The sequence below is a fragment of the Plectrocnemia conspersa genome, unplaced genomic scaffold, assembly GCF_051122295.1.
Source record: "Plectrocnemia conspersa isolate PC_06_02 unplaced genomic scaffold, ASM5112229v1 ptg000012l, whole genome shotgun sequence".
Lineage (NCBI taxonomy): Eukaryota > Metazoa > Arthropoda > Insecta > Trichoptera > Polycentropodidae > Plectrocnemia > Plectrocnemia conspersa.
Genome location: NW_028277176.1, coordinates 18,557,040 through 18,617,208, shown reverse-complemented (window position 1 = coordinate 18,617,208; position 60,169 = coordinate 18,557,040). Strand labels below are relative to the sequence as shown.

The window sequence follows — 60,169 nt, the reverse complement described above, 5'->3', positions numbered from 1 at the left end:
TGCACAACCATAATAATAATTGTTTGAGATGTGTTGCTTCACACTTGACATCAGTGATCGTCAACCTAATTATACAGTCGTTAGCAGTAGTTAAAAAAAAGTGGTTAATCGAGCTCGATTTACGATGCTGAACTATTAAACGTATTATCATTAAAATGTCATCCAATATAAAATATTTGCTAAATATTTATTTTATAAAATCCTCATGCAATTATATTTTAATTAATTATATTAATGCAGGTAAATGCAGTTTATTAATCGGCGCGTTTAACACTTCAAGGAGATGAATCTTGATTTAATGATGAATGAATCTAATTATTTTACAGATAGTCACATTTAATATATCATATAAAGTTAAAATAGCTGTGTATCACAACTGTGTCAATAATATAAATAAAATAAGACGTAATTTATGAATATGTATAAATACTATATAATACTTTCATTGTGTAAAAAGCGATAGCAATGTAGAGGCTCGATTTATTTATTATGGCCAAAACTATGCGACACTCTGGCAACATATTATTTGGGCGAACCTCGATGGAAAGACGACGACTGGCGGTACTTCGCTCGCTGATCTCTCGTATCATATTCAATTCAATTAGTAATTGTGTATTATTTCAATAAACTTATTCTGCAGCGACCCAATCTGTGTAGATTTGTCGTTCATAGTGACATTGTTAATTATGAGTTATAATAATAGCTATTATTATTTATAAAATAGACTTTGATTTTTAGTAGTTGTAAAATGTCACGCCTGTAAAATGTAACGCCTGCTATTTTGTAATAAATAAATAAAAATAATTAATTAATATTTAATAATATATATTACCATTTTTAATACAGATTTTTTACCTACTTTCTATAATCATTGTAGTATTTAAAACTCAATTTTATATATATAGTTACACTTAAATATATAAACATAACAACAATAGCTAAATTACTCAAATCACAGATTTATAGATTAGCATCTTAACTTTTGTCATTTGCATATTTACTTATTTTTATCGCGATTTATTAGCTTGATAAGGTTATTCAACTCTCAAGTTTTTGTTTGATGAATTGACTATATGAAGTATATTAACACTCACACGGTATATTCATATATGGTCCCCAAATAAATGCATCGAAAATAATTAATAATACTATAATACTTTATGTAATCTAAATGTAATAATAATGAATTTGGTCGCAATTCAGAATCTTGGGGGCACCCTGATAAACATGTTTTTCATCAAAGTTACTCATTACTATTATATTTTCATTACCATTTTGATATGTTATTCCTAAGATTTTTTAAATCTAATACCATAGTTTTCTTATATTTTTGTATATTTTAAGCTTAATTTATGAACTTTAGAATGTTGGCTATTTTTTATGTTGTTATCAAACAAACATGTGGCTATGTATTCATACGTGGAATTTTGAACTATTGACCTGTAGCCAATAGAATAATATTATTTTTTCTAAAATTTACTTGACACCATAGTAACAAGTTTCTCTTCACATAATTACAAATTATGCATGTGCTAATGGCATAATTATTAAAAAATAATGTTAAAATACACCTGTCGGTACATTTTTGAGTTAGTTTTGATTACACGCACAATTCTGTGTTATTATATAAAATGTTAAATATATTTTGACGTTTTAATAGCGCTATTAAATTTACATATAAATAACAATGAGGCAACGCATGAAAATGAAGTTTTGCAACCATGCTCAAAAATTTAGATTTAATGTCACATTCACCAAATTTAATTTGACGCACAATCGGTTTATTTTTATTATTGGATTATTTTATTTTTAAAAATCAATTATAAATAAATATAAATAATTGCTTGTTACGACGCGAATCGTCGAGTGATAACATTTTCGGCTCCTTTGAAAACGAATGTGACACAAAACACACGAGATATTGTGTCAATAGGTCACGTAAACATGATTGATGTTTGAAGCAACGCAATGATTGTTTATTAGGTGCTATAATTATGCATGGTTCGATTATAAATCGTTTTGGATAACAGTAAAAAATGTAGTTTATTCAGATTCTCAGTTTATTCGAACGAATGCCTCGAGCTGGTTGATCTCGTTGGCTTTGAATAGTTAAAAGTTTTGCGTTAACGTAACTTTATTGGGTAAGGTAAATCAGTATTTAAAATAAACATGAGTTATAAATAAGCAGTTTCACATACACATATTAATTAGTATGTACTACTATTCAAATAATGTATTCAATTGTAAGAAGCTTTCAGTATCCGAGTAGCAATAACGAAAATATAAAAATGCTTTTTTCTATGGCTATACATATAGAATATACAATGCAATGTTGTCAAATATCGAAGGCCATATTTGTTAAGCTCTCGACAATGCCATATTGTTATACTGTAGTTTGTAGTATATGCTGCATAATGTAATAGTGAGTACGTTACAATAATATAAACATACAAATCTCTCTCAGAAGGAAATATATATTTTGCGTAATAATTATTTTTGTATATGACAATAATATGGCGTGATCCTAAAATCAGGGTAAAACAGTAATTGATATGATTCAATCTAATGTATTTTCCTTTAGCGGTATAGCAGTGAAATTGCGGTTAGTAAAAACTATGTGTGGCATATGCTTAGTATACACATTGAAGGACGTATGCTTAATTAATTATATGTTTACATTCAAATTGGGCTAATTACTCATATCGGCGACAATGTAAACTGTATTGTAAACAATATTAAACAATTGTTGGGTTCGTAAATTAACGGAAATGTATATTTTTGTAAGAGATGCACAATAAATATTGTTAATATATATATATTTTCGAAACGTAAATAGACATATTTGTGACGAAAATAAATTTAGCCGTATGGAGCTTACCTTGCATTGTAATGTTTAATTAAGAGTTCTAATATGTTTTTGAAATTGGTATCAAAACGGTTTTGAAATTACATATGTTTAATGGCGAGATGATAAATGATTCATTTGAACGAAAAAAATGTGTGCATATGTATTATTAATTCACGAGATTACGAACTTCTAAGAAAACCTAATGAGAAGTATAAATGCATAGCTACCAATGATTCTTATCTTACAGACACTAGGGCTACTTACAGACAATAGGGTCCATTAGGATTTGAACCCAGTTTCTTCATAGAAACACTTAAACAGCGAAGAAAAGGCAATATTTTCAAAAATCAATGAAACAATATAAAGACAAAATTAATGAAAAAGTTAAAAACTAATAACAAAAAAATATAATATGTATTTGAAAATTTTGTTTCTATAAAATATAATAGACAATATCTTTAAAAGTCAATGAAAATACTGTGGGCGAAGAAGGGATTTATATATATTTATATTTAGGTTTTATTATGGCCAAAACTTGGCACTCTGGTAACACGTTCTTGACGGATCTCTTCCTTTGTCGACTCTGGCGGGTCGCACGCTGGTGCAGGCCTCGCGCACCGTTCACTGTTTATAAATAATAAATAACATGTAACTTCAAATCTGTTTAATCTGTTTCTAATTGCCACTCGTCACCTCCCGTCGCTAAAATATATAAACACAAAATTAATTTATAAAGTTCAAAACTAATAACAACAAAATACAATATCTATTTAAGAATTCTGTTTCGAAAAAGTACTATAAACAATATCTTTAAAAAGTAATGAAAAAATATAAAAACAATAATTTTTAAAAGTATAAGACTAATAACAATAATTAAAATTGAATGTGTGTTTTAAAAAACACAATTGCCAATAATGTGATAAATAATAATAAAACGGTTTGCAGTAATAAGTCTATATCATCTGAGGGTCGCCCATCTTCTTAATTACATGCGGAGTGTTGGCAATGTTCGGCGCATTCATTTCTTATAGTGTTTATAAATTTTATTTTTTTACACCGAATTTTGTCGCCCTCCAAATCTGCTGCCTCAGGAAAATCATTGGTTTGTCCCCCCCCCCCTCCTCCTCTTATATCTGGCTCTGGCTGGCAAAAATAATCTTCTATATTTTATCAGCTCAGAAAATCAGAATTTTATATACCGTATTAAGTAATTGGAAGACATGTTTCGATTTTAATTATGTTTATTTCTATCAAAAAATGTTATGATTAGTTTAAAAAACTGTTTTTAAATTTAAAAATTATATACCACAATAATGTTTTTAGCAACATACTATTTAATTTTTATTTTACCATTTATTAGTAATTTTTATATCTTTCAATATTTAAAAATCAATTGAATATTTAATTTGTTATATTCATATTTTTATGATATTTATTAAGGTTCTCAAACAAGTGATATATGATTTTACAAAAAAGAATAATTGTAGAATTCATGGTCGAAAAATGCTGCGTTAGGACCTAATATTACTGTCATCGAAGCCCAAATATGAATATGACAAGGTGTCCCTATTTTTAGCGGCACGTTGCGATGGGGAAACGAAAGCAAACGGAGTCCGTTAAGGGCTTAGTTGAAAAACTGCTGGCGGAGACTTCGGTTCCGCCCTCGGGCCCCCAGCTGCAGCAATATTGGCAGAAACACCTCGAACTGCGACAGCTGACTGAACGGTTGACTGCTCTTCAACCAGAAAATGCCTCAGAAGGCAATCCTAATGAGCGGATTCAATCGATTTCCAAGTTCATGCAGTGGGCCAAAGACAACGGAGTCGATGTCGACGGTTTGCTATTGATTTTTGCGCAATTCCATTCTTAAAATGTTCTATAAACGTAACGGCATGTGATGTTCTTTTACAGGCATTGAAATATCGGAATTCTCCGGTTATAGTCTCGGTATCAGAGCACTTAAAACGATCAAAGAAGGAAACAATGTTATCAATATTCCCAGGAAGTTAATTATGACGGAAGAATGCGCTCAAAACTCACTATTGGGAAGCTTTATTAACAAAGATCCGATTTTAAAACTGATGCCAAATATAACGTTGGTCATATACTTACTGTTTGAGAAGTTCTCACCAGGTAATTTATATATTAATATATAAAGCAATATATGTTTTATTGTTATCAATTATGGCTGATTAAATTTTGTACTAGGATTCTTTCAAAACAGTAAACAATGTTTTTTGTCAAAATTTTTTCATCTAACAGTACATATAGGTGATATGGATGTTTTGCTGATCTTGTAATATAGTTCTACATATATCAATTGCCGTAACTAATATCTTGTTAGTCAATTATTTTAGATGATAAAATCTCTCAATACTATAATAATAATTAATACACTACTACATTATATTAAAATAATAGTTGTTAGATTTTGTTAATCAGAAACATGTTTAATTTTCCAATGTAAGCTATGAATCATACCATGCACACATAAATCCGATAAATCCACAAAAATGTATAATTTTATTACTGTTTCTATACTTCCTTATCAAAGGCCGTTCAAGGATGCTTTACCTTTCCACAACATGTGTTACACCAAAATTTACGACGCTTAACCTAATCTAGAATTGTATATAATATACACGTGTTGAATAAACAAATACTGATAAGGGAAATGTGTAAAAATATAGTATCGAAACTGTTTACATTATTGCTGGAAACACAAAGAAATTTCTAAGTTCGTTAAAACAACAATGTTTAATTTGGAAGTGTTTAGAAGGATAAACAGAAAGATAATCTTTGTAAATTATAATACAGATTTAAAATCAATATCTTATTAATTTCATCGTCGATAAATCAATTCTCTAACTCAAAACTTCTGACACCGAACTTATTTAAGCTTAAATACTGGCCACAAAAAATTCTTAAAATAGGTCTTGATTTACCATCAAGAAAATGGTGTATTTGAGAATATTATTTTATTACTATTTATTATTTTATGATAATATTGTTTTATGAATTATATTTGATAACACAATTGTACTGTTCGTTTTTAATGTTTATTTTTATATTTATGTTTGATATTGTTTCAGATTCTTTTTGGAAGCCGTACATTGATATTTTACCAAAGAGTTATGATACGGTTTTATATTTTTCCAAAGATGACTTTTTAGAATTGAAGGTTTGTAATTTTCGTATTTTTTTGTATTTTTATTTTTAATTTAGATATATGTTTACTTATATTGTAAAGCCATCTAAGGCTTTAAAATTTTAGCTTAAGTTACTCTTAAACCACTAACACAAAGTTTCGAAAATAGGCGGTCGAATTAGTACTTTAATTTATTTATAAGTGAATTATTTTTTTGCAACAAATTAAATTAATCAGAATTTAAATCAACTTTAGGTCAGAATAATTTTTTTTCAGTCAGTCAGAATAAATTATAAATGGTTAAAATAAAAATATCAAACTGTCAGAATAAAAATATAGAATGATTAGAATTATAATTATAAATAGTCATAACTATATTATTCAGTGTCAGAATAAATAACAAATGATTGGAATCAAAATTAAAATATAGGACTACCATGTGAATTAAAAAAAAGAATATAACATTTATAAATATAACTAAGCAATAAATTATTTATTTTAGAAATATCTTAAAAAATATCTCGCTCGCACCAAAACTGTTGGTCAGAACATTGAACGCCCCATGAATAACTGTCAACGAATATATTTAATTGTACGGTAGAACTTAAAGGTATTTAGAGTGATGAACGAAGCAGGAATAACCGACAGAGCGGTAGCGGAGATCACACTTTGCTTGTTGTGTTGACATCTGACAATGTTGCGAGCTCAACCAATTAAATTGGCCCTAAAAAACATTGATAATGATGAACTGCCAACATGTGAATAACAGATCAGAACAACCTTTAGCGTTATAGCAATAACAACACTACAATAACACTTGCCAACAAAAAATGATTCTGACCATCTGTCAAAATAATTCTTACCATTTAATATATGTTCTGACCAATTATAAATTCTGACCATCTAATATATATTCTGGGCGCTTATATTCTGACCGATGTATTTTGGCCTTTTATTCTATATTCTTACCTATGTAATATAAATTCTAACAATAACCGTAATAAAATTCTGACCCGAAAAATACAAGCTTTATTTTTTAATTGTCAAGACATTGACACTTCATTAGATTTATCAAAATTGAGTTGTTCGCAATAATAGAAGATTGTCAAAAAAATAAATGTTAAATTAACTATTTTCCAAATTATTTATCCCATGTAATTTAAATTTATATTTAAACATTTTTTTGATTATATTAAAATATACATTATTCAATAAATAGGAATCTCCAAATTTCAAATCGGCTTTGAAGTTCTATCAGGATATCGCACGCCAATATGCATATTTCAACAAAAAACTTCACAACTCGAACGAAGCCGTTGCAAAGAAAATGAAAAAGTTCTTTACTTATAGAGAATATTGGTAAGTACACCTTCGTTATATTTATTCTAAATAAGGTACATGTATTGTTAATAATATTTGACTTAAACAACTTCACATTTAAAATAAATTAAGTATCTTTAATAATTATCCTAATGTTACATTTTTACAATATTGCTTCTATAATTCTGTATTGTATTTACAAGATTAATCTAGATTATGTGTTAAGTGTGTCATTTCAGTTACTATAATTTAGCGATACACATAATTTTAACCCAAAATATTTGCTAATCTTTGATAAAAAAATATTGCACATGATATAATCACATTTTGATTTGTAATCTCCCATGGAATCAATGTTTTAAACACTTTAGATTTGTTGTGATTAATATAAGAACATATCATCATCTTGATCTTGTTCGCGTTTACTGAAATGGCTTCCTAAGACTGTCCCATAAGTACTCTTGCGCTTCTCTCTGTGTCTGTGAATCCATCGTGTTTATCTTTTGATTTCTGTACATTGTCTCTCCTGTTATTAATATAGGACTTATGCTTCTCGAGCTGCTATGGTTTTTGCTTAATTTTCTACTACCATGTAAAATAGGAGATCTTGCTATTGCTGCATTGAAGCTATCTTGATATTTTAGCAGATTCCTTCTGTTTTGCCGCACTCTGCATGCAACGAATATGGCCAAAAATATGATCAAAGACGTTCCCACTATAGCAGAACTTACGATGATGGCTGATCTAACGCCGACTGGTAATTTTGTGTAGAAGTTCAGTTCGTTGTGATGAGTTATGAAATTTTCTTCAATTTGCTGATTTGACGCTTGAGCTATGTGGTTGTCTACTTGTTCTATCTTTTCAATATCGTCCAGCACAACTAAGCCGTCTCCGTCCACGTCCTTATACGTGTTCGGTGTTGAATGATTCTCTGTTATTCCGTTAATGTCTGTAAAGTAAAAATTGTACATATATAAAAATACTTTATATTTAACCTCAAGTTTAAGAAGTTTTACACTAAATATTATATTAGCTAATTATATTTATACAATATATGTATGTACTTACATATTGGATTGTTTTGATTGTATGTGTTTTTCTGTTGGTTTTGTACGTTCCAATCTTGCACCACTTTAGCGTCGACTACATCGTCCGTTTTTATGAACGTTGGTAAACTGGAATATATCTCAGACATCTGTTTGTGGCTGTTATGGAATGCTGGCTCGCTCCTCGATTCTCTGTAAACCTCATCTGTCGGCTTAACACTAATAACTGAAGTGAAATAACTAGATCCATCAGAGTCTTTTTTTATGTCTTTTGGATCAATGTTTTTTGGATTCGCTATGAAGTCAGCAAACTTATCAAATAGAGTCACAATACCGAGATTATCTTCATTCTGAGACGCTTTAGTGAAATCGATAAACATCGGTGGAGGATTGGGATGTGTTACGCTCTTTACTTGACTGTAAGTGGTCGTAGATTCTCTCATATTTCCTTCTAAGAGAGCTTTCAATGGATATATTTCTTTAGAAAAAGGCTCGATCAACGACTTAGCTAAAAATGGTTCAGCTGGATCTGGTTCTTTAGATGCGTTATGGAATATATCAGCTAAATGAACTTGACTTGACCCTCGCTCTCTGTGTTCAACCAATTCTTTCAACGTCATGTTTCTAGCGGCCAATATTTTTGCCAATCTTTCACTTCCTATAATTAAAGATACATTTTAAAATGTGTACAACATAAAACATAAATAAATAAAATCAATACCTCTTTCATCGGTCAATACTTCTAGAATCTCATCTTTTGCGCTTACTTTACCGAAAGGAGTTTTTTCCGTAGTTGTAGTTGTAGTCGTCGTCGCTTCTGTTGTTGATCTCTTCAACGATCTATATTGTGAGGTTGGAAATGATCGTTGTGTTGTCGTCGTCGTCGTCGTTGTTGCTGTAGTAGTAGTTTGTCTTTGCGTGGCTGGTTTTATTTTGGTTACAGTTTTCACCGCTGATACAACGTCGGCCATTCCAAACAAATCTTTCAAACTGATGGGTATTGCTTGTTTAGGAATCGGTGCGCTTGATTTACTTTCTTCCGTAACAATGTCGTCTTTAGGTGTCGCTTGTATAGTCGGGTTTAAGATTCTTTTTGGCAATGCTTTGACTGACGGTAACCGCAAGCGTGGTTTCAAAGATAACCTGTTTCTTACATCTTTGATGTCTTTTCTGGGTGTCGTTATTATCGCTCCTTGAGTAGTTAGATTTATTTCAGGTTCATCTTCTACGAGATTTGATGTTTTCGATGGAACTTCGGTAGTTGCAGTCGGTTCTTCGTCCTTCTGTTTGATTAGATTTTCGCTGAAAGATTTTCTTGGATTGCTAGGAATGAACGTATTTTTTTCAGTTACAGCTTCTTTGAGTTCTGTAGTGCTTGTCGAAGATGATTTTACTTTTTGTCTTCTGTGTACGCTCGTGTTAGGTAAGCGGCGTCTCAGTACTTCCCCTCGATCTACTACTGTTTTTTCTTGAATTTCTTTTTGTAGCATTGGAGTTTGACTGTCTTTAGCAATAGGCGGTAATCGCCTTCTTCTATCAACGTTCTGAACGTTAGGTTGATCTTCGCTCAATTTTTCTTCGTCGCTCTTGACGTCTTTAGAAATCGGCTGGAATTCATCTGGTAAATTAGGCTCGTTTGATGGTTTTAAAGCCGAAAGTGCGTATTGTTTTCCCGTCAAGAGATCTGCTAATGACAGGTTTCTTTGTTGTAAGACCTCACTTAAGCTTAAACCACCTGATTGTTTTAGTAACGCTTTCAAGTCAGTTGAACCACCAATCATTGCTGATTCTTCTGCTTCCTATAATTATTTTAATTGATAAGTACATGTGTTATTATATAATTATTCGATTAGACGTACCTGTTTTTTAGCTTGTGAATAAGGTCTTCTATAAGATTTATCAACGTGAACGCTCTCCTCTTTATTCGTATGCGATTGAGGAGCTACTGTTATCTCTTGTTCCATAACTTCCGGAGTTAATTCAACATCTTCTATTCTTGAATTATCGACGTGTATTTGTTCATCATTAGGTTCTTCGGCAAAAGAGGTCACTTTATACTCTTCTTCGACATATCTGACGTGTGTTTCTTCGTTGTTTTCTGAGTGCACAACAGTGTCCACTTTCACCGGCAGTGTTTGTTCGCCGTTTCCTGAGGGTTCTATGCCTAAATCGGGCAAATACGGACGCTGTCTTCTTCGGTGACCTCTTTTTCTGTGCGGTCTCTCTTCGCCAACAGCGTCGCCTCGCCAATGCTGGTCTTCTTGCAAACGAGTCGGTCTCCTTTGTCTGGGCCTTTCGTTCTCGGGTCCGTCGAACGCGACGCTTATTCCACTTTGGATGTTGAACCTCACACCTTCTTGCTCAGACACCGACGCGTCTACGGCACTCGGCTGTGGATGATGAGGCCTCCTTTTGCGTTTCCTTCTTCGCCTGGGCGGCTCTGGTTGGAGCCCTTCCGTCCTCCACTTTTCGTCTTCCGGTAGGGATATAGAATCTGGTCCAGACGGCGATTCCACGACTCTCCAAGCCTGCAAATAGGAATAATAATTGAGATTAGTGTGCGTTTGATTTAAAACTTGGTCATTGAAATTTCTCCAATTAAATGCGATGCATTAATAAATCGCCTCGAACATGTCTTCCACGCGCGCTTTGACAATCCGGTTCTGCGTGAAAGCTTGGCGAAGATGTAGGAAATAGAAGCGAGCTGTGTACAAAACTGAAGTGCACGACTTCCCTATTGCATTTCTCCAATGTAAACACTTTTTGTTCAGATTGTAAATCTTTTCTGAATTGTCTATAACGAGTACTTCGCAAAGTGCATTATTATTGCATTAGAGCGCATTAGATATCTTTATATATTATCATTGGACTACTATTAAACGTGTCGTTCGTTTGATGAACTATTTTTTAATGAGTTTAATGAATGTGTCAATTTATTGCTTTTAGCATCCAAAATAAAATAATGTAATAACCGAAAATATGATATTTATAATTACAAATATTGTTCATAAAAGTAAAGAAGCATAGGTTACAACTGAGTTTTAACAATAATTCTATATGAATATGTGTTTTTTTCTTCTTTAGATAGCTATGTGCAAAATACTGTCGTAACTTAATTGCGGCACGATTTTATTAAGATGTAAACGTAAACTATTAAATAAGCTCTTTTTATAGACATTATTCGATTTCAAGATATGCTAGTTTTTATTTAAATATAATTTTAAATAACTAAAAAACGATCATTTAAGACAGTCTATTCTATAATACAAATCTTTTGTCTTTTTCGATCCGCTTCGAATGTTTAGTGATGTAGGTGTAGGGATTCCAATCCCGGGATCCCGAATCCCGGGATCCCGGGATCCCGAACGATTTTCAATACCTAATGAGTCCCGGGATTATAAAACATAATCCCGAATTTTTCGGATTGGTTGATTTATCAAGCACAATCGAATTATTATTGACAACATCGTTATATTTCGTGTACAAACTTGCGCGAGTTGCACGTGTCATCTGTGAATCTTTGAGGCTGTGAGTCTGAACGTGCTTTTTCAGCAGCAGGCTGCTTAGGAACCAATATCAGATCAAGGCTAAATGATAAAACACTTGATGCTTTGATGTTATTTCGTGAGTTTTATTCAAAATAATGTTTTCAATTAATTGTGTCTATGAATGTACATAGGTATGTGCATACATTGTCAAAAGTTCATTTTTTTCTTCTCAAATAAATATATAAGACCTTCCCTTTTTTATTTTTATTATATTATTTTCTATTTTTAGTCCAAGACTAAAATTATACGTACTTTATACATTGTACGTTATAAAAAACAGATGTAAAAATATATTGTATTATTCATTTTAAATTATTTTTGTCGATAAAATAACATGAAAATTATCCCGGGACTGGTCCCGGGATCCCGGGATCGACTAATTGCAATACCGAAATCCCGGGATCAAAATTTTGGCCCGGGATTGGAATCCCTATGTAGGTGTATGTATAAGTGAATATAAGCGCCGGGCAAGTACTGTTTTTTTTTTAACAGATGATTAAAACATATCGCGCCAGAGTCGGCGCCTTCGCCAGTTTCTCAAACCCTGTTATGTATTATTTGGTTATTGTGTATGTTTTTAATGGAATTTAACACGGTACTTTTTGTGAGATGGGAGGGCTTACGTATCGCGCAGTTTTTCTTGCTAACGTTTCGACCTCTAATGTTGGATTCATCATCTTAGGCTCATAATTATTTTTATATTTTTTTTAGTCATAACAACTATACTTTGTTTCATTTAACAGAGTTACTTTGAGGCTTATCTCGTGTTTCACAACAGTATTTTATTGATCCGCTTGCGCTGAGCAAAGTTGTTATATACATTCCAAGTACTTATTGTTATATACGTTCCAAGTAATAATTGATAAATTATTGATTTTGATAGCTTATATCTTTCACTATTTCAACATAAAAAAATATACTAACATTTCTAATTTCTCTAAATTTGTTTAAAGTATAGAAAGGTGTAATGATAAGTGTATCGAACGTATATCCGCATCTTGTATTTTAGAGCAAATTGGCGTTGCTTACACCCAAAGTTGTCATCTCTTTTTCACTTATGAATAATGACAAAATGGATAGACCTCACTCTGTTAGAAGAAATGAAGTATAGTAACCGACAAACAAAATAATGAAGAAGCAAAACTTTGTAGTGGTCGAAATTCTAGAAATTACTCATATTTCCGACTTAATATTGTGCAACTTTCTAAATGGCTGGTATCGAATTGTGGTTTTGAGTTGTGTTTTTTCTGCAGTAGATTGGTAAATTAAAATTAAAGTTTGCACTGATATAAAATTTGGAACACTTAACCCTTTTATTGCTCTATTTTCTAGGCTCTCTTCATTTTAAAATCAAAATAATTAGTCTTGATATTTTTATTGTTTTTTTTTATATCATGTAATTATGCGTGTATGAACCTGTATTTTTTTATTAAAACTGTATTTTTCGATTCTTCACAACTTAACGAATATATACAAATATTTTATCATTTACTATTTGACATTCAAATAATTAAAAACGAATGGTAAAATAATGTAAACTTTAGTTAACACCCACCATATTTACCTGTTAGACTGAAAGTTATTTTCAAAGCAAAACGATTTCAGGGCATAAAAAACGTAACCTTCATTTTGCACACAGTTTCTTCTGATACATTCTTTTTAAAAAGCTTTAGAAATTTCTTTGAAAAAATCGTGTGTAATTTTTTTATTGGTTCAATTCAATTATTAAATTGCCCCCAATAAGATTTTATTACAAGTAGTTTGCCATTCATATATAATATTTAAAATACGTCATTAACTGAAGTAAGGTTTAAATTGAATTCTAAATCTTATAAATGTCTAATTGCAATTGTTGAAATACAGATTATTTATTTCAATTCAGTAAATTATCTGAAGAACCAATTATCTATTCTCAACTACCATATCCATACAGCTTCATATCCAATAGAGAGCTACCCGAACAAGTTTCCATGTAATAACATCGCGAACTAGTTCAGACCCAGCATTTATTAACATTGATCGTCTTATTACAACTGGTCTTCGACCACAAATCGAGAAAAATATCTCGAAAGTGTGACACACTTTTTTGCTCTCCCCACACACACAATATACGATAATTTTTTTATGCGTTTAGTTAAAAAAATACATCGAACGATCAAAAAAGTGAAATTTTGTCATTGCCCCTAATAAAAATACGATCGAGCATCGTATTTTTTCCGTATAGAATCCAGAACAACTTTCGCTGCTTTATCATATTTAATGCGTTGATTGTTGTCTATGTATCATATTATATTATACTGATTCTTTCCACTGCTAATCGCAATTTTCATCTCGGATGAAATGTGGTTTAAAAAGCGACTCTCGTCCTCTTCATCACGAGATGGAGAGATGCAGCATCCGAATCGATTGACACGCGCGATAATCTTACGTTATAATACTGTTAAATGGTCACGAATGAAACGCTCAAATTTAGACACACTAGTCACGATTTGGTACACACATATGTATATATAAATAATAAACGAATGCTCGAACGTTTGTTCTGTAATGACTGCAGTTATTTATGAAAAATATCACTCACGATCGCACGAATATCGTTGATATATCATATTTTAACTGCGAATCCACGATTCCTTGGGTGTGTTCACGATCTCAGATATAATAGTTATCTTAGAATCTCGTGTTATATATTAAATTTGATATAGAGTTTCTCTGGTAATCTATCATTCAACTTGAATGGTGCATGAATGGCAAAAAAACGAGACTGAGCGATTTAGTTTTTGCGTGCTTTCACTGTTCTATTTTAATTGTTAGCTTATTACATATAATAACTCCAGTTATAAAATGATCGCGTAATTGCTTAGAAAATTGGATTATCATTTGTATTTTTAATTATTTCTCGATATAAGAAAAAAACTTATAGTTAAATTATTACTTAGTAATGTTATTTATTACACATTGTTAGGGACTTGTTTTATCAACTCAATCTCTTATCTCTTGACGGTTGGCAATAGCAGTTACAGTAAGCCTACAAGGGAATGGATTACAACGTAGTGAATAATTTTTTTTAGAGAAAGTGCTTGAATTGTGATTTATGAATTATTGAGTCATTGGATAATATTTCAAGTCATTTGTGTTTTGCATATTTTTATTGTTGTATCGTAATGACATAATCACTCAGCTGATATTAAAAATATCACCTTTTCATATTCATGCGTAAGATTATAAAAAGCTAGAGAAATATAATTTAAGATGATCTACCAGAATTGTAATTATATAAATTACTAATTTTGATGTCTACGCAATAGAAAAACATCGCGGGTTAATGTAGGTTATGAACTTTTAACCTTAAATTTGATTGAGCTGATTTATAATGCTGACATATCATGATTTGACAGGTTTCCCTGTCGCCTCATGATGGCCATTATGCAAACAAATATAACGAATAATTAAAAATCAGTTATGGCGCACACCTGAAATAGATGTGCACCATTCCACATATTTTTTCCCAGCTCCTCATAGCTATCGCCGAAAACATCCTTTTATTTGGCAAGCTCGTTAAGAAACTGGTTGTCTCGTGCAAGAGGAATGTTTTTAAGCGCTTACGTCCTGGCTGGGAATAAGGGATGCTATCGTGACTCTCTAGAGCACTCTAAAACTCGCAGCCGAGAGTCACTGAACATTGACGGATTGTCGACACCGCCACTTATCAACTTTAAAAAGTGCTTCATTGGGTAGATACTATGCCGAAAATGCAATGCATTGTATCCTAACGTTACAAATACGCATACAACCCGTACTCCTTTTTATAGAGATATCTCATAAATTTTCTTAGAACTCTCCAACAACAAAGAGTAATTCGCGTCACTTTGATTTCAAAGAATGGAGCCATATTAGAGTATATAACTAACCAGCGTATCGTACAGAAGTGACGCGCTCCGCATGTCGAAGCTGAGTTTCCTCAATGTGCATAGAAAATCACCATCCCTGCTCTAACGTCACTTCCATCATCGATGGAAATATCTCTGCTTAAAACACATAAAAAGCGTAGTCGACTATCAATTGACTACCTCCACAGCGACTGTAAATACTGAATTGTAATTTGTGTGAATACTATGAAATACTTTCAGGTCATAAGGAGAGTTATTAATTGTCACATGCTTGTCGTTAGTAAAGAGAGAAAAAGCAGAGGACCCAGATTGGATCCCTGTGGCACTATCATGAACGATTACCATAGCTGTAGATTGTGTTTATTACTGAGACTTGAAATCACTACAAAAGTACCATATATTATTAAATGTCGCTTCCTTAACAAATAAATATAAAAGTCTACTTCATTATAACATTCGTTCAAAAAAATACAAAGTCTTAGAACAACCAGACTACTTGTTTTAACATCTTTGTTGCATAATTATAAAGGTCTTGATCCATTTGGAATGCACTATATTAGTCAAAAATAAAATAATCTTTAATGTCTCAATCTTGGCTAATTTTAATTCTGAAATAATTAGTAGTATTTTATATTCATAACTTTGTTATATGTATATACATAAATAATTATATACCCTTTGATTTTATAAAATACAAGATAATCTCATGCCATGATTTTGTAAAGCAAAAAAAAATATTTTGCTTAGTTCTTCAATATTTTAGATTAGATTAGTTATGTTTTTGATTAAATTATGTATTATGAATAAAAAATATTAAAGGGGCATATACAATACAAATATTTTTCGATTAATTTATACTATTTTTATGTATTATTCGTTGACTTTTTAACGGGTACGGTGTTAGTAATGAAAAATATAATACTACGATTATTTTAACATTTTCTAAAATTATATATGTATATACATACATACATACATATGTATCTATAATAAAAGGATTAGGCAATGTATTTATTTTACAATCGGTAATTTACTTTATACAATTGTTTGTTGTATTATGGGTTATATTTTTGATGTGAATCTTTATCATATGATTTTGATTAAATATCAATTTTAAATAATGATAATGAGTAATAAAAATAATCTGATGTGTTAAGAGAGTAAAAAATTGTTTCCACAGAAGAGTTTTAGATTAAAAAATCTATTAACTAGCATTTTTCAAGGTAAAATTACTATAATATTTGAGTTAAAATCAAACATTATTAGCATACACTGATGTCATTTATTTAATATCAGTACTTAAATTAATTATGTTTGCTTGATTGTTATGAGAATCTGAAAAGATTGATATAAAGTACGTTTTTAAATTATATACACTTTACACGTATTTTTGTAGTGAGGTCTAATTTAAAAAATATCATGCGCATATTTGGTAAGATAATTAATATATACAATTAGTTAGACACAACTCGATATCCGTCGATCTACAATGCGACTCGAAAGTGTGACAGTTCTCAATAACACAGTTTACTAAAATTACTAATGTGCATTAGAGACTCGTTTTATTGTATATTTTTGTGGTGGCAAATTTCGATCGGCATCAAAGAGTAACCGGAATGTGAATCGATCGAATGAGGGTCACGAGTGATGAACGCAACTACAGTGGCCGTGAAAGTGACCGAAAGTGAGACTCGCCTCCGGTCATATTCTGTGGACATGTTGGTCTTATCTCAGAGGCTTTCGAATCGAGATAGCTCGCTACCGCCCAAATTTCCGTAGGATAGAGATAAAGTAAGGTCGACGAAACGTCAGATTTTCACCGGTTTAATAATGTAATTTTAACGCCATTAGTGAAAAGCGTCGGTTGTACGAATTGATTTATGGTGTGATAGTAAATCGTTGGTCATAAATGTGTTTTATGGTTTAACGAACGGTAATTGTGGTTGATTAGGAAAGAGGAACGGTAATGAAACTGTCGTTTTACGTGGGTGTTAATGATCGTGATTGAAATATGATTTGAGTGTCGGTAAAGTGCAAATAACAGTAATTTATCAATGGCTAATTTGAAATTTAATGATGCAATTAAACAAATTTAATTCATGCTAATATTTACATTAGGCGTTGTTATTTTTATTTTATTATAAGAAAGCGTGTAAGTAATTTTAATGTCATATTAAAGTATTAGCAAATTAGGTGTTTCTTTATTTATTTTAAAATATTACAACTACTTAACTTGCACTAAAATTAAATAGCGTGAACTTAAAAGAACAAATCATACATTTGAATTATCGGAATAACGTTGCTAGCTAAAGCTTTCCGTATTCCATATTAGGCACAGCGCGAGTCAAAAAATCACAAAAAGTGTCAACATGAATAGCTATGACAATCAACGAATATTAAGATATGTAACTAACCTGACAATATAGTTATTACGTACACACATTTTGAGAAACTGACTTACGCGCGAGTTAGAACCTGCGTTACTTTTCGAGAAAAATGCCAAATCGAGAATTATTATTCCCTGAAAAATTTGTTGTTATGTCAAGATTTTTTTATTAAAAATTAAATTTGAATGAATATTTAATTTTTTTCACAACAGCTGCATAAAATGGGCGGGTCCGTGCCAAATGTTTGAAAATATGTATGCTTTCTGGGAAGCTTGTAATAATAATCTTATTCGATTCCTTATTCCACCTGCTTTAAAAAAAATCTCGCGACTAGTCTTTTCTAAGTATATGCTCAGTTAAAACTGTTTTCAATGTCATGCAAAAATATGATAATATATAAAATTAGTCAAGTTTTGTTATTAAATGGATAAGCGTTAACATGCGTGAGCACTTTACTAAAATGTATAACAGTTGGTTATAAGCAAAACATAAACAATAATACGTACTACATTTATTTAAAATTAGATTTGCTTTAACTTTAATTATTATTATATTATAATTTGAATTTATCTAGTTCAAAGTAATCTTCCAATTTAGTAATTTCATATGTAGTGCAAAACCAAGTCGTATTACTCTAATAAACCTATTTATATGTCTACCTAACAAATCTAATTAAATTATTAATAATTTATGCGTTAGATTTTTATGGGTTTTTGCGATAACTACGTTTCACGTTAACTGATCGGGACATTACCGAGCACGCACCGAGTTTCGAAACACGCTATTGTCTCTCGATTTTTTGCCTTCAATTTTGCAATATTAAATCATTTTATCATCGATAGACGAATACATTATCGTCTATTATTATCTTTCCACTAGGCAAAATCGTTTTCCCATAATTGTGTAAGTGCCACGGCTGCGCAATCAGAAATTGAAGAAGTATAACAAAAACGATCTTCTCTACGCTGCCACTACTGATTCATATAATGTTCCTCTACCGTTCTCTTCGATATTTACGATTGTCGTTTCTCTCGTACACAATGGGGGTTATGCAAATGATTACGCGATGAAGTACGCGCGGAAGTTATGGACGTCTTTCGATTTCATTCTTTTCATTTTTGTGATGATTTTTAGTGGAAATTTTCCAATGAACGATCATCATGCATTTCGATCTTTCCTCGACTTCTGAGATCGATAGATAAGAATCGATTGATTCAGAAATATATTTTTTAGTTGTTTTATTTAAATAATAACAGCAAGATGAGATATCAATCTCGTTTAGAACATATTACGATTAGTTGGTCGCTAAACATGTTTATCTGATGGAAATCAATATTCTAATAAATAAAATATTTATTGTATGTTTAGCCATTTTGGTATGAAACAATAGTAGTATTTAAATTTATGGATTAATATTTAGATTAATCATGGGACTTATTAAACAATCGTATATTGTTTTTATAAATCCATAAATTCAATCTAAACACAACGTTATCAATTATTTTCAATTTTTGGTACGTTATCTATGGATATTTATTTACTATGATGACATTTGTAATATTTTTGGCACAATAATTAAATACATATTAATATTAGTATGTGCTGCATCAATAGTTTATCTATGTACAATATATACTACTTAGATTATCTGAAACACAGTTATAATAAAAGTAGCCTATATATAAGATCAAATATGATGCTTTTTATCAATTACCAATTGTTATAAGTTTTACTCTAATATATTGGAAATTTAAAAATATTCTCCTAATTAATTATAAATAAAAATGCAACGGTCAGATAAAAACTGCTTAATTAAATGAAGTATTATATAGACTTAAAGTACGTGAATCCTACATTAAATATTTGATACCTTGAAGTTTGCTTTATGTACTGTTAAAAAAATGTAAGTTGTACTTACATTTATATAATACTTTGTATTTTGCTATTATTACACAATTGCCTCTTCTTTATGTCATTATTGAATAGCTTTTACGTGACGAATGAGGTCAGAGATGGAAAAACTGACCTTTGACTATATTTTTCCGATAAAAACATTACGAAGGAATATTCTTATCTAATAACGCAATCCAAATTATTTATGCAATTAAATTGGCGACCTAGAGTTTTTACTTTTGTTGGATATAATTTTAATAGATGCATATTATATTATAATAAGAGCATGTTAACTGATATAATCGTAGCTTTTCCATATTTAAACATTTGGAAATTAGCTATATTTTTATAATATATTTTTATAATAGAACAAAAATACATAATTGTATGTATGCATTCTGATTTCTCGAGAAATAAGAAATAAAATTTTCGCTTCTCGATAATTATTTATAAATAAAAAAATGTGTTATATATGGTATCTGATTATACGGTATATTATTGTAGATATCCTTATATATGTAAATTATCTTTACTGTGTATAGTAATTATGTTATTCATGATAATTAAAATCTAAAATAACTTGAAAAATAGTAAACATTTATTATTATTTATTAAAACATATTAGTAGGTACATTATCACATTTAACCATTTAAAGTAAAATTTACTATCCTTGTGGTTTTTTTTTTAATTTTTGGCGAAAAAAACTGTGGAAAGCCCCCATACATTTTTAAAATCTGCCGATTTTGACGCAAAACGGTTTCTTCTAATCAGATTAATAATGTAGTTTTTATATTACCAAAGCAAAGATAAGGCCGGTTAGAGTAGTTGAGAATATCATAAACAATTTTTTGCGATTCAAATTTCTTTGAAAAGCTTCCAAAAAAGCATGCGTATTTTCAAATATCTAACATAGACCCACCCTTTCTTATGCAGTGGTATAAAAAGCAGAGGGTATGATACATTTAAAAACATTTGTAAAATTTAATTTTTAACAAAAATTTCTTTTAGAAATCAGCAAATTTTTCTAAAACTAATTATTTTTGGTTTGAAATTTTTTGAGAAATAATTTCTAAAAACATTTTTTTTCATATTCTGTATTTTTTTTTTAGATTTTTGCCAGCACTAATTGCAATTTATTACTCTGTCTTATGATTATTATGTAAACGAATGTAATTATTTCAAAAATTATAAAAACCGTATTTTATTAGAAAGAGCTTAATATAATATAATAGTTCTTACCATTTTATTAGAAAGAGCTTAATATAATTGATTCGTTTCTAGTGAGTATAACGTAGCCCTTTAAGTGCTAGATCGATAATTCAGAGCTGTAAGTTCGATTTCCGCAACAGAATCGATTTTTAAATACGCTTTTATTTAATTGTAAGCTATAATAATAGTTTATAATTAATAAAATATATGTCGTTGACTTTCAGACTTCACTTTCAGTCTGAAGGTGACACAATACTTAATTATAGGTGTTGATTGTTACTTAGTTGTAACACATTGGGCTAATTCTCGTTATATTAAAACTGAAGATTTACAATAATTATAAAAATATATTAAGACTATGTAGCTTAGACATTCATTGGATTTCATATAAGAGTGCACTTAACATGTTCTTCATTTGTTGGTTCTACGTCTAATTGTTTTAAAACAACGCGTTCATATGAAAGAGCACCCTATTCAGTCTAAAGGATATTATAATAAAATTTCGACAAAAATTTTGCCTTGGAGTCTAGAATTTTTTTTCAGTAACGATATTTTTATTATGTATATAGAGAGATACAAAAACATATTTTAATGATTTTATGGAAATTTGGTAGTGTATTTTTAATATGCAAATATATGTATATAATTTCAAATGGTGTTATTGTAGTACATATATTAATCCTTTCATACTCATTGCACTGAACTTAAACTAAAAAGGGCATGGTTTTCATTTACACACAATATAATAATAAATTAGGAAGTAATTTATAATTATGACAGGTTTACTGATATTTTTGTTGAAAATAAGGTATACTATATATTTGATTAGGTTTTGTGTGCTCTTTAAAAATAAACCAGCGACTGAAAAACATGTTAATTTCATATTCAAAATACAGTAGACCCCCAATAGCACGGTAAATTGGGGACGTGCTATTTGTATGCATGTAAGCGAGTGAAAAATATCATTACATGCGCCTGATTCGTACGTATAATGCAAAAAAGTATGAGTATTTTCTAGTCCCCAAACTACACGCACCCAAATAGCACGGTACCAATTTACTGTGTTATTGGAGGGTCTACTGTATATCATTTGCTGCAAGAAGTACACAGTGAACACGTTCTTGCTATAAATGTGTTTTTAAATTTGACATTGCTTTTTTTATTATTATTATCGATAAGTATTGTAGAAGAAAAAAGTATTGTTATATATAATGAATTTGTTAAAGATTGGATGAGACGTGAATTTATTTACATTATATTACGGAAAAATATGATGCACTTGAAGTTGTGTAATGTTTGCCTTTCATTAAAATAACGTCAGCTATTTCTAAAGAAATATGATCTATTCAATTTAGGAAAGTGTTCAAATAAATTTTCTGTTATGAAATTAACTACAGTTTATGTATCTAAAATTTCTAAAACAAAACATACAAAAAATGCATCTGCTTTCTAACATTTCATTTTTCATCCCTACCATAATTTTTGTTGTGCATACATGATACATACATACTACATATATAGGTCAATTTGTAAATGCCCAAATATCTCGAATTTGTCAGCTAAAACTTTTTGTCTTAAAATCTTAATATGTACAAAGAAGTACTTGCCTGGTGATCGTAATTCCTCTCTGGGCCCACCAGCTCCTCATTCAGCCTAGTCAAGGGGTTATCCTCCACTGGATCTTTGTTACCATCATGACCCAAAGTCACAGAAGCAACAGCGCATAGCGCGGCATACAGCAGCAATTTGAAACTCGCCATGTTTGGATCACACTAGCATCACTTTTTTATTATAAATCGAACACACACGTTTTTAATACGTCTCGATCGGAATGCAACTGCACGCTCGATGCGCTCAAGAGAAAATTACAATTAATAAAAAAATCATACGAAAATTTCACTTGACCATTCGCACGGAACACACTGTTTTTTTTATTATTGATTTATGTTTCAATCTAAGCTCAGTTCATTAATTGATCGCCGTTATGTCACATTAGCACTTGGGGTTTGATTGTCAAAAATATATTTTTAACCGGTTCGACGGCGATAGCGTCTCGATAGTCGGTCGGTGCGTTGCTGAGTGGTTCTATGTACGATTCAGAAGTCTGCGGTTCAACTCCCACCGCGTGGATGTTCTCTCTCCCCGCTTTCTGTTATCGCGTGCACAGATAGTCGGCTCTCTTTGCGTTATCTACTCGGATTAATTATTAATCCGTCCATTTTAAGCCCTTAAAAGTAATTATAATATTATATTTAAAGGTACGGACAGTTGGAGTTCAACTGTCAGATTAATTCTTATTGTAGGAGATTTATATATAATTTTCGATGACCTTATTGCGTGTCATTATTTTATTCACATGTGTGCTTTTGTTCAACGATAAAAATAGATTAATATCTTTTTATATACAATATAAAATTAAACATCATAAATTATCCAGGCTATTTTTTTGTGTTTTAATTTTTATAATATTTTTGGCACAGTTAATTTTATCTAGTTAATAATATCTACAAATGAATGAATGTTATAAAAACAGATGTTGTTATATTTAACGTGTAGATATCGAAGAAACAATACTTTAAATCTAATTAATTGAAGATGTAGCTCGAACAACGATGACCGACACATTTTGCAACATAATATTTTTTGCTAGTAAACAATTCAAATAATTACCACTAGATTTGACTATAGATATACATATGTATAAGCATGTATATTATTATATCTATATATTATTGAATATTGTATTATATATGTACATATATAATATTTCAATAAAAAAACTTCCGAAAAAAAATAATACATGTTTTCCTACATTCACTAAAAAAGTTTATCTATGTTACATATTTTAATCAGATTTTACTCAATTTAAATAAATATCACAAAATTTGAAGTGTTCTTAAAGTTTTTAGCCAACCTAATCTTGTTTTATTTTGTTTAAATATGTACATATAGTATTTGTTCTGAAGAACAAGTAAAGAATATAAAAATATTCTTTAGCACATTCTTAGATCTGTTTTTTGCCATTTTTATTTTTTTATCACATTGAATACCATGTGCACAAAATTGTATCATTTTTTAAAATAGCATATACAATAAACTGTAACGAAATTATTTAAATAAAGATGTCACTTATATCATACTAAGTCAAATATTTAAAAAAAATCGATAGCTTCCTCTCCATCTCCTTTGTGTTTCTGGGTAATAAATAAATATTGAGTTTCTCTTTTATTATGTACATTCCATCACCATCCATCGGCCTTTCTATGCACATGCATCAATCCCTAACTTTCTTTCGATGTTCTGCAGCTAATATTTGGTCCTGAAATCTAAAATAGATTTGTAGCTCACAATCTTTTTTGATATACAAATTATATTTTTATTTTATTGGTATGTTTTCCACAGTTTGACGTTTACTTATTGAACGATTGCTAATACATTTTTTTTAATAAAGTCATTCAAAATTTGATTTTAAATCGTTGACTAATAGAAAAGGTATGATTATTAAAAAAAAGTTTTTGACATAAACTTGCAATAATTATGTTGAAAAAAGTCGCGGTATTCAATATGTTAAAATATAAAAGAAAATAGTAATTTCAAGGGTTCAATTGTTTCTAAAAAAATGCTTTCATTTATATGTATTTTGCAAAGCTATTTATTAAACACAATCAACACCATAGAAACAAAACTTGTCACAATGCATGACCTATTACTTACAATATTAATCCGTCAGATTAGGTAAATCGAAGAAAACTTAATCTGTGACGATTAGGGATTCCAATCCCGGGATCCCGAATCCCGGGATCCCGGGATCCCGAATGATTTTCAATACCCGATGAGTCCCGGGATTATAAAACGTAATCCCGAATTTTTCGGATTGGTTGATTTATCAAGCACAATCGAATTATTATTGACAAAATCGTTATATTTCGTGTACAAAGTTTCGCGAGTTTCACGTGTCATCTGTGAATCTTTGAGGCTGTGAGTCTGAACGTGCTTTTTCAGCAGCAGGTTGCTTAGGAACCAAAAGCAGATCAAGGCTAAATGATAAATCACTTGATGCTTTGATGTTACTTCGTGAGTTTTATTCAAAATAATGTTTTCAATTAATTGGGTCTATGAATGTACATACCTATGTACATACATTGTCAAAAGTTCATTTTTTTCTTCTCAAATAAATATATAAGACCTTCCCTTTTTTATTTTTATTATATAATTTTTTATTTTAAGTCCAAGACTAAAATTATACGTACTTTATACATGGTACGTTATAAAAAACAGATGTAAAAATATATTGTATTATTCATTTTAAATTATTTTTATCGATAAAATAACATGAAAATTATCCCGGGACTGATCCCGGGATCCCGGGATCGACTAATTGCAATACCGAAATCCCGGGATCAAAATTTTGGCCCGGGATTGGAATCCCTAGTGACGATCGATTGGAATTAAAGTTATATATTAACCAGTAATACTGATATCCTAGATAAAATAAAAATTAAAAAATATTAGAGTCCATATGATATTCGAACCAGGTGTTTGAGGTATTAGTCATTAACCCTTTCATCGCGACTGATATTTCGAAATTTGCTAATATGCGAAGGAGTACTTATTTATGCCATAAATTATTTAAATATTATTTCAATCATTTAAAGTGTTTTTCAACCTTAAATTATACAAAAAAAAATACAAGGCTCAGATGTACATGCCGCCTTTTTATTGATCTCTTCTATAGGTGTCATCCGCGATCAAAGGGTTAATGAAAAGAGTTCTGTAAATTAATTTTTTTAAACATTTTTTTGTGCTTTACATTACAAAGTATTTTTTTTACCCATAATCGAATATTGAAATATGATTAGTTTTTTATCCGCATTATATGTCTTCAAAATTAACTATAGGTTAAATTAGTTAATACTATTATCAGTTAATGATGATTATTGTTTTAATCTGGACTTTTTAAAACGCTATCTACGTAACAAATGCAGCACGATTTTTGCGCTCGCGGCCCTATAATATTTATTTTTGCTGCGCAGCATATTTAATCTCGACATTTTTTATAATAAAATAGCTCTTTATATTGTAGTACAATAAATGAAACTTTTGCACTCTAAAAAATAGTAGTTGATTAGAATTTATAAAATTTAGAAACCGATCGCCTAAGTATTTTATAAAAAATAAATGCTATATTATGCAACATATTATTTTGGTAAATTATCTAAGATACCTTTTTTTTGTGAAAGTAATTTACTAAGTCTAATAATATTTTACAATTTTCTTTATATATTTTTTTTTGAATTTAATAAAATTTATTATGTAAATCATGAATATGGCAAGGTTGTCAACTTCTTCGTGTAAGAGGGTCGATTTTCACGAAAATTCCCTGGCTCAATCAGCCCGCGTTTCCTTTTTTTCTCTCATATCTGTCAGCCAGTAGCGATTATTAACCAATCTCGTGTTATTTTTAAAAATTACTAAACAGATATTTTAAGGAATGGACAATTAAAATGAATATAACAGTCAATTATATTGACGAAATTATATTTTTCTTAAATTACTACAATAGAATATTCAAAACAATACTGTCACCTTTGCACTGATACACATATCGATATAATAAATTAATTAATTATAATAATTTCGCTAAACGAAAACGATGACGTACAAATTAAGCATACGTAACGATCGCAGCGAGCTTCGGAGGGTAACCATGCGTTGAGACCAGATAAGCGGAACGCCATTACTTACAACAGATCTTCCGAGCCGATTAGGCGATTAATAATATAAAAAAAAACTATCGTACACACACACAAAAAACACAAATGAAAAATTTAGGCGAATAAAGGCCGGATATCCCAGCTGCTATCTGTCGGCGGGATCATTATTTATTTTATGTATATTTTCAATTTTCCTTAAATTTCCTTGACACACTCGTGCATTATGAGAACGCGATATAAAAACACAAATATGTTTTTTTTATTGTATTCAATATTATATTTATGGTTTTATGCCGTAATTAAACAATGAAGCTGTCTAGTGTGTTGTAGAAGCCGTGGTTTAATACTCTCGATTCACATAAACTTACACTTTAAACCAATCGGATCGCTGATGAGTAAGAAATGCTCAAAGAGCGTTTAATGTATTCATTTTTATGAAGTACTGCTATTAACGTTGATGTATGTATATTAAATTACATATTTTAAAATAATCAATAAGCTATTTAATTTAAATGGCTTTAATATGTGTATTAATATTAATTATTAACCCATTAATAAGATCATTTTTAAATCGCTGTCGTCCATTGAATTTAGGTTATATAGAAATAGATCCAGTTTCTAAGAACGCCAAAAATTACAATTATTTATTATTTCTTAATTCTCTGTATTACAACAATACAGATAGTCATTTTTATTGGATGTACCGCTGTATTATATACAGCCTAATTCTGCATTTTTCTGTTTTGCGAAATTAATTTTCTGATATTTATATTATTTATAACAGCCCTGACAATAACAACTAAAAGTCGACAAACAAAATAAATAAGAAAAAAAAAACGCTTTGTAATTGCCGAAATTTTAGAAATTACTCATTTTTCTGAGTTAATATTATACAGCTGTGGATTTTCTCAAAGGCTGTTATTAATTATTTATATCTTTTAAAGCAATACGAATAATGTTTAATTTTATGTTTGTCTAAATGTATTATGGTAATATTTTTGAACATACCGAGTTATAGTATTTTGCGGCAGAATAATTTTTTTTATTATTTTTAAAATTAAAATAAATAGTCTGGATACAATTATTTATGTATCATTATTTTAACTGTATTGATCGATTCTACATAACTTTACGAATGTAATGAAAACTTTTATAGTTTACTATTCAATATAAAAACATTGCGTCAGTGTCGTCAGTTGTTCAAACTGTATATTCTTAATGTATTACTTTTTGTATTTAATAAAATAAAAGTACCCAAATCTTTCATCTGCGTTGTGATAACTTCGGTTATATTTTATGGTTTACGATTTTGTTCATGGTAATTATCATTATTATGCATATCACACGCCCATTATGCATTGGCGATTTCTAACCTCGCATTAAATTTCTCCATAATTCCAGCACCGCCTTCCGGATCGTAATATTATTAAAACTTCAGTTACGATCTAGAATAGATCTAAGATCGAAACGCTTGATCGATCCGGATCTATTTTATTCAGTTTGATATTTCGGTTTGATTATACGTCACGTAATTATTATTATGGAGTTTGTATTTGTTACGTCGAAAATGTACTATCTAAATTTATGCAAAATGCTATGATTCGGTGAAATGGATGCGGAACTATCAAAATGGTAACAATGAGCGGCAACATCAGTGTTTTTTTTCATTGTTTAGTATAGTTATTTTAGACGTTCTTCGAATTGTGCGATACGAAAATGTTAAATGATGTACGACTTCAGTGAAAGTGCGCGAATATGATTCGTTTTCCTCGATGCACTCTTACGCCAGACCATTGTTAAGTATGTTTGTAAAACTGAACTGAAAGTCTATTGTACTTTTTAACATGTTATCTATCGATATCCTCCAAGAGTGTTCTAGGACTTTGCATTTAAAATAAAAACAGCCTAATGATACACATGGTCATCTTTATTATCAATCAAAACCTTTAGTTTGGTTGATATGGAATATGGATTTAGCAGACTAAAGTCCATTTTTACCTCGGGACCAGATTTTATTCCAGACTACATTCTGAAAGGATGCAAGTCTGGTATTTTACAGCCTCTAAAATTTATATTTAATTTAATTTTGAGATCCTCTTGTTTTCCAGAATTGTGGAAATGTTCAAAAGTCACTCCGATTCATAAAAAGGGTCCCAAATCTCAGATTGACAATTACAGGCCAATAGCTTTGATCTCTTCACCTGCAAAATTATTTGAAATTGTTTTGCATAAATACATTTTTAATCATTGCAGGTGTATGCTTCTCGACCAACAACATGGTTTCCGTAAATCTCGATCCACTGTCACTAATCTAATGTTTTTGTCTAACTATGTTTCAAAATCATTGGACTCTTGTGTACAAGTGGACGTCATATACACAGATTTTGAAAAAGCATTTGATAAAGTTAACCATGCTTTACTTGTAAAAAAGTTATCTAATTTCGGGTTTTCTGAAGATCTCATAAATCTATTCTCAAATTACTTGACCAATATATATCAATTCGTCAAGTATAATAACTCTTTTTCAGAACGATATAAGACCCCTACTGGAGTACCTCAAGGATCCAATTTGGGTCCATTGTTGTTTTTATTGTTCATTAATGACATAGAAACTGCAATAGAGCATTAAGATTTTTTTTATTATATGCAGATGACTTGAAAATTTACAAGAAAATGCATTCGATTTCTGATTCCCTCGACCTACAGGAGGATCTCAACTCTATATGGAAATGGGCTTGCTATAACCAATTGCCTTTCAGTGTAAAGAAATGTCACACAATTTCATTTTCAAGGTCGTTAACGCCGGCAAAATATTCATACCATCTAGGCGGTTATTTTCTGGAAAGGTTTTCTTCAACTAAGGATTTAGGAGTGACTTTCGAAGAACGTTGGAAATTTAGCCAGCACATTGCAGAGACTCATAGCAAATCCTTAAAAATGCTCGGTTTTATCTTGAGAAATGCGCGCTACTTCAGGAATACTTTAGTATTGCGCACTCTTTATGATACTCTAGTCCGCAGCATACTAGAAACTAGCTCCATCATTTGGATCCCAGGCGTAGTGAATCAATGTAATGAATTGAAGCTGGAAAAAGTACAACGTAAATTTCTTCGATATTTATACTTGAAGGAATACGGGTATTATCCGTTCTTGTTTCCCAGTGCTTTTATTTTAGGAGCCCTGGGATACGTTTCTTTGTCGACTCGCAGAAGTGTTTATGTAATTAAACACTTCTGGAAATTGCTCAAGGGCATCGTAGACAATCCTTCAGTGCTCGAGCAGCTTCAAATGTGGGCTCCTGAAGGTGGTTATAGTTCTCGGTCGCGTCCACTATTCTTGCCTGTTAAGTCTAGAACTGGAGCACTTGCCAACTCTTCTCTGGCCAAGGCTATTTATCTGCTCAATTCTGACATTTTCTCTTGCACATATGGAGTTTTGGCTCAGTTCGTATGGGACAATGCACACCTGTTGAGGTGATTTGTGTCTGTTATTTTATCTTGTTTTTTATGTTTTTACTTATATGCTTTGAGTGTGTGTGTAATTATACGTATATGAAATTGTATGTATGCATACTATATATTTATATGTATTATGATATATTTATACTTTTGACTATCGTGACGCATTAGGTTTACCTGTCAGGTCACGATGGTTATAATTTTAATAAATAAATAAATAAATAAATATAGAATTTAAAAGCTCCTGTACATTTAAGGATTAAGCTTTTCTAGCTGTTCTAGTTGATCGATCATATTTAATATTTGCGATTCAGTGAAATGTCAAAGCTTTAACGGAAGGACAGTTAATAAACATACTTGTAGCAATGTTTTGTCATTAATTAATCTAATAATATAATACAATATATTATTAAATCAAAATTCGTTATTTAATTCTGTTTAATAATTTAATACATTTTTAAGCTTAGCTTAAAATTCATTATCGACATGTTTAGAACCAAATGTTGCAAAAGCTTAACTTATATATTTCATCATAAAACATGAAAAACTTCAACCTGAGAAGCCAACATTGCATATAACCTAAAGTATGCCTTTGATTTTTTAAAAAGTATTGCCTGCAAAAAAATATGCAAGTAAAATTTATGAATATATTATATATTCATACTTAGCTCGGTTTCGATTGACAGATGATAACTTAGATATATTATTTTTTACCTATCACCTTAATAGTCTTTATTTAACTTGCACAGTTTAAAATATTCACGTTGGTAATAACTTAATTAGTGTTTCGCTTAAGAGCAAAACTAGTATTGGATAACTGGTTTGCTTTTTGGTGAAACACAAAAATGAAAAAGTAGCTTTCTCATCGCTTCAAGATCAAGGTCAGAGGTCCGCGGCGCATTGTGTATGTGCGAAATCGAAACGACTGCGTTGTTGCAGAGCTTTTGGCGGACGTGTGTGAAAAATTTCGAAAATTTTGATGCATGTACAACCATAGAAAGTGTTTTTTTCATAAAGGTAGAGGAAAAGCGTGTGAGAACATTTATTTCGTTCGTTTGTGAAATTTTGATAATGAGATATTGAATGTCAATGTGGACAACAATGTCGGGAGGAGTCACTGTAATTTTAACACAGTAAATCCTCAAATTTGGAGATCAGACATTGTAGCAACTAAAATTCGAACCTATCTAATTTGTGACTAAGCATAAAATGATCACGATAAATTATGACCATCGTTAACTAACAGGTTAATCTAATGCGGTATGATAGCCAAAAACATAAAATATTTAATAATTTGGAAAAAATATATAAAAAGGACAAACATTGTCCCATACGAACTGAAACAATGCGCACGATAAATTATTAATATATCGACGCACCGCATTGAGTAGTCGGACAGCCATTGTCAGAGAAGAGTTGACAAGTGCTTTAGTTCTAGTCTTTACGGCAAGAACAGAGGACGCGACCGAGAACTACGACCGCCATCTTGGGCCCATATGCCACACTGCTCATGCAAGAGTTGACAACTACGCATCTAAGCAATTTCCTGAAGTTTTACAGAAAAAATTCTGCGCGTCGTTGGCAATGAAACAGTGCTCCCAAAATAAATGAAATGAAATATGAATGGATAATACCTCTATTTCTTGAAGTATAAATACCGAAGGAATTTACGCTATAATTTTTCAAGTCGTTATTGCATTAAATCACGCAAGGAATCCATATAATGGAGCCAGCTTCTAGTGTGCTGCGACCTAGGGCATCATAATGAGTGCATATTACTGAAGTATTATTAAACTAACGCGCATTTCTCAAGAACCGAGCATCTTCATAGATGTATTGTGAGTCTCTGTTGAATTTCAAATGCATCTCAAATTTCACACCAAAGTTCTTAGTAAAGGAAGGTCTGTCGAGAATATATCCATCGAAATGGTAGGAGTATTCCATTGTCATCGAAGATCTTCAGAATTAAATTGTGTGACGTTTCATGATAATCGGTTATCGAAAGCCTACTTCCACAGAGAATTGAGATCCTCCTGCAAGTCGAATGCACTCTCTTGAAAATGTTCAGGTCGTCTGCATATATAATAATCAATTTGAGTGATTCACTCCCGCCTCTATGCCATTAAAAAACAATAGAAACAGACCCAAGTTGGATCTCTGCGGTACTCCTATAAAGGTATTGTTATATAAATTAATATATTTTCAAATATTCACCTTATTATTGGTTCCCTTTCAAGTTCACATTAGTGCCGTTCAATGTTCAGGTACATATTTTTAGTACTATGTAACGTACTAGGTATGAAGAACAATCAAAGTGAAGAAAGTATAATAGACAAAGCTGTTCGTAAACACTAGGTCTCGTGTTTCACGAAACAGGTGATCGCTTTGAGCTCTGTGAAAGCGGTAGATGGTGACCATGTAGTAATTAATCATTAGAATAGGGCAATAGATTAAATATTCTACTTAAATTTATGTCTTCTTGCTTAATATGTATATTATCACTTCATATTTTATTTTAAAACAATTTTTCATTGAACTTTTATTATTTTAGTATATTTTTTTATCTTACCATAAAAAGCACAATCGTTGAAAAAGGAAAGCTCATATTTAACAGCTTGTCATGAGAGATTAAAAAGTTATTATGTCAATATTTTCAATCTCTAATTTTCTCTAAATGTTGTTAATTTCAAAATAAACTCATTTTTACGATCGGAATTAAAATTGATCTGAAAATGAGGCAATAAATCATATTGTTTAAATACACATTTGAGCGCTGATAATTTGCGCAATCAAATTCTAATGCACATTTCTTATTTATTTACTTATTTACGTTCTCCGAAATTACGTCTAATGACCGGGCACAATTTTAAGTATCACACTTTCGTTCGCTAAGTAGATCACAATGCGCCGGCTGTCAATTTTCGTAAGTTTTCGTTTTCGTACGAGCTTTCACCGACAAGTGATAAGTTTGACACGCGAATGAATAGCATGGAAGATTCGAGGAAATACAAACGTTAAAAATGCTGATTAGACGCGGAATTCGAGTGTTACGTGCACGATGATAATTTTCAATATCTCTGAATTTGATTTGATCGACTTTCTATTATACGTTGGCCAGCTTCCTAGTTTGTTAGTTGTGCGAATTCGAACGTGCGAATCGCTCCGATAAAATCGATCGATTTTGCGACGCTAGAAAGTCGATAACGGTTGCTCGGTTAATTGATTTTGATTTGTAGACAGATGTGTTCTGAGGTATGTTGATATATTTACGTCGTATATCATGATCACATCAAACAGTGACACGCAACGCGAATTCCTACAATATGTATATGTTATTCTTTCGTGAGTTTTTTATATGTTACATACGTTCTACTCATAATTTATCCTAAATTATAGTCATGCTTATCTTTATTTAGTGATAAAATCGATCTTTATCTAAGAATGTAATAAAATTCTTCATTATATTGCTAGTCATGTTATACATTTTTTTGAATTTACAATTTAATGAACACACAAAAAGAATTCTTATAATAAGATTTTTAAAACACTGGTTATCAATACTACATTTTTCTGATTTTTAATTTAGTTACAAAAATACCTGCTGCATAGATTCCATAGACGTGAATGCAATCGTCTTTAGTGCACGTAGTAGTAAAGCTATTTCTTGTGTTTTCTTACATATTGCCTCGAAGATATGATTTGTAGAGCTCTTTTATAATTTTCACTTCTTATCCTTAACAGCTAAGATGACTTGGTGAGCGTTTCATCTGTCTCGCTGTCTCAGCAGGTGCACTAAAAGGCCAACTAACATCTGCTTTACAGAATAAATCAACATAGTTTGCCTAGCTTCCATTTTTTTTGCCTGCTTGCAAGCACTTTACTTCCACTATTGAGATACTGTATGAGAGCTGACAACTTCTCATTGCTTCTCTGCGTAAAATAGACGCCTTCCAAAGTATTTTAAATATCCTGCAATAAAAAGCGTCTGGGATGTCAAAAATAGTTTATTACAAACATTAATCATGGGAAAGAGACCTTATTGCGCAATATCATCAATATTTGAATTATTCAACTGACTCCTTTATGGAAGAAAAAGTTCAAAATATTTTTTTAAGGTATCCTTACCTGTATATGAGATTCTGAGCCGTATATGCTATTTGCTAGGAAACCATATTTATTTATATTTATAAAATCTTATGATGATTGACACATTCGTTTCCACCAACACGACACAAAATTCCTTTATTAATATGTGAGAAACGACACCTAAGAAAACGTATACGGTCACGTAATTACGTTGAGGAAAAAGAGAATGATACTTTTTCACGGTTTTAACTTTCGCGTGAGCTAGGAAGTGACACTTATTTTTTATTTGTCTAATAGACATTGCGTGCATTTTATTTATAATAACTGCCTATTGAAAATATTATATATTACTAGAATTCTACCCATTGAAAAAAATTATGGAGAGGATTAACTGGCAATAATATATATAACTTTTACTATAACTATAAAAAAAACGTCAGAATAGTGCAGTCCGTAAGATCAAGACCCTGAAGCCACGGCAGCAGATTCGAATTTTTATTTATAAAAATACGCTAATAATAAAAAAAATTCTCCCAGCTGCAAAGTGATATCTATTGATTATAATTTTAAATATACATTTCATCGATTCCCAGACTTTCAGTCTGGTGGTTAATACTTACTTGTAGGTATTCATTATGTCTGACTGTCTTACCAAATCGGAACAGATTTACTCCGCTGTAGCGCATTGGGTTTGCGTCTTTTAGGTTATAATGGAGGATAAAAAATTAGTTCAAAAAATGTTGAATATTCAGGAAAAACATCATAAAGAAATTACTTAGCAATTTAGTAGCTGATGATTCAGAATTACTAATATAATTACAAGTGATAAATCATAGATGCGTTAATATGACGAAACAAAGAAGGCGCCATGCAAACATAAAAAAAACGTCAAGTTCTATCGAATAATAATGTTCCTTACCACTACTCTTACAATAGTAAAACGACAATAATTGCGGATAAATAACATTTTTTGCATTTTTTTGTCCAAAAATCACTCTTGTGTTCCCGCAGATAAAGAAATTAACAAAATAACGATTATTATTTTATTTTATTTTATTTAAATGCTTAAAAATAATATTTTGCACAAACGCCATGCAAAAAATTGGCATATACATTATTTATGTCGCAATGTGCTTTAGAATGATCCACATACATATATAAGTAAATATAGACTTTTTATAAATAAATAAAAATATTAAGTTACATATATTATTATATATTTTATCTAAATCTATTATTATATTTATTGCATACATATATTTTATTATTATTTGAAAAGGTTCAATCAGTGACGTAGCTAGAGTATGTGCCGCACAGAGCGATCCTTAAAATTGCCCCCCCCCCATACATTTTTTGCAAGGTCATAAAATCAGCATTTCTTAAAATAATAAATTGGTTATTATTAAGCTCTTGTTATTCGTGGATTTATACATTTTTAGTGCATTAAGAACCACACTAGACGATCCCATCTCGAATATGCCGCCCCCAAGCAAGTGCCGCCCGGGGCGGCCCCCCCCCCCCCATAGCTACGCCACTGGGCTCAATCTATTCTAGCAACCAATAAATAAAATATTAATATACACCTACATGTATTATATGTAGTATAGATATTAAATTAAAATGGATATTAAGAAAAATATTTTTGTATGTTGATGCATAAAGAGACAGTAAATACATTGAAATTTTGACACCAACACCACAAGAAGTTGGTTGCAACTATTATAAATTTATTAATATTAAAACACCAGTATATTTCGAGATCCAGGTAAATTTAGTAACAGTAAAAATAATACTACTTATATATAAAATATTGAATTATTATAAAAGTAACTTTTAACATACTTGCTTTTATTTTTTTCTTCGCATCTATTAAATTATTTTAAACTGTTTTATTTTCTTAACTATAATCATTATTACAGTTTATCTAATTAAAAAAAAATATACATATATAAATATATGTATAAAATGTATTGTATTTATTTATATTAAAATGTATTAAAAGCATGTATAAAATTTATATTAAACTATGAGCTATGCGTTTGGAAATTATATGTTTATGTTTAGTTATGAACTAGTTTATACGACCATAATATGTTATTAATGAGTATCGTAAAAAAATATTTACACACGCAATTTTCGATATCTCCATTTATCGATATATTTATTAGAGAGTGAGACGATCCCATTCTGATTTATTAGTCTTATTTTTAGTGTTGTTTGTGTAAACATTTTATTGATATCGTAAAACTCTTAGTAACTAGTCAATTATCATAAAACGATTAATTTATTAAACTTTCGCTTAACGTGGGTATATTTTTCGTTGCTCTTGATTTTCACGATATTTTCAGGATGCATTTTCGCCATTGACCGACATCAAAGCGTCAGTAATTAACAGCGATTATCTTCTGGTTAGCGTTAACTGTGTCGATCTCTAACCGTGATAATTCCCCGCTTTTGTCGCTGTTTAATTGTCTTCAAAACGAACGTAAACAAATGCACCATATCGTGCGAAAATCTCTTATGAAATTATGGAGATTCGCTCGAAAGACTCTAATATGCATTTGTATATTATCGATGTAGTATTCTCGTTAGCATTGTTATACCTTTGTGCTAATTATTCATATAAGTTTATCGTACCTAATTTGCAGTTATTGCGGTATTTTTTTAACTGTCGCTTTCCATTATGAGTTATGTGAGATACCGAAGTAAAATCTGAGCTTCTAAAAATTTATCGTCGCAGTAATTATTATTACCGTCGTCGATGCGGCGCTTTCTTTGCTGTTCTAACAATGAACTTTTCCCATAAACAAAACTAATCTCGCCGTTTAGCCGCTTCCTAGTGTTGTTTCATTACGCACTTTTTTCCCATGCTCTTCGCGACCGTTTCGACACGACTCTAGGAAGTTTTCGCTAGATTTGTTAATATAACTAGTATTTCTTAAAGTTATTATTACGCGTCAGTGCTTCTTTATTATTGTTATATAAGTAATTGCATTTTTTTGTAAATATACTTTCGAGTTTCGACGCCCCTTGCCCAATTATTTTTAATAGTCGATCAAACTATCATAATTATTAACATTCCTTCTTTATATTATAAATAGATGTATACATAATTTTATACAAAACGCATTTTAACAATATTGAATTGAATTGTATAAAAAATCATCAAGTTATGTAAGTTATGTTTGACTATACGGAAACGATTGAAGAGTTAATATTACTTAACACTGTGTAAGAATTCATTTGAAATATAATAATATAACAATAATAAATAAAGCAGGTGCTCTTTGCATATGAAATATAATTTTAATAAAAAGGTATATACTGCACATACATACCCTGGGGAAACAATGATTCCGGGCCTCATGACAAAAATGGCATTTTTTATATTTTATATAAATAATAATAGGTAAGATTCAACCCTTTCTATGCTGCAAATAAATATAAAAATTAGCCACATATTTTCTAAAATCATATTTTATGCGAAATATGTTAATTAGGCATTATAAATATTTATCTAATAATTAGACGTTTCTTTGCTGCTCAGTGTTGCCATATAGTGAATTTTCAGTCCAAGTCAAAAGCTATAAAATCATGTCATTGCGGTGAAAGCGTTTATATTAAGACTTTTTATAACAATATTACGAGTGAGAATCGAATACAGCACATCTAAACCAAATTTTGCCCAATAGTAGAGCGCAAAAAACAATTATCCCTTCTCAGAAGTCAAAAATCCACGTCAAAAGCAATAAAATCGTGTCGGCGCCATCGCAGTGGAAACGCTCGTTGCCGAGCGTTCCCACTGCGACGACGCCGACACGATTTTATTACTTTTGACGTGGATTTTTGACTTCTGAGAAGTGATAATTGTTTTTTGCGCTCTCCTATTGACCAAAATTCAGTTTGAATATACTTAAATCAGCCCTCTTATATTAGAAATCCATAGTAATATCTTTAAGGATAGCTGTCATATTTTTAAAACATAGTTTAGTATCGAAATGCAGACAAACTATGGAGAAATATGAGAGATGCAATGTCTGTCTGTGCTTATTTTCTTCTTAAAGATGAGTTTTGGACTTGACCTAATGAAAGTTTTAAAGCTATAATTAGTTTTAGAACTTTCAATGGGTTAGGTTTGGGTTTGAACAGCAAATGCACGTTTCGCAACTGTTAAATTGCGTTTCATAAACATTTTAGCGCAGCTTATTAGTTAAATTATATTTTCGCCAGTAGAAATATATATCTTCTGGTGAAAATGCATTTGGACTTTACTAGTAAAAATCTAACGTTACCAAAAAATACACATTTACTGTAACATTAATACATCGGATGTAAATAAATAATGATAAGAATGTAAATATATGTATTATTATATATAGAAAATTTGAAATCATCTAATTTTACTACCAGATAATTTATATTTTCACTGTTAAAAATATATATCTACTGGTGAAAATATAATTTTACTGAAATTACATATTTAAAAAAATATTTTCGGGATAGATTCGAGACTGTTTTCCTTTTATTAATAAACACATTAAATTGTATGTATTATTTATTTATTTTGCTGCATTAAATCAAGATGTCAAATTACCGACAATATAATCTATAAAGACATTTACATTTATGTAATTCAGCTGGTGCGGTTGTTGATTTTTAGTTATTTCTTTGCTTCTTCCTAAGGTATTTAATCTGAATTTTCAGATCGAATACCTAAATTTACTGCTTCTAATTTACATTCCTTGAATATTTTCTCTCATGCTCAATATTTTTTAAACGTGCGAAAAATAAAAAAAATCAACAATAATTTGCAAACAAATTTTAACACAAACGGAGTCGTGTCAATAAATTAGAATATGTCCCTTTGAATAATAATGCTTATTGTGAAAGTACTACTTAGAAAGTGGGTGCTTTTGAAGGCAATGTTCCGCTCTTTTTATTTCTTGTATGTATAAAAAGAGCTGAAGGAACATATACTTGAAATATATCAGTACATACATCTCCAACAAGTTTAGTTCAGATTCATTATTTGAGGTCGATTTTTATTTTTTTATAAATATTAGGGGTACCGGAAAAGATTCCATTTTTTTTTACATTCCTTGTTTGAGATCAGTTTGACCCTTGACACGGTGGAGTGAGCATCTTTGTAAGTTTTTTTTCTCTATAGTATTGTTCCTCGGCTTTTTTTTTGCGCCATAAATATTTTTTAATCTAAAGGGTAAAATTAGCAAACCAGAAGCAATCGAACAATACATACGGCATTGCATGCTACTTTTTTTTCGATCAAGGCTGGAAAGCAACTAAGGCAGCTAAAACCATTATTAAAATTTATGGAGCAGTAATAACAGCAAACAGATGCCAGTTTTGGTTCCGGCGATTTAAATCTGGCGATAGGACCTTAACAGACGTTCCGAAATCAGGACGACTTTCGAAATTCGACGATGAACTGCTGAAGGTCATTTTGTAATCAAATCCTTGTCAAAGTATCGAGGATTTATCCCAAAAACTTGCTGCTCCGTGATCTACAGTGCAAGAACACAAAAAAATTCGGCAAAACTAATCGAATGGGTATTTGGGTTCCCCGTGCGCTGTCCGTAGCGAACAAAGAGGAGCGGATGAACACGTGCGATTCACTGTTGTCAAGAAACAGAATTCACCCATATTTGAATCAAATTGTGACTAGTGACGAAAAGTGGATAGTATACGACAACGTGGTGCGAAAAAAACAATGGCTTTCAAAGAAGAAAGTACCTGTTCCAACCCCTAAGCCCGACCTCACCCTTCGCAAGTCCTATTGTGTGTATGGTGGGATATTCGTGGAATTATCCATTATGAACTGTTAAAACTGGGTGATACGGTAACTGCAGAAGTTTATTGTCAACATCTCGAAAGATTAAATGAGAAATTAAAAGTGAAACGTCCGAATTTGATAAACCGAAAAGGAGTGATTCTGTTACACGACCACGCGCGCCCTCTCAGTGCAAAGATGACCCGTGAAAAAATATGCAATTTAAATTTTGAAGTCTTGAAGCATCCTCCATATTCGCCATACCTCGCTCCTTCTGATTTTTATCTCTTTAGATGTATGGAACATTCATTTAGGGACAAAAAATTTGAAAATCTGAAGGAATTCGAAAATCATTTAAATTCGTATTTTAATTCGAAACCACCAAATTGTTATAAAGCGGGAATCCAAAAACTGCCTAAAAGTTGGCAAACAGTTCTAGATAACTATAAGGATTATATTTTATAATATGTAAAATAATATGAAAATATAATTTCAATAAGACCTATGATGTTTAAAATAATGGTTTTCTTTCCGGTACCCCTGATATATTCTTGCTATGATCTAGAGACAGGCCCCTAAAGGAGAATGGGCCCCGGGAATTTGTCCCCTCTCGGCAGGCCTGTGTACATATAAATAAATTTCACACAATGAGATAAATACAATTTTAAAAATACACAAAAATGTGATACATTAAAATAGCGTAATATCAAAAATTAGTAATCATTTTTTTATGTCAACAATCGTTTGCTGTTAACTCATGAAATTATACATATTATATTTTTAGGGCAATAGTAAAAGTTTCTTGTTCTCTACATATTTGACAATAGAAAGATCATAATTTATTTAATGTCAGCACTTCTTTACCATGCTAATAAATACAAGTATAATCATTTTGCTCCAGTATTTACTACATATATTGTCTATATAAAATTACATTGTTTACATTGCGCTTTTTATCTAAAAATTCGCTCCCATCTCATGCATCAAGTATGCGGAGCATCCGCACTATCCGATCTTGGTTCGTTTTCCGCACGTCACTTTCGTGCCGTGCTGTGTATATTTCCACGATGTTTCTATTCTACCTAGAGGTGAGAGTAGTCGTGACGGCATAAGGAATCCGCGTATGCATGCATTTATTTGCATAGATTTCTATATGGTTGCGGTAGGAAAAAGCACGCGAACAGATTTGTCGTGCGTTCGAAGAGTAATCTGACTTTTCATCTGTCTATACATTGCGTTTCTAATCCTGCCGTTGAAAAGAAGTTACGGTATTTAATGAATCGTTAAATTTGAACTGTTCAGGACAGCGTGGTTTTTCTTGAACGCATATTACACGCTCGTGGACGAGTTAATAGTCTGTCATGTTCAAACGTCAACTTTGATTTTCTTTTGTGCAGAATCATTACACTATTTATAGTATAATTGATTGCTTGCATAACGATTGGTGCATAATGATTTGATAATGATAACGTGTGGTTTAATTTCACTTTGAATTTCTATAAATCATCTGTCATTGGTATCTTTAAGAATCTTAATATTTTATTTTGAATACTAGAACCTTTTTGTTACAGAGGTATCTTAAACATTTTGCCTGAAATGTAATGGGTTTTTACTGAAAGTAAAAATGAGTTTTGATGCATATCAATATGTTCAATCAGAGCAGTTGAATTATTAATAATATAATAAATTATATATATATATATATTTAATAAAAAAAATTAACTACTGTGAAACGAAAAATCACAATAATCTATTAAAAATCAAGATGTAAGTAAAACTTTAATTAGAGTGAATCTTGTGCTTTTGTATAAAATATACTTTCCACTTTCGCAAAAATTACTTTTTAAACATTGGCGTATATTTCCCATATACAATAATAACAACGACATAGAAAGTAAACGCTGTGTTTTGTAGGAGAAAAATGCTCGCGCACAAAAAGCACTCATTATGCGTGTAAATTATGGGAATGAATATTTCTCTAGTATATTTAAATATCCTTGGTTGTGAAGATATTTTATTATCATGTAGAAGTTGGTCATTTGTAGAAAACAAAGCAACAATAATTATTGTGTGTTGCGTTGAGGGTTATGCTTATTAGTTCTCTTTCCTGATCTTTGTTCGTCTACCTTTTAATTTTCACGGACCAACCCATTGTCGCTTTGAGAGTTAATCATGTTATATTGTGTTGTATTATATAATAATGATTGCGATTGTGATAGTTTGAACTTATGAATCCGTGAGAATTTCTATGAGATATGTAAGATAAAAAAATAAAAAGTTCCTGCTATTTCTGTTTTTGTGTATAGTCGAATTTCACAGATAATAAACGATTTCTTGAAAATATAAAAGAATGCAGTTGATACTAAATTTACTGTTGTCAAATACCTTTGATTACAGTTTTTCCTTAATAATGGAAAAAGTTTTAGGTACAATATAATATTTTACTATTTGTTCACAATAGCGTAGTAAATCGTTTTGCAGTTTTTTACCCTTCTATCAAATCATTTTTTATTTAAACAAATATAATACAGAAATAGGAAATACGTCTTCAATCAAGTCCTCTTGATATATTAGATTATTATAATTATTAATTAAATTGATCAAATTACAAAAAATATAATAAAAATAAAATATGCGTCTTAAACATATGTTCATAATCTTTAGTGACTTGAAAGTTTTATTTCTTTCATTATAAAATGTAGATTTTTTAATTAAATAAATACAACTAACTTCTTCTTAACATATTATTAAGTAAATATTCATATTCTTTAATTTATCTAAGTAATATGTGCGGAATCTGGCGGTGCACGCGCATATTTTTATAAGTACAAAGATTTTTATATAAATTATTTATGAAATTGGTCGTAAAATTTGTACAATTTAGTAGTTGTGCGTCATGTAATCTTTATTTTGTCTCGAAGATCGGGTTAAAATATTGAGATTAAGGTGACTGCTTAGCTGGACCTGGTGATGGTCAGAGTATGCATAACAAAGACTTAACAACTTGTCGCCTAATCATAAAAATAAATATAATTTGGTTTTATGATTGCTGTTAACGCATAAGATAAGTTTTTCTTCCCCGTTAAAATATAAGCTTGTACTTTTTTGTAGGCTCCGTGGTTATGAAGGATAATTAAATGTAGAAGTACAGGACAATTCAACAAATTACAACATTAAGTAGTCAAAAGTCTAAGTTTCTAATTAAAATGTACGATATATTGATATATTTTTATGAAGTATTCATCCTTTAGTTATTGTACTATGTCTAAATGTTTTGTTTATTACTGGTATTAAAACTAAAGCTCAATATCATGAATGTTTGTTCAATAAATGCTTTTATATTAAATTTCTAAATCTTTTATTTACAGTTGGGCAGTTTCAACAGTTATGACACGTCTGAACATTGTTCCAACTGAGACCAATCATGATGTGTGCAGCAATGCTCTGATACCACTGTGGGACATGTGCAACCACACTAATGGACAAGTATATAACTCTCTTACCTAACTGTTATTTAACCACTATGCACTTTCGTTGTTTAATTGTTCTTCTTTTATAACATTTCAGATAACAACAATCTTCAACGTTGAACTAAACCAAGCTGAATGCTTCGCTCTGAAAGATTTCAACGAGGGTGAACAGATTTTAATATTCTACGGCAAAAGAACGAATGCTTTCTTCTTTTTGTACAATGGGTATTAATTCAATCTAGTTATGCTTTTATTTATATTATTATATAATATTGATTATTAAGAGCTAATCATTTATATACAGATTTGTTTATCCTGGAAATGAACACGATGCTTTGACAATCACTCTCGGAATCAGCCCAAATGATCCTTTAGAAGATATTAAAAAGAAGTTGTTGCTTAAAATTGACATTAAAGCAAATACTGTGTTTCAAGTTTTAAGCGCACATCCACCATTGAGTAATGAATTGTTAGCATTCTCTAGAGTTTTTTGTATGGATAAAGGTATTATATATTTTGCATTTAAATTCATAATTTATTTGTATTCTAAAAATTATATCGTTACATTATAGAAAACTTACAATATTGGATGGAAAATAACGCTGATAGCTTAAAGTGGTTTGAAAATGATTTGATAAAACCTGAGATTGAAAAGAAAGCTTTTGCTTTTATCAACATGAGGTGCAAATTGCTTTTGAAAAGCTACGAAGTCAACAATCTGAGCAGTCTTTTGAACAGTGTGAATATCAGTGACGGTGAAAGTAAATTTAAAATATCGAGAAATGAAAATCATAGGTATATTATTGATTGTTACGCTGATTATATTTTATTTTGTATTTATATGTTATAAAAAAAAATACTTTTTTTTCAGGAATTTGATCAAAGCATTAAAAGAGTCTGAGATGAAATTACTCAAAAGTACAATTGACTACACACAAACAAAGCTGTGATAAATATTTCTACACTAAAACAAATATTTTATTGGATGTATTATATATGATACAAAATTAATATTCATATTTATTATTATTTATAATATTTAGGAATTATCCGCCTTTCAATTAAGCTTTAATATGTCACTTTCTATAATTTCTAAGATTATGCAATCGTTTAAAACTATTAATCAATCAATCAAGTGACATATTGAGTCTTGTTAAATAGTTTGGAGTTTTATAAAATAAATAAATGGTATTAAATCACTCTTTTAAATAAATTAAATTTATCGCTAAATCTGATACTTATAATTTATTATACTAATTTTCGTTTTTTCTACTATCCGGATTTAATTAAAAATGTTTAAAAATTATTATATATTTAGCTTGGTTATAGACTTAAACCATTTTTATTAGTGAATTTTGATTTAATTTAACAGGTTTGAATTTTTATGGGTTTTGTTAATATTATTTAATAATGAAAGCATTTAAAAAATAATATTACATGTATGATTTTTATAAAATGAAACCGAATTAAGTGATTCATATAATGTTCCACTTTATATGATATATATTATTTAAGCATTTTTTATATATATATATGTATGTCCAACATATTCATGAAGTATTTGCTTTATTATTATATTTCAATGTTCTGTTATTATTTCAGATCTGTTTTTCTCATTTCTTTGCGTTTTATATAAATAAATTGAATTTATTTACTTGCATATTACTTTTATTACGTTCACTTATACATACAACTTAATTTAATATAGTTTAATCATAATAATAATATAATTTTGGCAATATTTATCAAAAAATGTTATTATAAAAGATTCCAAAATATGTAATACTTATTCAGTGACATGCATATAGGCTTCAGCATAAAATATTTTTAAAAATAAGGTACAATTGTGAGAGAGACTCCAGTGATCGTGTTATATAAATGAAAATAAATAATTACTACTAAACATATAATTATAAAATACTATTTACACGCTTATTGTATAATATAATCTATAAATCACACAAACAGCGTTTGTTCAATATACTTATGTTAAGTTGAAAGAAAAATAATATTTTATAAATGTTTACTATTTAGGCTTCGGTAGATGTTTCTTAGTTTGTATAATATGACTAGGAAGAATTAATTTCATACTCATATTGTAATCTAGATATCTTCTTATATGAACAGAAATTCTTTCAACTAATCCCTTTATTTATGAAATATTACTTTAACATCCATTTATTTAATATAAATATAAGCTATTTATAAACTAATCATTTACATTTTGTTGAAACCAACACTCGACGTAAAGGAGGGGAAATATTTTATAATATAAAATATTAATCCTCACTCTACGTACGTTTCCATAAACCTCAAGCCTTTATGATTCAACTTCTTAAATTAAAACTTATTGAAAAATCTCAAATTGTTGAATAAAAAATCTACATTATTTTATAAACAAATTATGGTCGTTCGCTTTATGAGATCTCAAATAAATTGTGAAAATTAACTATGTGTGATTATGTCATGTCATGTTTAAGATTAACATAGAAGCGTTTCAATTATGCTAAAAATTTCATTGATAACTGCATATGGCAGAGTAACGTTCGTCATTAAGTTATTTAAAACTGTTTACTGTTCACTTTATTCTACCCTTGTGTTGAACGTAGCTTTCATACATTTCAGCGCCTTCGTTTATGAAAGATTTTGGATTTCTCAACTTAGTCCATGCTGCCACTAGAGCGCCGGACAATAAACATAATAATACACATCCTGTTGCTATGATGGTTGAGAACATCGAAGATCTCATACACGTCTCATTAGGATTAGGTAAAGCTGAAAAGAGAATAAACGATTACATTTATGTGAATTGTTATTGCTATTTATACCTATGTCATATAATTTCAAGCAATCGATAGGCTGCAGAATTACAGCACTTCAGAAGAATAGAGATTCGTTCTTACTTTTCGTTTGATTCCTTGCATATTCATCATCATCTTCGCCTTCTTGTAAAACCCTCAAAGATTGGAACAGGTTTATGTTTTCAGATAGAGTGCTTGGTGCAACACTTGTAGTTTCTTCTTCGATTGCTCTTTTGCGATGGTTTTTCACGTTTCTCCAATGGCAAGGTTGAGTCTAATTATTTAATAAGCAATTATTTACCAATCTAATTAATATTATCTTAATAAAAAAATATAATTACAGGACATCTTCCATGACACATCCGAACATCACATTCAATATATAAAGCTGGAGAGCCGGTAAATCTGAACGTTTTCATATAAGCAAAAACTTGAGTTTCAAAGACTCCGCTTTCAGACCAAGAACCTCTGAATCTTGAAATCAATTTGTCATCCACAGGACATCTGTAATTTAAAATAATTAAAAAGAAAATCTTGTATGATACTTAAAATATTTATAAATATTATATATCATACCCATATTCGTCTATCAGTTGAATTTTTTTGGTACCTCCGTTGTGAGCGTAGCAATCATTGACGACAATATCAAAGCCATCTATGAATTTAAGTTCGCATTATTATTATAATATTATTTACAATGATTTATTTAATACATACCATATTTGCTTCTCATGTAGATTATCAAAGTCAAAGGATCTCCTACTCGTACGGGTCCAGATACTCTCTGACCGTTTGTGCCATAACCGTTTCTGATCTCCATGTAGCATTCAGGCGGTTGAAGTGTAAATACTACAGGATTTCCCGTTGCAACTCTGTAAGTTAGAATAATAAGAATTCAGAATCTCTAAGAAATAAGTACAAATGAGATAATTGTCTGTAACAATCCTAATAATGTAAAAGTATATCATAAAAAATAGATTATTTAGGGTCTTCAAATTACACCGCACAAAAATATATTTGACAAAAAACGAGATAACTCACATATTAATATAATATTATATGCTGTTTTTTATAAAAAAATCTTTGACTAAATATTCAAAATCATTTTGTGGCGGCCGTTATGTGTCACACGGACATGGAAAAATAACGTTCCAATACACCAAGCAATGAATCGGCATAATAATGGATGACGAATCCATTCCATTCCTAAACCTTCCGCCAGAAAAGGCAAGAAAGACTTATAAGGGCCTCAGAGTGTCACAACTTCACAATTCCGCCGCTCTCCAGCTAAAACCTCACTGTTAAACACAGAGAGTGCAGCTCCTATAGCTACGCTACGTAGACTAGGCTCCCAGAGAGTCTCCCTCCACCAAAGATCATATACCACAGTGTCTTTAGAGGTTCGAAGCCATTAGAGCGCCTCCCAGTGACTTCAGTCCCTGGATTCCATGTCACCGGAGGACCTGTGCCTCTTGGATACTGCACCACCTTGTGACAGCACTGTTATATTTTATTTTTTCAATATGTATGCGTTAAAATTGTGTTCCCAAAACTGTTAATAACAATTATTATACAGAATTTATATTTAATTATTTTTTTGTATTTTTTTGCTGTATATAATTCAACAAAAAAAGTAAAAAAATAATATTATAATACAAGTCAGTACAAAAATTGTAATTACAATTTTTCTTGCGAAATCTATATTTTCGATAGCTGATAATCAGGATTTCTCAACATGAAGTCTAGATTTTATTTTAACTTAATTTTACTAGACTATATATTCATACAATAAAAAAAATATATTTTCGTAAAAAAATAAATGGCACAATTTTTGTAACGTATTATACAATAATAATCTTTTTTTACTTTTTATTATATATAAAAACAGGTACACTAAGACTAAAGCACACTAATAAATTTAAATAAATAAAATATTTATAAACCCAAGTAGTAATGAAATATCTATTAATGTTGTAGCTTTTATAATTATTTCCTAAATTTTATTCACAATCTGACTAGCATTAAATAAAACAACTTACTAAAAATAGTATAGAAATAGTAATGTGTTAATTAACTAAGTATTTATTGCTAACATAAATATGTATATCTAAATTTATTAGTTAAGTAATACTCACTCGACATCTAAGAATGGAAACGTGACAGTTTTCCAAAAATCATATCCGTACTCGCAAGTTACTTTGAAATGTTCATCAAATTCTTCTTCAATCAATGGATTGTACTGGACTGTAACTGTGTTCCACATGAAATTTTTCTGGAATTTTAAATATTAAATTATTAAAGCTATCCATTAAAAAAATATTTTTTTTCATAAATACTTTTTTCCTTAATTTTCAATTTCACATTAATATAATATTTTTTAAAACTACTAATTTATACTAACAGATGGCGCTTTTCTCGGATCATCGTGTCTGTTGTTTTTCCCCAATGTTCCGCACCGATTTAACTGAATATAAAACTCGTAGTAGTCTCTCCCAGAGCCGTTAATATACATGCACTCAGGATCATAAGCGTATCCTGAAAATGAATTAATAAAAGATATAATCATAAAATAAATAAATAAAATTATTTATTGTATATAACATTATCAATAACTACCTGCCGAATACACGAGTCCCGCGAAAGATCCATTGAATCCGACTCGAATCTTCATGTACTCATCTTGGCATTCGGCTTCGATATCTGCGGATTAAGAAAATTCAAGTTACACAGTAAAATAGTATTTTGGCTTTATTTATGTAGACCGGCGCGAATCTGCATTATTTCGGAAATCTTCGGCTCGGATGCGTTACTCATTTCGCCGTTACTCGTAAATTTTATTAGCCATTGTATTTAGGTTTTTGCGCAAACTGAATTAACATGCGTGTCGGCTCCAGAGATGCGTTATTGGCTCAACAAACTCTCGTTGAAGATTTTTATTTTGCGCAACGCGAAACGAACGCTAGGCAAAGCGTATTTTGGCGTGAAAATCGATTGGATTGCTACAGTTTTCTTTGTGTACAACACCTAAATTGTACAATCGTCGTTAAAGCTTTCAACCAAGCCTTATGATTTATCAGAATTATTAGATTTTGCCGTCGGATTAATGCTTCTCTAATATTATAAGTAATTTGTATATTTTTACTTAATACGTAGTATCGAGAGATTTATCGAAACAGTGGTAGCACCAGATTCAATTTTTCCTTAATGCGTCATGATTAGGGCTTAACTGTTTTTAAAAACAGTTTTATCACTAAACTGTGTAACCCGGTTTTCAATATTAGAATTAATATTCAAAATTGTTATTAAACGGTTAATATTTTCATTTGAAGCCGCCTTAGTTACAAGTAAAACATATACATACATATTATATTTGTATTCGTTTTAAAAATATTTTCGTTTGTTGTGCATTTTGTCTTCAATAACTTCTCGAGTAAGGATCAAGTATAATTAGTCACGTTAGGTCCGAGTCTCTTTAGTTCTGCAATATTTAACATTTTTAAACGTTGAGGATATTACGTTTTGATCGTGGTCGTTGTCAAGACAATATAATAGATAGTTTGGGATAGAATCGCTCGATAATCGCTCCGTTGTAGAATATATACGAATCTCTTTATAAAAACAGATTCTAACAATAAATGTGTTAATCGATTAATAATTTTATTGAGGAACCTCAAAAAAAAAACTTTTATTTAAAAAAATCTAAAATACTAAAGGACGATTTTTTATATGAGAGTCTAGAAACAAAGGTACAAAAAATTGAATATTCTATTTGATGCTCTAAAAAGTATTTAACGCACTTCGTTTTCCATCGAAATATTTCCATCTTGTAGAAATATCTTATTTTTTTTAATTGTCTCCAACAACAATTAATGAGTAATTCGTTTCATTTGCATTTCAGACTTGGATTCCGTACAGAACGCAATCGCCAGTAAATTGATTTAAGTGACACTTGTACACCTTATGTGTATAGAAAGCTACTATTTCTGCTATAAAAGAATTCCACCGGGCAAAGAGATCTGGAAAATGTGACAACGTATCACTTGGCGATGCTGAAAGGTAATCGAATGTCGATCATCCAACTCCACAGCGACCCCAGTTTTTCTTTTTATAAAGAGAGTAAATCAGATTTTTTGGGAATACTTTGAAACACTTCATTAGCATATAATAAATATTCCAAGTACTTAATTGTCTTAGTATGTCGATGATAAATAGCAAAACTAGCAAAAGACTTATATTAGATCCATGTCAATGTAATGTAGAATTCATGAAATTAGTCGTGAGGGAAATACATATTTTATTAATGGTTTAAAAGTTAGCTTAATTGTATTTATTATTTATTTTAATGCCTGTATAAAATACAACAATATATGATAATTCTCAAGTGATATGTATTTAAAATCTAACCTCATATATATATATATATATATATATATTTTTATATATATATATATATATATATATATATATATATATATATATATATATATATATATATATATATATATATATATATATATATATATATATATATATATATATATATAAATTATCCCAAAATTCACACTGGTAATTTTTCTACCAAATGATAAATTTATACAAAATTGCACGTTATATACATTGATTAAAAATAATATGGCAATTACGGCCACTAAAATCATTTGTAAAGTGGTAGGTTTGGTTGGTTTGAAAACGGAAAATTACGATATAGATAATAGTCCTGTGTGTGGGAGATCAGCAAATATAAATTATGTTGTCCTGACTGTAGAAATAAAAGCAAATTCTACTCAATACAGTAAGAAAATTGGGAAAGCTTAGAACCTGCTGTATAGGTTCCATACGAAGTGAGAGAATAAAAAAAGTAGTATTCGCATTTCCTTAAAGCTTCTGGATCTTGAAACTTCTCGACTTATTACGATCATTTGATAACCGGAGAAGAGATATGGTTAAGCAAAAGCCAAGTGGAAAAATCTATTTTTCATCAAAGTCTACAATTTATAATGCTAATGGAATTGACAGATATTTGGAAGGGTATATATTTTTTGATGCATAAAAATTACCTAATATTTTTTAAGTAACTACACATATATTTAATAAATATAATGAATTAATACATTATCGTTGCCATATAATAAGACATAAGACAATTACTCAACTTTAACTGTTTGTATTTTATTAGATGATTCATAACAGGGCTCGAAAATAATAATTTATTAACTGCTATGTAGCTTACTATTGTTCTATTTAATAGCTTCCTAAATAATAAATGATTTCAAGCATATATGCTTGTAAATGAATCTTACGAATATATCGTAATCAAAGATTTGACTACAATAATCCAACCAGATCGAAATCAGATTAGACTATGAATGCATCGCGTGATTGCATAACTTCACAGTTATTAAGTCATCACGTGAACACGACAATATATCACGTGAGGCTGTATTTCTCAATATACACCTATAAAGAATTAACATGCACACCTATATAATTATACAGATACGCGGTTTATTTATCTTTTTTACATATGCAATTAAGATGCATGGGATTATTCCTAGCAAATTTTGCACAGTTAAGCAAAACATCTAGCTAATACATAGTTGCCAGAGAAAAGAAAACTCTTCTATAATAAGTATCGCCTGTCAGTTAAGCTCTACATTAATGTAGTAATTATATAAATTGTTGAACGGTTATCTGCTCCTTAACTGAACTATTGTTTCGCCTAGACGATCTTCATTGATGTGGTGTTCGCCACACCATAGCGGATTCTCTAGTGCCCTATATATGTATATATTATATATATATAAAAAAATATTAGCGAAAAATAACGACGAGTTCCTTGGCCCATCTGGCTTAATGTAACTTTAACTGAAAATTCCCACGATCTAACGGGTTGTACTTCTGCGGCGTAATTACATAAATTACACGCTTATAACTGATGCATAATTATGGCGAAAATTCTAACAGGACCACCAGGGGCAATTAACGGTGGTGAGACATTAAAATTTATAATTTCTACTCACGCTGAACTCTGGTGTTGTTGCTTCTGAATCGTCTATATTCTCTGTCCCATGATTCTATGGGTATTCTCCATTCGAGATCGTTTGAGCTCGCAGCTTCCGATCCGGCTGCTACGCCGGCTGGAGATCTTGATCTGAGCGCAGGAACTGGCACATAGTTTGACGACTCGGAAAGAAACGCCACCTGTAATGTAATTTTAATTGTTATCTACTAGATGCATGTGATTTATTTAAAAAATCTTTACCGAAGATTTTCACATGAGATATGTTAGCGAATTAATCTTCATTAGATTATAATGTATCCCATTGTTCAAGGTATTTTTTTGCAAGTTTTCTAAATATAAGAAGATTATAGAAAATTCATTTCATTTAAGTTTATTGTCATTTACTATGACAACAATTGTGGTAGCGGCCTTACATTCAACATATAATTAAATCATTGTTTTAATAATTTAATTAAATATCTAGCATTCATAAAAATGCATTGTTACTATTGTGAAGTAATGAATTGAAAGTCATTGCAATATATTTTTTGCAAAAACCTCCAGCACAGAATAAAATTTTATTATATGACATTTTAAAATAAATTTAACACACGTTTATAAAATAATATGAAAGGCGTTTATTATATGCTAGATCCTCTTTTTGGTACTGACTCTATATTTATTTATATAGCTAAAGATACTTAAGAAACACCCCCAAGTAATATTTAAAAATACAAAAATATCAGAATTAAAATGAAACTCGATATCTTAAGACAATTTCTCTACGATTTTAGAAGACTTTGTGCCAGCAGAAGTAAAACTAGTAACAGTATTTCTTTAAATCTTATTTTTAAAAACTCACTGTATATTTTTGTATTTGATTTTTTCAAAAGATAATATTTTTATATCTGTCACTAACACTTTTATTTTAACCACTCATGGAAAACGTATATTTTATTAATACAAGTCGTACTTTAAATGATTAAGCGCTTTGTTTATTATCTATTTTATTATATTATATATGCAAATATTGGGCTAATTTATTAAAACATCCCTGGAAATTCTGAGGTTTGCAAAAGCGTACATCTTCGTACTTTGAATCCGAGATGTAGCATAATTTGTTCAGGCATATTTTTTCGATCATTAAGTCCACGTTTCCTTCTAGTTTGCTCTTCAGTATCGTTCAAACTAGTGTCAAGTACACACATGTTCAATGCGAAGGCTTCGAAGGCATTTTTAGCCGCCGTTCTTGTGCCCAATTGCCAAAGGGGCTCCCTCGAGTGATTTATTCGTCCGTCAGCCGCTAGCGCGTGAACATGTCGCAACAGCGAAATAAAAAAATAATAATATTGCTATGAGGCTGGCTGGATATGGGTCGAGTCCACTCGGCTAATTAGCTGTGCATTTCATTATAATTGTCAAAAGCGTCGGTCTCGAGATGCCTTGATGGACAACCCCGGCTGTCGCTATCTATCTGGGGATCAAATGATTGTGCGCCTCTTTAGCGTGCTGCCATTTTTGCCGTGATGTTGGTGGCATCCGACAACAAACGCTTGAATGACACGTTGAATTGTTACAATAGTGTTTATTGTGAAAATTTAAATAAAAATACTTTAGAATCTCCAAAGATTCAACTACAACTTTTTTAAAGGCTTCAAAGTCCTACTAAACTAGAAGATATGCATTTGCAAAATGGGGTTGAAAAATAAAATAAGGAGATTTTTTTGTAATAGGTTTAATATTACAATAAAACAGTAATATATTATTATATTTCAAATTTATTATTACTACTAAATAACTTTACATAAGATAGTTAATCTAATCGAATCAATCAAACTGATTTTTTTAGGTATCGGAAAAAACGGTAAATTGTATAAAACTGTCATGTTATGCATTTAAATTTAGTTTTAAAGACTCAACTCAATATATTACTTTTGAAGGATTAAAAAATATAGAAGATATATGTATGTACATATATTTAATAAATACAAAAAATGTTCATAAAATTGTAAGAATGAAACTCAGTCCTCTTTATAAAAAAACAAAGAAGCTATTAAAGATTGCAGTATTTTCTAATTCAAAATTATGAATGTTTAAAATATAATAGTATAAAACTGTATCATTATAAAATCATTAATACGTGATTTGTGGCAGATTTTGTGAAGACATTGTAAATATCTCTTTGGGCAAATATATTTTATGCGAATTGACGTATGTACTTTAGATGTCCCACTATTTGTTAAGATATCACAATTGCTATTTATTTTCTCGAGCAACATATATCATTGTTTACAAATCATATATTTTATATCATTATTGGATGGTATAATTCTAACTCTAATAAGGTTTTGCGCAGCTTTTTTACTATCTATTTTGCGTACCGGCAAACGCTATTTTAGAAAAACAATAATTAAAATCAAAATTGCAAATATTTTAAGTCTAAATCATATAGGTAGGCAAAAATTTGATTAAAAATAGTGCAAATATTTATAAAAAAAATATTTTTTCTTATTTTGAGATATTTAAAAAACTTTTTCAGCCGAAAATATATTTGCTTAGATCGATATTACCCCTTCAACTTTAATGGGGGAAAAAAATCAAGGCGTATTTAAAATTACAGTAATTGATTAATGTTTAGAATATAGCTAATTGTAATAATAATCTCTTTTCATTTGTAACACAATAACATTAAAATTTTGATTTTTTGTTGCCAAAGCAATACTAATACTGTCTTCAAAGCTTATTCCTGTGCTTTGTTTTTATATTCATAATAGTAAAAAAGGTTTACATAAATAAGTTATTTGAAAAGGTAGTAGTTTTATAATGTTTGATTAGTGCATTATTATGAAAGTTTTTTTATCTCTTGATACAAAAAAGATAGGATATCTAAATGGTTTTGAATTAGAGAGGAAAGCAGATGGGTCTTATTTGCTTTATTCTCAAACTTAATTCTTGATGTAATGCTCAAGAAGTACCTGTTTCGATCCTTCAAGCTTTTTTAATACATAACATTTCACATTTGAAAATAGTATCTACAAACCAAGTTAAATAGAGTAATTAAAGAATCTTTATAACTGTATCCTAAATTTCAATACAAGATATATTTTTACAACCGTATATAAAGAACGGCAACTTGTTATTTTACCTTTTCTATCCTTTGCTTTGCTACTTTGATACAAACTCTAATATCCTTTTTTTGACTTAAATGACATTGTTATAAATAGGCTAAAAATGCAATTATTTTATTAACTATAAAAAAATACAAATATTTATACATTTATTTATTTTTGCGGTAGCAAAAATTTCATTTTTACCAATTTGTAGATACTAACTTAAAATGTATGTTAAAATATTAAATCCAAAATAATGGTGTTAACATTAACATCAGTATTTTGGTATTGAAAGCCTATATAACCAGATATTTTAATTTATTTTTTTATTTTTTATCGAGAAATGAGAATTATCATTTTCACTTCTTGGTTTTTGGTATATAAAAAAATAGATTTAATATATATATGTAATTTTAAAAATACAGTGTACTGTAGATATATTTATATTATTGATGAACTGATATTTAGATGATCGTTGAAGAAAACAAACTTAAATAGGATAATGATTTGTTATAATGGACGCAAATAATCAAAGAACCAGAACGGATTGATCTAATTCGATTGATTATGAAGCATAGGGTTACAAATGAATTTCAGACTCCCGTATTTATACCAGAATCATAGAGAATATTGTTAATAACAGCTGTTGCTACTCATTTTTTTTTCTATTTTAGACAAGATTCCATAGATTATTGAAAAAACGCAATATAAAATCGACGACATGTAAATTTTATGGCGTAACTCTGTGGAAAGCCCCCATACATTTTAGCAAACTGACAATTCTCACGTGGAGCGTTTCCTCTTATCTGATTACTAATGTAATACTTAGATTACCAAATTAAAAAAAAGCCGATTAGAATAGTTTATTTATGTATAATAACTCGTGATCAAAAACTACCAATGATAATTCTAAATAAAATCATACTTATTTCTAAAGAAAAAAATGCCATATATTACAGTAGTCCCATAAGAATCATGAAGTTATTGTTTTTGAAACGCTTTCAAAATTACATCACAGAGACTGGATAATAAGTATGAGCAACAAAAACTAACGGGCTGACATAGCGTCTCATAATGCTAAATTAGATCAAGTATAGCACTTGGGAAAAAAATCGCGGAACGTGCCGGTGGAAAGCGCGGTACCGGTATTCGAACCCGGAGGTTGTAACCTCGCACGCGCACTGAGCCACTTCCGGTCGTTACCCAACTGCTGTCGGGGTGTCTGAGGTTAACTTGTCACTCGGTACTATTATTAAGATAAAAATTCATTAAATAACCTATTTACATACTACGCCGATTTCTGAAAGAAAATCTTTTTACCAGATATTAGGCGCTTTTTTTACTAACATTTTATTTTATAGCATAGGCATAAAATAATTATTACAAATAAACACACAAATATCTCGAAAGTATATTATTGTTGGTTAAAATTTTAATATATTGAAACCCTCAATTAAAAATAAAATAATATTGCTTCTTACATGCTGTACTGAACCCAATCAAATAAACTCTTTCAATATTTTGCATAAATTTAAAATAGTAGTACAATCATATGAGTAAACATATTTTTGAACATCACTACTGCTTTGTATATAACATGAAACATCAAAAATATTAGAGGTAAACTCAACAAGTTGACTTTTTATTTCCTAATAATATTTTTGAGACCTCGATGAGTCTTACAGTAAAATTTACACCACATAAATGTTTATTAAAAAAGATAAGAAATAGAAATTTTGTAAATTACCTCTTTTAAAGAATCTAATGTATCGAAATTGCAAAAAATATATTTAAATCATATTATATGTAAAATAATGTAATAAAGCTATATAGAGTGACGAAATAAAAATGCAATAGCCAAGCGTATCTCCTATATGATAATGAACTATGATGATAAGCATCTATTCTAATAATACACGTGTTTTATGTATCTAATTGTTGTATACTAATGTGATTTATAAACGGTTGCATATAGACTCCTATACACAATAAAAATATCAGTCAAATTCCACTGTATCAGGAATTTTAATATTGCAAGCATAAAATTTTCTCTCACACTTTTGACCCACATCACATTGGCATGAAATTATTCAAAAATTCCCAAACGTCCTTTCTCGAAATGTTGATACATGATTCGCGCCGCGAAAATTAGTTCGTTACGTCACAATAATCCATTAGCTAAGTTCAACCGTAAAAATTCACGGTACCGTTATCGGCAAGGTTGCTAGCCGGCTTAAAAATATTACGTAAGAATATTATAATATAAAAGCGACAACAATGAACAACAGCAGTTCTCATGTATTATATTAATACAAAATCTGACTTATAGTTAAATATTATTCTTCCTGATACACTGAATATACCATTAGATCTGTCAAGGAAGTCAGCTATCAAAACATCACATCTAAAAGGCATACTAGATAGATAGATGGAATGTGATTTCGACAATGAATATTATGATGACATGAAAATTTTAACGAAACAGATATCAATGGTCAGGGTTTTTCACACGAAAGATTTGCTTAAATTTTTATGTCATTGTTAAGCAGCTTCCTATATTATAAAAAAAATACTTACTGGCTCTCGATCGCCGCTTTCTTGCCTCAATAAAGCTTCTCTAGTTTCGTTCTGAAATAAATTTAAAACATTAAAGGGTAATTATATTTATGTATTTATATTTATATTCAAAAATTTTATACAGGTTTCAAAATATTTTATCATATAAAACTAGATTAAGCATTTATTTTTCACACATTCATAGTCATCTAACATATATGTCTTGCGTCTGGGGGTTTACAAGTAAATTTAAAATAAAATCACTTCAGGTGATACAAAATAGTGCCATAAAAAATTTATTGAATTTACCGTTTGATACTCACACTAAAGACATATATATAAAAACAAAAATTTTACCTATAACTATCCTTCCAAAATATGAATTAATAATGATAACAAAAAAAATGTTAGAGGGAAAATCAACTATAAATACTAAATTTAAAATTAGAAAAGAACAACACAAATATGAAATTAGATCTGCATATGATCTACACATCCCTCAACCATTTTCAGTAAAGTTTGGAACAAATTCTTTAAAATATATAGCTTTTAAAACATATAATGATTTACCAATATCAACCAGAAATAACTTTAAAGAAATTAAACATTATTTTTTAAAAAAATTCATCGAACTTTAAAAAAAAAAAAATAATATAAAAAAAAAAAAAAAATAAAAAAAAAAAAAAAATGTGTGTATATGTTTATGTTTGTATATTTTTATATATGTATGCATATGTATGGATGTATGTATATTTGTATGTACATTCTTATAATTTGTTATACTTGTTATTTTGATAAGAGTTTAAATACTTTCTAATGTATAAGTTTTTATTTTTCATATTTAACATAAAACTGTAATAAAATGTAACCGTAGAATGAGTAATTTTATACTCATGCGGAATTACGTTAATAAATAATAATAAAAAAAAAAAAAAAATATTATAAATAAACTTTACCTGAACAATTCCATTTGTGATAATCACATCGTCACCAGAGCCTTCTTCGTCAAATATATCAGCGCCTGGTAAAACTTCTGGTGTTTCGGTTGTAAAATGCGGTCTTATTATAGTTTTGTCTACGCTCGTAGAAGACGCTACGCTGATTATTGTCAAGTCCGTAGATGTTTCAATATCGTGCACTAAATTGGATACTGAGGGCTGAAAATTATAATTAACTTCAGTAAAAACTAGACCTCACAATTGTATTTGCGAGTAAAAGATTTTCAATCAACTATAATAAAATTTATAAAAATATTTAGATTAGCTCAAAAACAATTTAATCAATTTTGATTAAATTGTCAAAATATTTCATACCTATTATAAATATGTTTACTAGATTTTTACGGATACGAATTTACTTTTGACTTCTAGACTAGAACTTTTATAAGCCAGCAGAAAAATATAATAATGATTTAAATAACATTATTAAGCTCCTAAGTAACGCATAAAGCTTTTTATTGTAGTTCCTAAGTCAGTGAAACCATATCTCTGAACTTCTGTGAAAACTTTTCATTATATAGTTTTGTAGCACTATTTCATGATCAAAAATATATTTTCATCAATTTCTGTGATTTATTTATTTTTTATTATGAATAAAACTATTAACTAAAATTATGTGTCAGTGTGATTTAATTTTTTATATATGAATATTTTAGTAGCAATGTTGGTTTTTGAGATATTTTTAATAAAAAACCTTGTCTGTTTTGATCAATTCAAATTATTATAAACTTATTTAGTTAATTGTTTAATCACGATCAATAACTAAAAATTAAAATTGTATAAAAAATTACCCTAGTTAAAAGTAATAATACGAATGTACTGGACCACCACGTTCGCCATCTGAAATCAAAAAGTAAACATCAATTAGATATTATTAAATTATTAAAATTAAAACTA

The 60,169-nt window shown here is 29.9% G+C and overlaps 3 protein-coding genes and 2 long non-coding RNA genes across 5 annotated transcripts; 3 read left to right on the top strand and 2 right to left on the bottom strand.

The window, feature by feature from the left end:
* The first annotated feature begins 4,334 nt into the window (after positions 1–4,334).
* Setd3 (SET domain containing 3) lies at positions 4,335–45,458 on the top strand. The gene is made up of 9 exons (XM_088199304.1): positions 4,335–4,683; positions 4,760–4,981; positions 5,941–6,029; positions 7,216–7,355; positions 43,705–43,822; positions 43,904–44,031; positions 44,111–44,310; positions 44,379–44,601; positions 44,678–45,458. Exons 1-9 carry the CDS (start codon positions 4,437–4,439, stop codon positions 44,754–44,756), a joined length of 1,446 nt encoding a protein of 481 aa, XP_088055430.1. The 5' UTR covers positions 4,335–4,436; the 3' UTR covers positions 44,757–45,458.
* LOC148228480 (uncharacterized) lies at positions 7,336–23,413 on the bottom strand. Its single transcript, XM_088199303.1, has 5 exons — positions 22,898–23,413; positions 10,222–10,890; positions 9,084–10,161; positions 8,385–9,020; positions 7,336–8,265 (listed from the first exon to the last, which is right to left on the bottom strand). The coding sequence occupies exons 1-5, from the start codon at positions 23,048–23,050 to the stop codon at positions 7,739–7,741; spliced, it is 3,063 nt and encodes a 1,020-aa protein (XP_088055429.1). The 5' UTR covers positions 23,051–23,413; the 3' UTR covers positions 7,336–7,738.
* On the top strand, positions 7,635–16,296 carry LOC148228482 (uncharacterized). Its single transcript, XR_015811579.1, has 2 exons — positions 7,635–11,675; positions 12,349–16,296. It is a non-coding gene; the product is annotated as an uncharacterized LOC148228482 (long non-coding RNA).
* LOC148228481 (uncharacterized) lies at positions 20,764–23,371 on the top strand. Its single transcript, XR_015811578.1, has 2 exons — positions 20,764–22,185; positions 22,470–23,371. It is a non-coding gene; the product is annotated as an uncharacterized LOC148228481 (long non-coding RNA).
* A 146-nt stretch (positions 45,459–45,604) lies between the features above and the next one.
* Positions 45,605–53,738, bottom strand: LOC148228478 (cuticlin-6). Its single transcript, XM_088200219.1, has 10 exons — positions 53,703–53,738; positions 52,628–52,808; positions 49,224–49,307; positions 49,009–49,142; positions 48,743–48,879; positions 47,325–47,479; positions 47,184–47,262; positions 46,949–47,111; positions 46,710–46,881; positions 45,605–46,581 (listed from the first exon to the last, which is right to left on the bottom strand). The coding sequence occupies exons 1-10, from the start codon at positions 53,736–53,738 to the stop codon at positions 46,385–46,387; spliced, it is 1,338 nt and encodes a 445-aa protein (XP_088056345.1). The 3' UTR covers positions 45,605–46,384.
* Positions 53,739–60,169: the final 6,431 nt, after the last annotated feature.

Coding starts and splice junctions, on each gene's coding strand:
- Setd3 (XM_088199304.1), top strand. CDS start 4,437: ATGGGGAAACGAAAGCAAACGGAGTCCGTTAAGGGCTTAGTTGAAAAA. Junction 4,684..4,759: donor CAACGGAGTCGATGTCGACG/GTTTGCTATTGA, acceptor GTTCTTTTACAG/GCATTGAAATATCGGAATTC. Junction 7,356..43,704: donor TTTACTTATAGAGAATATTG/GTAAGTACACCT, acceptor TTTTATTTACAG/TTGGGCAGTTTCAACAGTTA.
- LOC148228480 (XM_088199303.1), bottom strand. CDS start 23,050: ATGGCGAGTTTCAAATTGCTGCTGTATGCCGCGCTATGCGCTGTTGCT. Junction 10,891..22,897: donor AGAGGAATTACGATCACCAG/GCAAGTACTTCT, acceptor TCCTATTTGCAG/GCTTGGAGAGTCGTGGAATC. Junction 9,021..9,083: donor AGTATTGACCGATGAAAGAG/GTATTGATTTTA, acceptor CTTTAATTATAG/GAAGTGAAAGATTGGCAAAA.
- LOC148228478 (XM_088200219.1), bottom strand. CDS start 53,738: ATGCCTGAACAAATTATGCTACATCTCGGATTCAAA. Junction 46,882..46,948: donor TGTGTCATGGAAGATGTCCT/GTAATTATATTT, acceptor TTAAATAATTAG/ACTCAACCTTGCCATTGGAG. Junction 46,582..46,709: donor TGCAAGGAATCAAACGAAAA/GTAAGAACGAAT, acceptor TTCTCTTTTCAG/CTTTACCTAATCCTAATGAG.